Source organism: Raphanus sativus, chromosome 6 (assembly GCF_000801105.2).
Source record: "Raphanus sativus cultivar WK10039 chromosome 6, ASM80110v3, whole genome shotgun sequence".
In the NCBI taxonomy this organism is placed as follows: Eukaryota; Viridiplantae; Streptophyta; class Magnoliopsida; order Brassicales; family Brassicaceae; genus Raphanus; species Raphanus sativus.
In genome coordinates, this window is record NC_079516.1 from 31,244,081 (window position 1) to 31,316,169 (window position 72,089).

General features: G+C 41.1%; 2 protein-coding genes and 2 pseudogenes across 2 annotated transcripts; 3 read left to right on the plus strand and 1 right to left on the minus strand.

Annotated features, from left to right (window-relative positions):
- Positions 1–5,921: 5,921 nt before the first annotated feature.
- Positions 5,922–6,919, plus strand: LOC130496719 (uncharacterized; annotated as a pseudogene).
- Positions 6,920–19,923: 13,004 nt separating this feature from the next.
- On the plus strand, positions 19,924–20,921 carry LOC130496734 (uncharacterized; annotated as a pseudogene).
- A 13,908-nt stretch (positions 20,922–34,829) lies between these two features.
- LOC108840838 (uncharacterized) lies at positions 34,830–47,271 on the plus strand. Its single transcript, XM_056987250.1, has 3 exons — positions 34,830–35,808; positions 38,372–38,918; positions 47,069–47,271. Exons 1-3 carry the CDS (start codon positions 34,867–34,869, stop codon positions 47,269–47,271), a joined length of 1,692 nt encoding a protein of 563 aa, XP_056843230.1. The 5' UTR covers positions 34,830–34,866.
- A 12,171-nt stretch (positions 47,272–59,442) lies between these two features.
- Positions 59,443–60,969, minus strand: LOC108835952 (uncharacterized). The gene has a single exon (XM_018609169.1). It carries the CDS (start codon positions 60,967–60,969, stop codon positions 59,443–59,445), a length of 1,527 nt encoding a protein of 508 aa, XP_018464671.1.
- Positions 60,970–72,089: the final 11,120 nt, after the last annotated feature.

The following is a 72,089-nucleotide window of genomic DNA, read 5'->3' on the forward strand; positions in this document are numbered from 1 at the left end:
TTGACGCTCTAACCTATGTTCACAACGGAGGTGTTTCATCGTTTCTAGTGATTAGATGGTCACAACGACAGTTGGGCTATTGCTTAGTTGGGTTCTTTAATATCATGCAAGCATATCATATAGGCAGTCATACCTCTATAATCCTGATAACCTGAATAGTAATCCTAGATCTAATTTTTTAAATCATACTTGTTAACCCAAATCAATCATCCTTGAGTAATTGTCCTACTCAAACCAGTTTCCTGTTTACTTTTATTTACAGCTTTAAAAAACACCAACCTAGCTTAGTTAAGATAAGATCTATTGATTCCTCAGCTCTTTGTGGATTCGATCCCTAAATACTACAATTGACCTCTTTTGATGAGAGTAATATTGCTATAGGTTAATTTGAGCAAGTATCACCATCGAAGAATAGTTGTTGGAATGCAGTAGATGAAAACTCGTTATACGTTGGAAATTTTCCAACAAATTTCAATCGAACAGAGACGGTAGATATTTCGTAAAAAGTTTGTTGGAATATGTCATTGGAAATACGAAATTCCAACGAGACTTCCGTTGGAGTTTCAAATGAATATTCCGTGTCAATTTTTCCATGAAGTCCCAAAGATTCTTCCGTTTGGATTTTCTGACGAGTTTCGAAAGAATTTTTGTGGTATTTTTCCAATTAGTTCTCACGAAAATTTAATATTTTTCAAAATTTTTTTTATGAAACCTTAAACTTTTTGTTTTCAAATTTGGAAAAAAAATGAAAATTTAGTTTTAAAATAAACAAAAAATAGTCTGGAATTCCATAAACGAAAAGTGGATAAGAACAAATATAAAGGAAACACAAAGATTCGGCTCTTGAGGTTCGCCATCTTCATCTGAGAAATTTTTAGGGTCCTTGGATTTAAGGATCACTCTTCATCAAGCTAATTCCATGGATACGAGAGAAGCCCTCCAGAGTTCCTTAGAGTATCGTCAACGCTTATGTTTCTGGTACTGTTTCATAGGCAACTTTTTTTATTATTAGTTTCTTGTTGTATGATAAAAAAAAATTAAAAAGGCGAACCAAATCGCTAACCGCCACGTGTCAGCGGAGCCCACGAACAGTGCAATAAACAACTAAAAACCGGTTCTTATATAACTATTTGTGGACCAATTTATTTTTATTATTATTATTTTTTAAGGATTTTTGGGTTAGGAACTCCCATTGGAGTTGGTCTTAGGTCTCGTCAGCAATGTTTATTCGAGGAGGTATCGTGGAGGACAATGAGTCTGAGAATAGTAAGTGAGTTTTTCATACGCGGGCGAACCATATCTGTGTCAAAAATTCTTAGGAATTGGGGCTGTCTGCAATATTTTTTGAAAACTATTAACAAAGTGAAAATAAAATTATAAAATAAAAAAAATAAAAAAAAATAAAATTATAAATTTGTGAAATAAAATATCAACAATTATAATATTTAACCTGGTTGTAAAGCTGCTGGATCTCCTCAGCTGGGTATGGATGTTCGATTTTCGATTCGGTTTGGTTCTTTTGTTTTTTTTCTGAAAATTTGGTCACCAGGTATCTCTGAAAATACGTTCCGAACGTATGCAATTCTTAGCAAATAGTCGAGATATAATAAAAAATTGCAACTCTTCTTCAGTTTCACGATTAATCAAAGAGATGCAAAAAAAAAACTAACTGTTAATCGTTAAAATCTAAGACACTTTCATTGGGGAGCCTAGAGTACTCATTAACAAAGGAACAATCCCAACCACTTTCTCATCAATTTTATAAAGATAATAATTGTAAGTCATTAATACATATAATTATCAAGTTGGTCATTCTTAAGAAATGTAATTTTGAAAGTCATTCTTATTTAAAATTAAAGTTGGGTCGTCATTCTTAATAAAAATAATCAAATTGGGTCTTTTGTCATAAAGATAATTTGTGTGACATTCTTATATTAAAAGTAGTCTGGCTCGTTCTTCATAGAATTAATAGTTGGCTCATTCCTAATAAAAATTAATTTGTGAGTTTGGTCTTTCTTTATAGAAGATTCTTTTTAAGCTGGTAAACATAATTGCAAGTTGAGTCATTTTTTAATTATTTTTGAATAAGGGTAAGAGTAGTTAATTCAACATTTTTTTAATTTTTTAAAAATCATTGGTTCAATACACCCCTTAAGAATAAGTAAGAGTAGTTAATTCGATGACAAAAAGAGTAGTTAATTCGAATAAGGAATATTCGAAAATGGTCCTAAATATTATATATTTAAACTCTTTGGAAATATTATTAACAAAATAGTGTTTTTTAAAAAATAAATACGTTACAATCTCTTTGCAAATTTTTTATTTAGGTTTTAAGTTTATTTTATTAAAATTTTTTGATTTTTTAATAACTAAAGCTTATTTTTTTTATAAAAATGAAATGATGGACATTTTTTTAATAACAAAACATTAAAGTTATAGTTTATTCGGGTTTAAACCGAAAAACCCAAAAACCGAGGAACTCTGAGCCGACCCGAACCGATATAGACATAATTTAAGTTTGGTAACTATTTATTCTAAACCGAATAACCCGAAATCCGAATAACCTGAACCGAACCCGATCCGAAATCCGGATTGAACACCCCTAAGAAATACCATTATGTTATGTGAATAATATTTTATTTTCTTAAAATCTATTAAGAAAAGGATAATGCTATAACAATATTAGACTTTAGAAAAAGAAATATATTAAAAAGAGACATAATTAATTTCTAATCCCTAAAAGAAAAGGATTAAACTTATCTCTATATAAACAACTTACCTTTCTACCAAAATCTCATCAAACAAACTTTCAATATAACATTCTTTTTCTGCGTCTTGCGTTTCCAAATAGGTACTGTTCCAATCGTTTGAACTGCTTTAACTAATTATTCAGATATGTAATTGTTATCCGTGAGTTTCTCGCCTTATTCTGTAATATTAGCCACAATCATAATTATTCATAACAATTGTTATTCGCTTTAACTAATTGGCCATAATCATATTTATGTCAATGCTAGGTTGTTGTAGGTTAGTTACTTTTTAGATTAAAATTATTGTCTTCATCTGATTTCGTAATATTTTAATAGTTTAATTTATGATTGTGGTTAATTATGATTGTGCCTACAACAAAGTTAGGTTTTAGATTATGATTGTTGTTATTATTTTCATATGTTTCCGTAATATTCTAATACTTTAATTTTATGATTGTCTCTAATTAGTTTTCTATTCGCTTTAATATGCTTATAATTTCAATCATTATTGATATTTTTTCAAGCTATAGTAGTTTCATCTGCTTGATGCTTGAGTAACTTAATTTAGTTATCTGAAATATTGATATGGTGTTTAACTAAAAAATATTATTAATTATTTTTGTATAGATACCAAAACAAACAGACAATGACTACTAAAATTCAGAATACAAACAAAGATTATGTAACATTGGATCAACTAAACAGAAAACGTTTTTATTGTAGTACGGTGGTACGTCTTAAAAACAATAAACTCATTAGTATATATATTTTATAATGATATATAAAATAAATGATACTATAAAGAACTGTTTTAATACATGTTACTAACATAAAACTAAAACCTATCAAATATTCATGTTGTTGATATAAGATACTTTATGGAACAGTGAATACATCAGCATGTAAGGTTTCCAGTTTCTAAAGGAAATAAAAAAATTGTCAAAATACTATATTTATACTATTACTTTTCATCTTTACACTAATCACTATTATTTTTTCACTTTTAAAAAGGAAAAAAAAAACATTTATAACCCTATGATTAACATCGAAAAAAAAATATAAGGTTGACTAATCTAAACTTATGATTTAGAATTGAGAGATGGGGTAGGGCTAAGGATTTAGGTTTAATATTTTTACATATATAAAAAATTATATATGAAGTCTTTAAGATAATAATAATTATTTTAAGAAACAACATTTGCATTAATAAACAAATATTTTTATAGAGTGATACAAACGCCTAATTATTATTGTGGCAATAACTTACGTAGGCAGTCACGACAATAATCACAAAATAAATCAACATAAGTTTATAAGAAGAAAAGAACATGCGAAGATCAGGATACAGAACTCTAGCTTATATTTTTCTTGAATCAATTATGTTTGGTGATCATATATGAGGAAGCTTAATTATATATATATATATGTGAATAATTGTAGTTCCTTTTGGTTTATGATTTTTTTTAATTAGGATTTGAATAAAAGAAAATTAACATTATTGTTATAAATCATTTGGTGGATGATCCATAACCAGACCCGATGATACTGATCCAGGCGCCAAGGAGGAGAGAGACAGCAAAGATAGTTTCCATATTTCTATTTCATGTGTTATTTTCATTATTGTATTTACCTTTTCCTTGTTGTATTAGGAAAATCTAGTTTTCCATTTATCTTATGACGGTCTAACTATGACGGTCTAATACTTGTATAAATATAGACCTCTGGTCATGAGTAATAATAAGCTTTCACAGCACCTCTTTTACAACACGTTATCAGCACGATCCGTCTCTCAAAACCCTAAGCTAAATCTCAGACCATCCGATTTTCTCTCTTGATCACGATAAACACTAAAACCGTAAACAAGAAGAATCTGTCTCAGAACTTCAAAGAGGTCATTCTCTCAAACCGTGAGGAAACAGAAAACGATCAACATATCAAATTGAAGCCCTTGACGAGACGAATCCATCGGTGCAAACCACTTGTAGATCTGACCGCCGACGCGCCCTCACGCACAGATACAGTGTACGCCGATCTCACTCATCCGAGATTAAACCCCAGCTCTCTCTCTCTCTCTCTCTCTCTCTCTCTCTCTCTCTCTCTCTCTCTCTCTCTCTCTCTCTCTCTCTCTCTCTCTCTCTCTCTCTCTCTCTCTCTCTCTCACGATCGGACCCTAAGCAAGACGCAACCAGCTCCTGATCCGTTCCGGTCATCCAGTTCGCGATCCGACTCGTTCCAGCTCTCGGTGGTCCGGTTCTACATATCAATGCTTAGGTAAAATTCATAAATCCTACGAACCCATAATTGAATTGGTTGATTGATAAAGATTGAACCCTAAAATTGAAATCTCTTTCCCTAATGAAAACCCTAAGTCAATAGATCCCAAAAACTCTTTCTTGAGTAAATTGTAGCTCTCAAGTCCGATAGAGATTGTTTTAAACAATTAAACTCAAACCCTTAAAAAGTTTTGAATCTCAAAAATCCCTATGATCATCCCAATCTTTATGATCATATCGTGTCCTTAATCCCCTTGATCAAATCGAAAAACCCTAGAAATTGATCAACCCCTAAAACTTAAATTTGATCAATTTCCTAATTTAAAGTATTGAAACTGATTGCTTGTTTTAATTGCTTAAAAATCGAATTTGATTGTTTTTAAATTCTAAAACCGTGGGAAAACTTTCAAATTAGTATTATGATTCTATTTCGAAAAGTTACAATTGGTTTTTCTAAACAAAAATAGGTTGACAATTGGATTTTATCAAGATCGATTTTATAAAACCCTAATCCAATTTTTGATTGCTTGTTTGGTTAATTATTTAAACCGATTTTGATTATAGAGAGATAAACCCTAATTTGATTTTCATAGAAACTAATCCGATTAGGTTGATATGCTAGGAGTACCATGATCATTAGGTTGCTAGAAAGAATCGATTTTAGAAATCATTATAAATCGGCTGCATCATGAAAACACTTAAAATCGTTTTGCTAAGTTATGAATCCGGTTTGCATGGCATGCATCATTAACTATATTGTATGCATCATATAGTTATTAAAACATCATCTAAATACTTATTAGAAATTATTTTTTCTGGTCCTTCTGACATAAAGAATTTATATCAAGCTATATAAAGCTATTAAATTTTCTAAAAGTATATATATGTTTGTTTTCAGATGTCGAAAATCAATAACCTTGAATATGCTGTCCTTAATCTCTCTGGAGACAATTATCTCCAGTGGGCATTGGATACAGAGATCATCCTAAACTCTAAGGATCTCGGTGAATGTATTACCGAGAACAACAAGGCTACTGAAAAGGATCAATATAGGGCAATATTAATTAGTCGCCATCACCTGATTGAGAGTCTCAAAGATCAGTACTTAACCATTAAGAATCCTCTAGACCTTTGGAAAGAGTTGAAACAAAGATATGATCACCAAAGGACGGTGCTCTTACCAAAGGCTAGACACGAATGGAAAAACCTCAGGATCCAAGACTTCAAGTCTGTGGATCATACAACTCAGCAATGTTTAAGATCGTTTCTATACTTAAACTATGTGGTGAGGATATAACGGAGGAAGATATGCTTGACAAGACTTTCTCCACCTTCCACACAAGTAATGTGTTGCTACAGCAACAATACCGTGCAAAAGAATTCAAGACTTATGCGAGCTTGATTTCATGCTTATTACTTGCTGAGCAAAACAATGAGTTACTGATGATAAATAGTGAGATGAGACCTCCAGGTGCCACACCTTTACCTGAAGCCGAGAAAGAGGCTAATCACGTCCAATCCCACAGCCATAGGCGTGCAAGATTTAATGGACAGGGCCGTGGTCAATACAATTCAGGCCGCGGACAAGGCAGTCAATCTGGTCGAGACCAGAACCAAAGACGCTCGTTTAGACGAGGTCATGGTCGAGGCTGCGGGTCTTCGTTCATACCGCAGCATTCAAACAACTCGACCAAATCTGTATGCCATCGGTGTGGAATGAGTAACCATTGGGCAAAGACTTGTAGGACTCCCAAGCATCTAGTGGAGCTATACCAAGAAAGTATGAAAGGGAAGAATCCTGAAGCCCATATGGTGATCCATGATAATGAAAACGATTTCGATCATGAAAAAGATGATCTTATGGGTTATGAAACTTCAGATGTTCTAAAGGATTGAATTTGACATTCTGATTTTTGTGTTTTATAATTTGGTGTTTGATTTATTTTTTCGTCCTCATTTTAAATTAAAAGTGTTTCTTTGAATTTATTATATGAATGAAACATTTATATTAAAATCTTATCTCTGAAATTTCCGAAAATTATATCTATAAATCTGAAATTAATGATATAATAAAATATATAATAAATCCTCTAAAATTTCTTCATTCTAAAGAATGAATGAATGGTTTCATAGTGAAACCATGAGCAAAGGAAAAGAGTTCCTTAATTGTCCAAAGAGATAAGAGATAAGAGATAAAATTGCGGGTATGCGGCCAGATATGTATAAGGGCAAGCATTCAGATGCTTTATATTCACCTAGAGAAACCCATTGAGATTATAAAATATAAGAATGGTTTCCATAATGATATAATGGGCAAAGGAAACAAAAGGTTCCTACAAAAGTTTTGAAAATCGCCCAAGGCCATACCTGCATTCTCTACTGATCAAGACTATGCTAACGATCAGTATGATAAGAGGCAAGAGCCATGGTAACCAGATTGGTATACCCCACGAAACTTACACACTTTATGGCATGACCGGACTAGCCATCCTAGTCTAAACTGATGCAAAGATTGATATTGCAAAAGGCACAAAGAGTTATCCCATAGAATCTCACGTTGTGTAATATGTACACAAGGGAAACTCATTAGGCTATAATGTCTCAAGCATTCAAATGATTATAGCATGTTCATGAGGGGGAGAAATGACACACCCGTGTGGTCCATGACCATACTATAAACATGAATATGACAGCTTGGCTGTACTGGCCATTACCTATATGGTTCAGACTCTAAAGTCTATAAGATTGGGGACATCATGAAATTTACATGTATAAGGTTAATATGCATCAGGCCATATAAGTGAGCATAGATATTCCCATCTCAGATTGAATACGGGTCATGAGCCAGACATAAACCATCTTAAGAGAATCTGAATATACCACCACAGACATATGTGCCATTTAAGATAGAACCTCAGAAGAGGATTGGGAATATATGTTGGATGAAAATGTCTTTCTCCCACGAATTTAAAGGTATCTTGAGCCAAACATGGGTGATCTAATTAGTGGCCAAGAACACAGATTGCAAAAGATAGTAATCTGATTATCCAACATTAAAAGGAGAAAGTTATAAGTTGGTAAAGAGAATAAAAGAAATAGAATGGTATTTACATCATTGTCTTGGCAAGATCCTCGGACTATAAAATATGATCTAAGACGTCCAAAGAATGTGATCAAAAGATATAAAAGCTAGCAAAAATAGATGCAAGACACATTGACCCGAAAAGAAAAAGAATGACTAAATCATACCAGCGTAGCACCATGAATTTGATGTCCTAAGAGACACAATCAAGTTGCTACAGTGTCTATACAAGATAGACCAATAAGTTCCTAAAGATAAGAAACCTCGGAAAGAAATGAAAGGTACATAGAATGATACAAATCCGAGTTCAAAGGAAAAAAGTCCAGACAGAGCGATAAGGCTGGCCAGCTAAACATCTAAGGTACTAGACCATGTAGTTTGGGACGCCAAACTGCAAGGTAGTAAAGGTCCTAGATAATAAGATCTCAAATCTATTAGCTCATGTCTGGAACACTATGGAACTACATAAGAGTGTTAACACTAATGATGTATTTACATACAAGAGAGCTCATAAAAGAAAGTAGAACTTGAGTTTAAAGATATAAAGCGAGGATCATGAACCCACATAAGAGTACTTATAAAGAATAAAGGAAACATGGGGTTTAAAGTATTTACAGAAAGATGGGCGTATTGGCCATACATATAGAAAAACGCCATCAAATGATAAAACCAGTGAATGGGTCTTGTGAGGAAAATAAACCATGAGATATAGGACATCACCACATGGTCTAAGGTGATCATGTTCCTACTTAAAGCATTCAAAGAATGGCTTGATTACACAAGGATACTCACAGAGACCAAGGAACAGATTATAAGGAGATATACTCGTATGTGGTGGATGCTACTACACAAATTCGAAATTGATAAAGGTCTGGTTATAAGTAAGAGATAATGTAGTAAGCAGCATATTAATCACTGGATAAAAATAATAAAGGTACCAGAAAGATGAGAAAGAAAGTTCTCAACGAACAGCATCGTTCCTAAGCTGTTTATGGACTGAAACAAAAGCAGCTGCATATAATATGATAGACTAAGTAATACTTAGTAAAGGAGTTCTATAAGAACGATCCAAATAAGTTCATATATCATTATGAAAGAAATTCCTTGTGTTTATAATAAACCAACCTAAAAGAGGTTAAGTGTTTTCGATGATACAAGTTATCGATTGATTCTTAGACATGCTATGTTTTATATATGATGGGACTACAATGATTTGTAGTAGAGATCATAGCCGTGTGTGTGTATCAGCACACCACAATTACATAGTGTAATGCGAGATGGTCATACAAAAAGGGCAAAGAGAACCATTAAGGCTCACGACCATACCGAATCAAAGGTCGTGTCCGGCTCCATTCCAGCCCAATCGCCCATGAAAGATGACTAATATGTTAACACCAAAACGTGTAACATCATCGCAACACACAGACCATAATGAACCAAGAGAGTGACCAAAAGTATGTCTGGTCGAGGTCAAATGGATTTGGCATTGCTGAAGGCAAGAAAGATCGATAGCCATGTATAAGGTCCATGAGTGTATTTGACTGCAGATCCATAGTTTTATGAGATTATAAAACTCATTGCAGCAATAATTATTAATGACATGACCTTAGACACTCACGAGTTATGGACGAGTATAGACAAGGTCTATAACTCAACATGGATCGACCAATAAAGAAAGATCGACTATAATGGATAAGCCATGAGCACATACAAGTGATGTATGTTCGAATGGACAAAGGCATTTCCGTGAGAAAGCCAAGTGGTTCGTATGTGTTTGGTCGATGGCTCAATATATATTAAAATGTCCACGGTATGGCAAAGTCATGTGAGTAGAGGATCTGTGGGACATAAGAAGACCGGCGAGTAAAGTTTGATCGCAGATTAGAGGTTCATCCGAGTACTGGTCGAGTACCATCCGTCTGACCAGGACATAGAGTGGTCGACAGCAAAAGAAGCACATCACATCTGAGTCTTCAGCGATGTTTAAATCAGGGGGAGTAGTATGTGTTGTACTCTTTTTCCTTCACCATGGTTTTGTCCCACTGGGTTTTCCTGGTAAGATTTTAATGAGGCAACATTAAGCATACTACGAACCCTGAATGGTTATGACGTCTAAGGGGGAGTGTTATAAATCATTTGGTGGAGGATCCATAACCAAACTCGATGATACTGATCCAGGTGCCAAAGAGGAGAGAGAGACAGCAAATAGATAGTTTCCATATTTCTATTTCATGTGTTCTTTCCATTATTGTATTTAACTTTTCCTTGTTGTATTAGGAAAATCTAGTTTTCCATTTATCTTTTGACGGTCTAACTATGACGGTCTAATACTTGTATAAATATAGACCTCCAGTCATGAGTAATAATAAGCTTTCACAAAACCCTAAGCTAAATCTCAGACCATCCGATTTTCTCTCTTGATCACGATAAACACTAAAACCGTAAACAAGAAGAATCTGTCTCAGAACTTCAAAGAGGTCATTCTCTCAAACCGTGAGGAAACAGAAAACAATCAACATATCAAATTGAAGCCCTCGACGAGACGAATCCGTCGGTGCAAACCACTTGTAGATCTGACCGCCGACGCGCCCTCACGCACAGATACAGTGTACGCCGATCTCACTCATCCGAGATAAAACCCCAGTGCTCTCTCTCTCTCTCTCTCTCTCTCTCTCTCTCTCTCTCTCTCTCTCTCTCTCTCACGATCCGACCCTAAGCAAGACGCAACTGTTGGGGTCAAAAACGGTTATCTCGAAATCAACGGCTAAGTCTATTTGTCATACGAAAGTATACGGAAGAAACGAGAAGTAATCTAAGTTTGGACATGCCGAACGACAAGGAATCCGCCTTGAAACTTCAAAGAGCCCGTTCTCTCAAACCGTGAGGACCCAGAAAACGAGCAAGATATCAAATCGAAGCCCTCGTCGAGACGCACGTGCTGGTCCTGGCCGCCGGCGGCTAGCCCCCATGCTGGTCCTGCCCGCCGGGCGGCTAGCCCCCGTGCTGGTCCTGGCTGCCGGAAAACTTCAAAGAGCCCGTTCTCTCAAACCGTGAGGACCCAGAAAACGATCAACATATCAAATCGAAGCCCTCGTCGAGACGCACGTGCTGGTCCGTAGCCGCCGGGCGGCTAGCCCCCGTGCTGGCCGTGGCCGCCGGCGGCTAGCGCCCGTGCTGGCCGTGGCCGCCGGGCGGCTAGCCCCGTGCTGGCCGTGGCCGCCGGCAGCTAGCGCCCGTGCTGGCCGTGGCCGCCGGGCGGCTAGCCCGTGCTGGCCGTGGCCGCCGGCGGCTAGCGCCCGTGCTGGCCGTGGCCGCCGGGCGGCTAGCCCCGTGCTGGCCGTGGCCGCCGGCGGCTAGCACCTGTGCTGGCCGTGGCCGCCGGGCGGCTAGCCCCGTGCTGGTCGTGGCCGCCGGCGGCTAGCGCCCGTGCTGGCCATGGCCGCCGGGCGGCTAGCCCCGTGCTGGCTCGGATCGTCGGATGACAAGCTTCCGTGCATAAGTCCCAGCCCCGGCCGTCAGAAGTCTGCACTTCGAGTCTTTCCCAAGTCCTCGCAGGACGAATCATTGAGATTCAGCGTACGAAACTCCGGTTCTTACTCCAAACTAAAACCGTCGGAAACACTTCGGAAACTCGTAAGATATCAACGGGAAGGAAGATCTTAAATTCTTCGTACGAAACAGCGATGGTTATCTTAAGACACCACTCATCTAAACTCTACGAACGAATGAAGAACTTCCGAAGAAATCATTGAAAACAACGGAATTCCTAGAGACGGGCCGAAAGGGACCAAACGCGATCGGACAGTCCGTGTACGATTATCTAAGATAGATACGACGATTAACGTTTATCTTTACGTAACAAGATAAATGCTAAATTTCCGGAAGGATAAATGTCAAGTTTCCCGAAGATAAATGTCAAGTTTCCCGATAAACATGGAGGCCGACGAAAATGGAAAAAAGCCCGCCTTGCGGCCCAGAAGGAGAATAGACCGTCATAAGAAGGAGTATATAAAGGAGCTTTGGGAGAGGAAGAAGGGGAATAGCGAAAATCATTAAGAGAGAGAGAAATCCGAGATTGGAAACCTAGAGAGCTCATGTTAGGTTAAGAACTTAGAATTCAGGCGGTAGACTAGCAAGGTAGGACCTAGAACGTCCGGCCGCCTCTCGTTCTATTTTCATCTTGTCCGCAGGCTCCTGTCTCTCTCGGAAGGATCTAACAATCCTTTTACTTAGAGTTCCGCACATAGAAACCCTAGGCATTATTCTCGACATGCCCGTTTCTATGACTAACGCTCGTACTAGACGAACTCCGCCAGGCAGTTCGATCTCTTGTTCAAACCCTTCCAACTGAACTACGTCCGACTTGATCCTCGAAAGGGGTACGTAGGCAGCCTTCCTTAAGGTCCAGTCCCAAATCTCAATAAAACCTTTCCGCATTTATCTGATCACTTGTCGTTGGTTGTCGCAGAGAATCCGGACCTTCAGGGAAAGTTAGGTTTACTTAGCTTTCCTCCGTTTTACTTAATCAAAATCGACAGTGCGAATTTCGGTTCCCACAGTTTGGCGCTAGAAGGAGGGGGGACATATTACTCTTACTCTTACGGCCGCAAAACGCTTGATCAAAGCAATGTCTGGAAATATGAAAGACAAACTCACAGCTCACATCGACGCTGGTAAAACAACTTCAGCAGTGACTGCTCCTACGACCAACGCTTATGCAAACAGTTATCTAAGATTATCATCTTACGGACAAACGTCCCGAGAACGGACCATCCCAACCAAGTTCGGGTCCTATCAACCATGCACCCCCGTCCAAGTTCCTGCAACACAGTCCTCGGGTCCATGGACACAACCCCCCCTCGTTTGGGACTATCGAAGAAAGACTTCGGAAAAATTCATAAAAAGACTTGGTAGTGGAGACGGATTCCTGCCTGCCGTATAAAAACGGCTATGGTTAGCTTGAACACCAGTTGCCTTAACTATACGGGGAATTGAAATCCTTTCGGAAAAACCAGCGTCACATCAACGGCTTTTTCTAAAGAAAAATCGTAAAAACGTCTAAGTCCCAAGACAGCCCAAAAGGGGCCCGAATCACGGCTAAACGACCCACATACGATTTTAGGTAGGATCGAGCCCAAGGCTGATATGACGGTCTGAGTTTCGACTGGAAATGTTTTTTAGAATTTCCCGGAAAAATAAAGACTTGTTCTCCTGGAAATCGCGGAGAAACCCCATATTACTCATGAAACAGAAAGCTTGACTAATCGGGTTACCAATCAGCGTTTCTAATGCTAAAATTCGATAACATTTTACGGAACACCTTTCGTAAAATAAATTCTCGAAAATATTTCACGAGACAACTTTTGCATGATTAAACTCGACAACATTTTACAAAACAGTTTCCGTAAAATTAACTCGACAACATTTTGTGAAATAACTCTCGTAAAATAAAAGGTCAACAACGTTCTAAAGAAACAATTCCTTGCTGGGATCATGATGAAACCTTGGAAAAATATTAAGTTCGAGATTAATCATCTCGAAATCAACGGCTAGAAACATTTTCTACACGAGGAAAAACCTACGCAAAAACACGCACAAGCCGAAGGAACCGAGCAGCCGATTCCGGTCGCGGCCGTGGTCGCCGGGGGCTAGCCCCGTGCTGGCCGTGGCCGCCGGCGGCTAGCGCCCGTGCTGGCCGTGGTCGCCGGGCGGCTAGCCCCGTGCTGGCCGTGGCCGCCGGCGGCTAGCGCCCGTGCTGGCCGTGGTCGCCGGGCGCGCTAGCCCGTGCTGGCCGTGGCCGCCGGCGGCTAGCGCCCGTGCTGGCCGTGGTCGCCGGGCGGCTAGCCCCGTGCTGGCCGTGGCCGCCGGCGGCTAGCGCCCGTGCTGGCCGTGGTCGCCGGGCGGCTAGCCCGTGCTGGCCGTGGCCGCCGGCGGCTAGCGTCCGTGCTGGCCGTAGTCGCCGGACGGCTAGCCCCGTGCTGGCTCAGGTCGTCGAGCGGCTAGTCTTCGTGCGTAAGTTCTAGGCCTCCGGGTCGCCAGAAATCCGTGTTTTGCGACTTTCCGAGATCCCGCAAACAAAACTCTTTTCCTGCTCCAAGATTTCGAAGAACCCATAAGACGTCAACGGACAGGAAGACTTCGTATAAAACGGTAATGGTTATCTTAAAACACCATTCGCCTCAACAATGGATCGAAGATCTTCCGAAAGACTCGACATCCAAGTGTTGGCTAGCCCCCATGCTGCCTCTAGGCGCCGGATGACTAGCGCACCCGTACTGCGCTGGTTATCGGGCGTCACAACATTCGTCAAGCACGGCCAATCCTCGTAAAGATTGACCCAACGACTATTCAAACCAATTTTACGAAACAGTTTCCGTAAAATTAACTCGACAACATTTTGTTGAATAACTCTCGTTAAATAAAAAGCTCGACAATATTTTACGAAACGTCATTCGTAAAAGTATAACAAGATCGTCTCATCAAAAATCGATTCTCGATTCAGTATCAGACTTTTCGAAGACCTTTGACAATGAAACGGTAGAAGACAAAGAGGAACGGACATGAGGCAATCTCGAGTAATCAATGAGACTAAGGCAGAACGCGCAAACCGATCTAATCTCTCGAAAAAACCGAGAAAACGATCGGCGCATCCTTGGCATACTCTTTCCGCTTCCGTGAGACTAATGGCACGACGGTGAGCTACAAAAATTAACGAAATAACCTTCGGTAAACCTTCATGAGTAACCCGAAGCAACTTTCGCCAAAAAAACAAAATCAAAGCGGAAACATTTCCCGTGTAAACCACGGAAACAGTGCTACTTTGACTATCTGCGATTTTCTATCTCCATGAAACCAGTCATTGATTACTTTCGTATAACTGAAACCTAAAGTGGAAAATCATTTCAAAAAGCCATCACCCGTAACTTGGAAAACTCCGCTAAGATTTGCATGTCTATCTCAACGAACGCTATTCGGCCCTCGGCCAACTACGCCTTTCCAAAAAAGCCCGAACCTGAATTCGGCATCACCATTAAGGACAATCGTGAACCAATATGACCTTAATGCGAAAGGATCGCGTCTGATCGTTTACCAACTCCTTGGTTAAACGGCTGAACACAGCCTTCACGCCAAGACAAAACAGCTGAACGATCGCCGCTCCAATCACATAAGGGCCAAACGATAATCCACGATTTGTCATAAAACGCCAAGTGACCATTACGCGAGCAACTCTGTCGCATAGCCCAAAGCGGAAATCATGCGCTAAATTTCTCGTAATAAAATCAGTCCTAACAGCCATACGGTTAACGGAAAAATTTGAACTTAACATCGACTGATTAAGTTCAATACGCCCCGTAAACAAAGCATGAAAAGAAACACTCGTGACAAAGCTCCAAGAGTTATACGAGTCGTCCTTAAAATCCCGGAAGGCCAACACTTCGCGAAGCAAAGCGAAGGTAGACACTTCTCCCTGGGTCAAATATACGCGACCCTGGTCCTAATTCCTCGATCAAAATTTTATAACTTGCACGTCCAAACTGAAACAACAGTTTCTGACTACGGACATTCGCAAAACATCTCCAAGCCCGCGAACATTTGAAATGCGGCACAAGGGAAAATTAACTCGTACACGTTGAAATGTGTATGCTTGTATAATCCACGTTTTTTGAAGAAACCGGATTTTTCGAAACTCTTTACAAACACAGAAACCGAATTTTCGAAACTCTTCGCAAACAAACTTGCCAATCGCTAAACGGCCTCAACAATGGATCCAGTATCCACCAAAAAATCATAAGAAAAATTCCGCGATTTCTAAAACCCATAGTCCTTTATGGCATAAGAAAAACAAACTTCAAAGCACTGCGAGACGTCGCTTCGTGCCTGAACATTCGTTTTCGATTAAAACCTTCATACGCCTTCTAAATGGCATCATATCGATGTTGCTGATCACAACAAACGAACTCTAACGTCCTAAACAGACAAGCCACCTAAGGGTAGGCTCTTTTACATCCGACAAGGGATCCCATAGCGCGCTATACAAAAAATCCAAATTTGGTTCAGCACTTCGTAAAGGAAGTAGCTCGATTCGTGCCCAGATAAATCATATAAGCCGATACCACTTCGCGGATTTTAAAACGGTAAGAATCAGGTTAAAATCACAAACAGGCAAAACGAAAGCCGATTTGTCATCGCACAGCCTCAGTCTGAGAGTAAACCTAGGTCTTGCCCTAAACCCAGCCTTGCTGGTATCTTAACATCTCATAGGCAAAGCGTCAACGACGCGAAATCCCAAAACTTGTCTCTTCACTCAAGTCTGTACGTTTTCACGAATTTTCGCGTAAATCGTAAACCGCAGGAAAATCTCGCTTTGTACAAACGACGGATACGGTGATCATCAGGGAGGCAGGAATGAGACGACAACTCACACCCTGTCCCTCTAACTTCGATAGACAGAAGTTCTGAAAACGCAACATTAATATTTTATAAAGATTGAGCCGCAGAGTTCAACAGATGCCCTGAAAAAGGCCGGGATTCGAAGCCACCAACATCATCGCCTCTTAAACGGCCGAAACACAATCAAAATAAAAATCTCTAAAGGGATTGATAAACCTAGACGCTCCCGGAGCATCACCTTCATCCTCAAAACTCACCTAAAGTAGGAACGGTCTCACCGTCGCCTCCATTGGTCGCACCACCGCTGCATGTCTCATATGCGCCGGCTTCGCGATCCTTGACTGCGTGGTCCTGGTCCTCCGAACCCTCCGAATGCAGGACAAGGGTGCACACGGATTTCAGACCAGCAAGAATCGAGTCGAAGTTGAGCAACGAACTCACGGTCTTCCCGACCTCACGTTCGAGATCGCCAATCAAAGGTGATGTGGATTTCCGCAATGAAATACTCTTAGCCAAAAATTTCGATTTTCAACTCATAATCTTCCGCCCGCAAGATCGTTCCCGCGTCTTGCATGCTGGGGGGCTAACTGTTGGGGTCAAAAACGGTTATCTCGAAATCAACGGCTAAGTCTATTTGTCATACGAAAGTATACGGAAGAAACGAGAAGTAATCTAAGTTTGGACAGGCCGAACGACAAGGAATCCGCCTTGAAACTTCAAAGAGCCCGTTCTCTCAAACCGTGAGGACCCAGAAAACGAGCAAGATATCAAATCGAAGCCCTCGTCGAGACGCACGTGCTGGTCCTGGCCGCCGGCGGCTAGCCCCCGTTCTGGTCCTGGCCGCCGGGCGGCTAGCCCCTGTGCTGGTCCTGGCCGCCGGGAAACTTCAAAGAGCCCGTTCTCTCAAACCGTGAGGACCCAAAAAACGATCAACATATCAAATCGAATCCCTCGTCGAGACGCACGTGCTGGTCCGTAGCCGCCGGGCGGCTAGCCCCCGTGCTGGCCGTGGCCGCCGGCGGCTAGCGCCCGTGCTGGCTGTGGCCACCGGGCGGCTAGCCCCGTGCTGGCCGTGGCCGCCGGGCGGCTAGCCCCGCGCTGGCCGTGGCCGCCGGCGGCTAGCGCCCGTGCTGGCCGTGGCCGCCGGGCGGCTAGCCCCGTGCTGGCCATGGCTGCCGGCGGCTAGCGCCCGTGCTGGCCGTGGCCGCCGGGCGGCTAGCCCCGTGCTGGCCGTGGCCGCCGGCGGCTAGCACCCGTGCTGGCCGTGGCCGCCGGGCGGCTAGCCCCGTGCTGGCCGTGGCCGCCGGCGGCTAGCGCCCGTGCTGGCCATGGCCGCCGGGCGGCTAGCCCCGTGCTGGCTCGGATCGTCGGATGACAAGCTTCCGTGCATAAGTCCCAGGCCCCGGCCGTCAGAAGTCTGCACTTCGAGTCTTTCCCAAGTCCTCGCAGGACGAATCATTGAGATTCCGCGTACGAAACTCCGGTTCTTACTCTAAACTAAAACCGTCGGAAACACTTCGGAAACTCGTAAGATATCAACCGGAAGGAAGATCTTAAATTCTTCGTACGAAACAGCGATGGTTATCTTAAGACACCCACTCATCTCAACTCTACGAACGAATGAAGAACTTCCGAAGAAATCATAGAAAACAACGGAAGTCCTAGAGACGGCCCGAAAGGGACCAAACGCGATCGGACAGTCCGTTTACGATTATCTAAGATAGATACGACGATTAACGTTTATCTTTACGTAACAAGATAAATGCTAAATTTCCGGAAGGATAAATGTCAAGTTTCCCGAAGATAAATGTCAAGTTTCCCGATAAACATGGATGCCGACGAAAATGGAAAAAAGCCCGCCTTGCGGCCCAGAAGGAGAATAGACCGTCATAAGAAGGAGTATATAAAGGAGCTTTGGGAGAGGAAGAAGGGGAAGAGCGAAAATCATTAAGAGAGAGAGAAATCCGAGATTGGAGACCTAGAGAGCTCCTGTTAGGTTAAGAACTTAGAATTCAGGCGGTAGACTAGCAAGGTAGGACCTAGAACGTCCGGCCGCCTCTCATTCTATTTTTCATCTTGTCCGCAGGCTCCTGTCTCTCTCGGAAGGATCTAACAATCCTTTTACTTAGAGTTCCGCACATAGAAACCCTAGGCATTATTCTCGACATGCCCATTTCTATGACTAACGCTCGTACTAGACGAACTCCGCCAGGCAGTTCGATCTCTTGTTCAAACCCTTCCAACTGAACTACGTCCGACTTGATCCTCGAAAGGGGTACGTAGGCAGCCTTCCTTAAGGTCCAGTCCCAAATCTCAATAAAACCTTTCCGCATTTATCTGATCACTTGTCGTTGGTTGTCGCAGAGAATCCGAACCTTCAGGGAAAGTTAGGTTTACTTAGCTTTCCTCCGTTTTACTTAATCAAAATCGACAGTGCGAATTTCGGTTCCCACAGCAACCAGCTTCTGATCCGTTCCGGTCATCCAGTTCGCGATCCGACTCGTTCCAGCTCTCGGTGGTCCGGTTCTACATATCAATGCTTAGGTAAAATTCATAAATCCTACGAACCCATAATTGAATTGGTCAATTGATAAAGATTGAACCCTAAAATTGAAATCTCTTTCCCTAATGAAAACCCTAAGTCAATTGATCCCAAAAACTCTTTCTTGAGTAAATTGTAGCTCTCAAGTCCGATAGAGATTGTTTTAAACAATTAAACTCAAACCCTTAAAAAGTTTTGAATCTCAAAAATCCCTGTGATCATCCCAATCTTTATGATCATATCGTGTCCTTAATCCCCTTGATCAAATCGAAAAACCCTAGAAATTGATCAACCCCTAAAACTTAAATTTGATCAATTTCTTAATTTAAAGTATTGAAACTGATTGCTTGTTTTAATTGCTTAAAATCGAATTTGATTGTTTTTAAATTCCAAAGCCGTGTGAAAACTTTCAAATTAGTATTATGATTCTATTTTGAAAAGTTATAATTGGTTTTTCTAAACAACAATAGGTTGACAATTGGATTTTATCAAGATCGATTTTATAAAACCCTAATCCAATTTTTGATTGCTTGTTTGGTTAATTATTTAAACCGATTGTTATTATAGAGAGATAAACCCTAATTTAATCCGATTAGGTTGATATGCTAGGAGTACCATGATCATTAGGTTGCTAGAGAGAATCGATTTTAGAAACCATTATAAATCGGCTACATCATGAAAACACTTAAAATCGTTTTGCTAAGTTATGAATCCGGTTTGCATGGCATGCATCATTAAATATATTGTATGCATCATATAGTTATTAAAACATCATCTAAATACTTATTAGAAATTTTTTTTTCTGGTCCTTCTGACATAAAGAATTTATATCAAGCTATATAAAGCTATAAAATTTTCTAAAAGTATATATATGTTTGTTTTCAGATGTCGAAAATCAATAACCTTGAATATGCTGCCCTTAATCTATCTGGAGACAATTATCTCCAATGGGCATTGGATACAGAGATCATCCTAAAGTCTAAGGATCTCGGTGAATGTATTACCGAGAACAACAAAGCTACTGAAAAGGATCAATATAGGGCAATATTAATTAGTCGCCATCACCTGATTGAGAATCTCAAAGATCAGTACTTAACCATTAATAATCCTCTAGACCTTTGGAAAGAGTTGAATCAAAAATATGATCACCAAAGGACGGTGCTCTTACCAAAGGCTAGACACGAATGGAAAAACCTCAGGATCCAAGACTTCAATTCTGTGGATCATACAACTCAGCAATGTTTAAGATCCTTTCTATACTTAAACTATGTGGTGAGGATATAACGGAGGAAGATATGCTTGAAAAGACTTTCTCCACCTTCCACACAAGTAATGTGTTGCTACAGCAACAATACCGTGCAAAAGAATTCAAGACTTATGCGAGCTTGATTTCATGCTTATTACTTGCTGAGCAAAACAATGAGTTACTGATGATAAATAGTGAGATGAGACCTCCAGGTGCCACACCTTTACCTGAAGCCGAGAAAGAGGCTAATCACGTCCAATCCCACAGCCATAGGCGTGGAAGATTTAATGGACAGGGCCGTGGTCAATACAATTCAGGCCGCGGACAAGGCAGTCAATCTGGTCGAGACCAGAACCAAAGACGCTCGTTTAGACGAGGTCATGGTCGAGGCTGCGGGTCTTCATTCATACCGCAGCATTCAAACAACTCGACCAAATCTGTATGCCATCGGTGTGGAATGAGTAACCATTGGGCAAAGACTTGTAGGACTCCCAAGCATCTAGTTGAGCTATACCAAGAAAGTATGAAAGGGAAGAATCCTGAAGACCATATGGTGATCCATGATAATGAAAACGATTTCGATCATGAAAAAGATGATCTTATGGGTTATGAAACTTCAGATGTTCTAAAGGATTGAATTTGACATTCTGATTTTTGTGTTTTATAATTTGGTGTTTGATTTTTCGTCCTCATTTTAAATTAAAAGTGTTTCTTTGAATTTATTATATGAATGAAACATTTATATTAAAATCTTATCTCTGAAATTTCCGAAAATTATATCTATAAATCTGAAATTAATGATATAATAAAATATATAATAAATCCTCTAAAATTTCTTCATTCTAAAGAATGAATGAATGGTTTCATAGTGAAACCATGAGAAAAGGAAAAGAGTTCCTTAATTGTCCAAAGAGATAAGAGATAAGAGATAAGAGATAAAATTGCGGGTATGCGGCCAGATATGTATAAGGGCAAGCATTCAGATGCTTTATATTCACCTAGAGAAACCCATTGAGATTATAAAATATAAGAATGGTTTCCACAATGATATAATGGGCAAAGGAAACAAAAGGTTCCTTCAAAAGTTTTGAAAATCGCCCAAGGCCATACCTGCATTCTCTACTGATCAAGACTATGCTAACGATCAGTATGATAAGAGGCAAGAGCCATGGTAACCAGATTGGTATACCCCACGAAACTTACACACTTTATGGCATGACCGGATTAGCCATCCTGGTCTAAACTGATGCAAAGATTGATATTGCAAAATGCACAAAGAGTTATCCCATAGAATCTCACGTTGTGTAAAATGTACACAAGGGAAACTCATTAGGCTATAATGTCTCAAGCATTCAAAAGATTATAGCATGTTCATGAGGGGGAGAAATGACAAACCCGTGTGGTCCATGACCATACTATAAACATGAATATGACAGCTTGGCTGTACAGGCCATTACCTATATGGTTCAGACTCTAAAGTCTATAAGCTTGGGGACATCATGAAATTTAAATGTATAAGGTTAATATGCATCAGGCCATATAATATAAGTGAGCATAGATATTCCCATCTCAGATTGAATACGGGTCATGAGCCAGACATAAATCATCTGATATATGGTGTTTTTCACATCATTGTATATATGTTTTCATTTGTTTCAAGTCACTAATTCGTGTCAGTCTAGTCCTTTTTGACCTTTTACAGGTCTGGAGTTAGTAGAAGAGAGAAGAGAAGGTGCCTGATGAAAAGATGTCCTTTTGGAGCAATCCTGCGGAGAACACTCAAGTAGAACAGTCCCGAGACTGTTCTCTCTCAAGCGGAACAAGCAGACGGAGTGATCCGGAGATTGTTCCCGACGAATATGGAAACTCTTTATTTCGGGAATTAAAGTCCTGTTGCCCTAATCTCTTTTCTTCTGATTGGCGCCTCCATATAAAACGCCATCTATCTTTTTACTATTTTCTTACGCTAGTTTTTACAAGAGAACACTGTGAATTGCGATCTGCAACTTGTAAGGGAGAAGAATCCATCCTCTCATAGAGAAGATCATCTGAACCCTATTGTTTTCTACTCTGTTCTTATGCAATTTTATTCAGGATTTATGTCTTTGATTCTTTGCACCATGATCGAGTAGTAGCCTTGCTCGCCTAGGGTTTTTAGGGTGTTGAGACATGAGCTAAACATAGATAAGCGATCCATAATTGATCTTCATTGATACTGTTCTTACTGCTTTCATTAACCTGATCACTTGATGTTAGATCACTAGTTCATCGCCTAGTTAACCGCTTAGGAGATAACTTGATTTGTATTGAATGAGCTTAGTATCCCTAATCAGCGAAAGTAGATATTAGGTTGGTAAGTGAACTGATCGGACCTGTTCTCTAAAGCTTGCAATCTATCCTCATCCCAACGACAGTTAGGTGGTGAGATCGATCTGCAAAGCGATCACTGCCACGACAGTGGAGTGTTCCAGCTGAGTGATCCGAGTTCTAGAAAGCACTTCATTGCGCTTGAATAATTGTTTGGCTTCAATTCAACACCCAATGAAATACCCTAGGCTAGCTCTTGTTTAATTGAATCAATCTCGTGTTTTATTTGCTTGTTTACTATCGTCACTTTATAACCAAATCTATATCTTCATCTTAGCTTGGTTTCGGAACTTATAGAACTAGAGTGTAGACTGGTCCTCTGGATTTGAATCTCAAGTACTACAATTGCAACTGTTAACTTGGCAGTAGCAAGGATTCATTTTTAGTGTATCAAGTTTTTACGCCGTTGCCGGGGACCAGATTTTTTACTTCTAATTTTTGCTTTGATATCTAGTCTAAGATATCTAACTCGTGTTTATTTCTTTGTTTCAGCTGATGATCCAGGTGCATGACCAGTAGACATACTCGGAGCAACGCACAAGGACCATTGCATCAGCTTAACAACGAAGAACTAGCGAGATTGGAACGACAGAACCGTCAACAGCCGAGATCTACGAACACCAACATGGGTGATCACCAGGATGATCTCACTGCTGCGTTTGCACTCATGCAACAGCAGATGCAGCAGACGCAGCAAACGGTCCAAGCGCAGCAAGCTGCTGCTGAGCAAGCTGCTCTGAATGCTGCGAACCAGCAGAACCAACCGGAGGAAGTTGTCCAGATCGGCCAGAGAAACTTACTGCACAATCTGCCTGCTACGCGATCTGCCATCAACCCTCCACCATGCACTAGGCAAGACTTCGAGATCAAGCCAGCCTTGATAAGTCTAGTGCAAAGGACGATCTTCAATGGACTTCCTGCTGAGATACCGATGGACCACATCGAGCACTTTGAGAAGATGTGTGGTTTCACTAAAGCGAATGGAGTACCACCCGATTACATCAAGTGTACTATGTTCCCTTTCTCTCTTGATGGGAAAGCTGCTCGCTGGCTTGATTCCCTACCCACGGGATCACTCACCACTTGGGAACAAGTCCGAGAGGCCTTCTTAAGCCACTTCTACACGAAATCAAAGACGGCAGCTCTGAGACAGAAGATCGTGACCTTCAAACAGTTGGTGGACGAGCCGTTATGCGATGCATGGGAGCGATTCAACGTCTACCGCAGAGAGTGCCAGCATCAAGGTTTTGAGGTTTTGAGGAAGACTATCTGCTGGGAGTGTTCTACGATGGAGTAGGCTGGGAGTACCAGAACGCTTTGAACTCAGCCAGTAAGGGAGATTTCATGACCCAGTCCACTCAAGGTGCCTTCGAGTTGATTGAAAACATGGCCTCAAGCTCAGATGATAATAACCGCGAGACTGATCGCACTCAGAAGGTGAAAAGCATCGATAACAGCAAGATTGATGAGCTCTCTGCCAAGGTCGATCAGCTGATTAAGAGCAACCAGAACCAGGTCTTCATCATGGAAGAATCCCCTCAGGATAAAGCAACCGCGGATGGCACATCAGAGGCAGATCAGTCAGCTGAGGATCAACATGAAGTGAGCTATGTGAATGGGCAAGGATGGCAGTTCAAGAACTATCACCCAAACCCTAACGTGAGGAACAATCCCCACCTGTTCAATGCCCCTAAACCAGACGATAAAGCTCAAGGAAATCAGGGTCAGAACAGTGGATACCAAAGGCCTTATGGCAATCAAGGAAGAACCTTTGTCCTCAACCCAACTCAGAATGCCCAGTTCCACAGCCAGAAATAGCCGGTTAATCAGTAGGTTGCACAACCGGCTCAGACTGCTCCGCACGATGACATGAAGAGCCTCGCCAATATGATGAGCCAGCTGCTCCAAGGACAGCAGATCCAGGGGAAAGCACTGAACCAGGTCACAAACGACATCAACACCAGGATGAATCATATGTTCAATGACCTGAGTGCCAAGTATGACAATGTCTCAAGCCATATGAGACAGATGGATATTCAGATTGCTCAGACTGCTGAGAGTGTGAAGAGACAACAAGGAACTCTCCCTGGAAAAACAGACAAGAACCCCAAGGAGTGCAATGCGGTAGGTCTAAGGAGTGGAAAGCAACTGCCTGATCTGGACCCCAGGAGATTCACATCGGCTGAGAAAGGGAAGCAGAAGGAGTCGGATCAGTCACCTAAAGCTGTAGCCACAGATGAGGAAGAGGCAGAACAACCCACTGAGACTGTTCCGGCTGAAGCAGAGAGACCCGCTGGGGTTGTTCCACCGACTGCAGCACCTTCTCCTGCTCGTCAGTATGTACCAAAAGTACCCTACCCTGTTCCAGCTAAGGCTACACGCAAGGATAAGGAAAAGATGAAGTGCAGGAAGATGCTGGAAGACCTAACTGTCAAGCTCCCTCTAATGAGTGTGATCCAGATGATACCATCCATGCGTAGCTTTGTTAAGGGACTGATCTCTGGGAAGATATCTGATGACAGCGAGTTCATGATTGTCTCTAAGGAGTGCAGTGCGGTGCTCCAGAATAGAAGGATCAAGAAGTTGGGTGATCCGGGAAAATTTGTCCTCTCGGTTCAGATTGGGAGAACAGTTTCTTCATGCTCACTGGTCGATCTAGGGTCAAGCATAAACCTCATGCCATATACTGTGGCTAAGCGCCTTGGGTACACGGACTTCAAACCTACCAGGATGTCCCTAGTGTTTGCTGATCGATCTGTGAAATCTCCAGTTGGAATCCTCGAAGATCTTCAAGTTCTGGTTGGGAACACACTTGTTCCTGCCGATTTTGTTGTTCTGGAAGTCCAGGAAGATTCCAATGATCCCCTGATCCTAGGCAGACCATTCCTCTGCACTGTTGGAGCTATCATTGATGTCCGACAGGGGAAGATTGATCTCCACCTTGAAGATACTGTGATGAAGTTTGAGATGGATCAGATGCTGAAGAAACCGATGCTGGATGGACAAACCTTCACTGTCCAAGAAGATGGTGATCCGCTAGAGCCGCATGAGGGAATGATCGAGGAGATTCTCACCGAGGATCCACTTGAACTCGCCTTAGTCAGAGCTGAAGCCGAGCAGAGCTTAGAGAGTGTTGATGCTGATGCCTATGCCAAATTCCTGGATTCAGCCAGGAGTATTGAGAGAATGGTGGCAAATCTAAGTCTGGGGGAGAACAGTGAGTCCATCAAATCGACTGGAACAACCGCACCTCAGAACCCGTCTGTTCCGGCAGCTCAGGTCGATGACTCATGGAGCGAGCTGAAAGCTCCAAAGGTATGTTGGGGTCAAAATCGGTCAAGACGAAATCGATGTCCGAAAGTCTCGGAAAAATATGAAAAATGTTAGAGCAACCTCGAGAGACTAATTGTTAATCGAGAAACCTCGGGAAAATATTAAGTTCGAGATTAATCATCTCGAAATCAACTGCTAGAAACACTTTCTACACAAGGAAAAGCCCACGGAAAACTAAAAACGCAAAAATACGCACAAACCGAAGGAAACGAGCAGCCGACTCCGGTCATTGCCGTGGCCGCCGGGCGGCTAGCCCCGTGCTGGCCGTGGCCGCCGGCGGCTAGCGCCCGTGCTGGCCGTGGCCGCCGGGCGGCTAGCCCCGTGCTGGCCGTGGCCGCCGGCGGCTAGCGCCCGTGCTGGCCGTGGTCGCCGGGCGGCTAGCCCCGTGCTGGCCGTGGCCGCCGGCGGCTAGCGCCCGTGCTGGCCGTGGCCGCCGGGCGGCTGGCCGTGGCCGCCGGCGGCTAGCGCCCGTGCTGGCCGTGGCCGCCGGCGGCTAGCGCCCGTGCTGGCCGTGGCCGCCGGGCGGCTAGCCCGGTGCTGGCCGTGGCCGCCGGCGGCTAGCGCCCGTGCTGGCCGTGGTCGCCGGGCGGCTAGCCCCGCGCTGGCTCGGGTCGTCGGACGGCTAGTCTTCGTGCATAAGTTATAGGCCTCCGGGTCGCCAGAAATCCGTGTTTTGCAACTTTCCGAGATCCCGCAAACAAAACTCCTTTTCCTGCTCCAAGACTCCAAAGAACCCGTAAGACGTCAACAGACAGGAAGACTTCGTATAAAACGGTGATGGTTATCTTAAAACACCATGTGCCTCAGCAATGGATCGAAGATCTTCCGAAAGACTCGACATCCAAGTAGGAGCATTCTTTCAAAAGAAAATCGTAGAAAACAGCGGAAGATCGGAAGACGGCCCGAAAGGGACTAAACCCGATCGAACACCCGTTTACGATTTTCTAAAAGGATAGATACGACGGTTTACAATTATCTCCGCATGGCAAGATAAATGTTAAACTTCCGAAAAGATAAAATGTCAACTTTCCGAAAAGGTAAATGTCAACTTTCCCGATAAACGCGAAAGCCGACGAAAATGGAAAAAGTCCAGCCCGCGGCAGACTCAGCCCATCAAGAATAGACCGTCATATGGGAGTATATAAGCAAAGCTAGGAGCAGAGGAAGGGGGATCCGAAATCAGAAGAAAGAAACCACTCCAGAGCAATTTAGAACTTAGGCGCTTATTTCCTTTTTTAGCGAGCTGCGACTCAACTAGGTTAGATCTAGGTTTCGAAGACTAGCGACGATCGACAGCTCTTGCGGCCGAGATCTCGACCTGTTGTCCAAACGCTCTCCGCAGATTCGGAAATAAGATTCTTTCTTTTTGCTCTATTTATTTTACGCATTTATTCTCGAATTAGACTTGTCTTAACTTTGTCGTGCGTGGCCCAGCAGATAGCCGGGATCCTCGGGGAAAACTAGGTCAACTTAGTTTTCCTACGTTTTAACTTAACTAAAATCGACAGTGCGAATTTCGGTTCCCACAGTTTGGCGCTAGAAGGAGGGGGATTCACGGTTTATCTTTCTCGCAACTACGCATGCCCAGTTAAGCATGTCTGTTGACGCGGAAAAAGACAAGCAAATGCACGACGAATCAGCCGTCGATGCCAACGCTGAGAAGACTCCTGCCAGAAACGTATCGACGGTCACTGCCGAGGCAAACACCGCGATGCTGGACCAGGTGAAGGAACTGTTCGCCACCGCCCAGAAACGGTCGGAAGAACAAGAGAAACTAATGGCTTCACTCGCTAAACAGGTCAATACCTTAACAGCGAAAAGCAAACTCCCGCGCGGATCCACCAAGGTGAGACGTGTCAGGAGGCTCGACTTCGGAACTCCCGGAGACCAAGAAAAAGATGCCCCGAGAAAATCCCCGGAACTCGTCCCTGACGATACCGCTCCGATGGGGCAGAAGAAAACGACAGGCAACCTTCCACCTCCCGCAAGGGACAACGAAGGAGACGACGTCGAAAGGATCAATCTGGATGTCAGCGATCAATCGGATCCGTCCGACGAAGACGCCGACATCCACCACAGAAGGACCCGAAGTCAGTCAGCTCGACTGGCGGCAGCCTTCGAAAAACCCATGACAGAAGAGGAAGAAGACCTCTACTGGTCGGAGCAAGAAAGGTTGGCTGAGGACCAGACTCGGGCCTATCGCCGCCAACGTAGACAGAGGAGCGCGAACGGCGCCAACGAAATCCACGATTTGCGCGAGTACATCGCCAAAACTGCAGCCGAGGTGAAAGCGGTAAAATCGCAGATTCACCACGCGACCAGCACTGCCCCCGAGATCGACCTGCTCCTCGAGGAGTCGAGAAAAACTCCGTTCACCTCTCGAATCACGGAGGCACGAGTCTCAGATCCTGGGAAAATAAAGCTTCCCACCTACGATGGAACCACAGACCCAAAAGCACATCTGCAGTCTTTCCAGATTGCGATGGCAAGGTCTAAACTTCCGGAGCGGGAAAAGGACGTCGGCTGCTGTCTCCTATTCGTCGAGAACCTCAGAGGTGCTGCGCTCGAGTGGTTCTCCCACTTGAAAAGAAACTCCATCGGAAGTTTCCGCCAACTTGCTTCGGCTTTTCTGAAGCAATTCTCCATGTTCATGGACAGGGAAACTTCCGACGTAGACCTTTGGAGTCTAATTCAAAAGGAAGACGAACCGCTCCGCGACTACATAAGGAGGTTCAAACTCGTGATGTCCAGGGTAACAGGCCTCAGCGACAGAGTCGCCATCGACGCCCTGAGGAAAAACCTCTGGTACAAATCGAAATTCCGAAAGTGGATTTCTCTGGAAAGGCCACGCACCATCCAGGACACTCTCCACAAGGCAACGGATTTCATCATCATGGAAGAAGAGATGAAAATCCTAGCGCAAAAGCATGGACCGCCGAAAGCGTCCGGCAAGAAGAAAACCTCTCGTAACGACAAGTACGTCCATCACGAAGGGGAAGACGTCCAAGGCGAACATAACTACGCCGTTAATTCCGAACAAGGGAGGACCGCCGGAAACACCTGGACGCGGAACTCGTACAAGGACAATTCCAGCTGCGAGTTCCATCAGACGAGAGGTCACTCCACCGCCAACTGCAAAGTCCTCGGCGCTAGACTCATTATGAAGCTGCTCGACGGCAAACTAGCAACGGTCAAGAGCATGAAAGACCTGATCCTAGATTCTGACCGTCCGCCAAAGACCGACGGAGCCAATCCCGAGAATAACGCTCCTGGAACTCAATCGGGCGAAAAACGCGAACGGAGACAAGACGGCGAAGGAAACAACAACAACCGCCAAAGGATCAACATGGTCATCGGAGGATCGCATTTTTACCAGGACTCCGTTTCGTCGATCAAAGCCTACGGACGGAAGGCCGAGACAAGCCCCGGATGGTGTCCAGAGGACGACGTTCCCAGTCACGCAATCACCTTCGAGGAACAGGATACGACCGGACTCGATAAACCCCACTACGATCCTCTGGTCATCGACTTGGTGATTCAGGATCTCGAAGTCGGCCGCATCCTCATCGATACAGGGAGCACGGTCAACATCATGTTCCGCGACACTCTGCAGAGGATGAACATACCCCTCGGAGAAGTCATCCCAGAACCAAGACCATTAACTGGATTCTCGGGCGTCACGTCCATGACCCTCGGAAAAATCAGACTCCCGGTCATGGCTAAAGAAGTCACGAAGATCGTCGAATTCGCGGTAGTGGATAACCCGGCTATCTATAACGCCATAATGGGAACTCCTTGGATAAATGCCATGAAGGCAGTCCCGTCCACTTACCATCTCGGCGTCAAGTTTCCAACACCAACTGGAACAGCGGTAATCTGGGGAAGCCAAAAACAGTCGCGACTCTGCTTCCTAGCCGAACATAAACTTCGCAGCAATCGGAACGCCCCAGTAGCTAACCCGAAGCGAACCAAGAAGAACCTGAGTATTTCCGAGAACTCAGCAAAAACAACTCGGATTTGTCCGAACAGGCCACGACTCAGGACAGCGGGAAAATCCGCGAGTCCATCGCCGAGAAAACGGATGACCTAACTCCCAAGGCGACCGCCGACTTAGCCGAAACAGTCAAGGCGCCGGAAATCGTGGAGTAGTAGCAACCGCGACAGAAACAGAACTACGAGATGGCTTGATCCTCGCAAGAGGTACGTAGGCAGCTCGTCGCAACCCGACGAGTTCAGCTATCCCCCTCGCCAAAAAGGGGGGGGGGGGGGAAGATGGGGACAGACATCCTTGTACTCCCGCAAAAACGCTTTTCGCATGTAATCTACATTATTAATTATAAATTCTTTTGATTCAAACGCTTACTCAACGCGTAAACACTAAGGAAAACGAAAATCATATCTTTGAGGAACGCGAGACGTCGTTAGTTCCCGAAAAGTCTTGATTCTCCATTCTCCTCCAAACAGTCCATCCGCGACTCTAAAAACTCCACCAAACAGTCCATCCGCGACTCTAAAATTCGCTTCCGTCGATTGGCCCCGACGGAAAAATATAGAAACGTTTCACTCAATCAAATTCGTAGTCCGGCTTCTAACGGAGTCCTTTTGCATCCGACAAGGATATCATAGCGCGCTATACAAAAAATCCAAATTTTGGTTAGCTCTTCGTAAAGGAAGTAGCTCGACTCGTATCCAAACGAATCATATAAGCCGATAAGCACTTCGCAGATTCTAGAACGGTACGAGTCAGGTCGAAATCGCAAACAAGCAAAACGAAAGCCGATTTGTCATCGCACAGCTTTAGTCCGAAAGTAGACCTAGGTCTTGCCCTAAACCCGGCCTTGCTGGTATCTAAGACATCTCATAGGCATAAGTATCCAGGATACGAGATCCCAAAATTTGCCTCTTATCGCTTACAAACCTAACGTTCGCTACAAAGTGACCTACGGACCTAGCGACAAAAAAAAGAGATTGAATGCGAAGTGACTACACGTATTCAGACCCTCTACACTTGACGAAAGTATAAATCAAAACGCATATTTATAAAAAGCATTTATAACAGGGATTCGAAAGCCACCAACGGCCGATCCCGAGAAAATACAAAGTCACACGACCTCCTAAGGGTCGCAACACATACATACAAACGGCCACACTTGGCCTATCACAAATTATAATCAAATGCATAACAGTCGGTTAGAGATATTCCGAACGAAGAGTCGGGCTGGTCGACTTCTTCACCCCCGTCGCCTGCATTTGAACCCTCGCCTACATCCGCCGTATCTTCCGAGACTTGGATAGGATTCCACAGTTCTCGGATTCTCCCTTCGATCGGAGGAACAAAGGATTCGGCGTTGGCACATATTCTCATCGAGCCATCCATCGTGGCAAGTTCGCCGGAAAGAGAGAAGTCCTCGCGCTGCATCTTGTTAAGAGTACCGACCGAACCACGGCACTCGCGAAAATCACCTACAAAGTCCTGAGCCTCTTTGTACGCTTCGAACTCGGTAGAAAAAATTTCGGCCCTTCGGTTCAGCTCGGCGGCAGCTCTTCTCCGTCCGCTCCTTTCCGCACGAACGAGGGCTCGAGCCTGGACCTTGGCTTGCCGGCGATTTTGCTCCTCCACCTCCAACCGATACTTAGCAAATTCCCTTTCCGTTTCCTCCGCTTTGAAACGGGCCAGCCGGGCAGTGCGGAAACTCCCATCGATCGATGCATTCCAAACTCTCACGGCCTGCAAAGAAGCCAAGGTCAAATAAAAAGAAAAGAGGAGTTACTCAAGTTTCAAAAACAAACCTCGTTGACCAAGCGAGCACCCTCCGCGGTCACCTTGTCCCTCTCCTCGTTGTCCAAAGACTCGTCACGGGAAAAGGACGGAGGGAGTTCATCAAAGAAGTCACCCGGGGAGGAGCATCCTGACTCCCTGAGGTAAAGCCAGGATCGTATCTCGGCGGTGCGCCATCTCCCGACGAGGTCTCAAAAGCGATCCCTTTGTCCTTACGAGGCCTCCGCCTCTGCCTTAAAGGGGCAAAAACGTAGGATCTATCATTGACACAGGGCCGCGTACCGCCTCGCGATCGGTGAAGCGCGACCGCCCCTCGAATCCGGTCGAGAGTGAAGGAGTTCCAGGAACAAGGCCTCGACCTAAAAATATCCCTCTTGGTCAAGAGATCGGAAGGAACGTGCGCGAGACACCTGTTCTCTAAAAAAAAAAAAAAAAAAAAAACACGCACGTTCAATACTCGCCTTTCGGATTCTAAGAAAGGGGATGCGACAATCTTACCTCGTTGGTACAACCAGTCCGTCGGGAATAGATGGAGAAAGCCTTCCTCGACAGACTCTCCATCTATCCTCACAAAAAAGAAACGATCAACATGATCCTTGGCGTGCGAGGTAACTCCATTGATTACCGAAAAATTGGTCCTCGCCTTCATGGAGTATACTCCGTTGATGCTCGTCGCCTTAGAGTTCCACAACCCTTCGAAATCAGCAGGGCTAAGGTCCATCCCTAACTCATAACTCAGAATCGCAACGCCAAGCCAACTCTCCAAAGCCGGCACGTTCAGCTGGCTGATTGCGATTCCGAAACGGTCGAGGGCCTGGACAATGATCCCAGGGATTGGGAACCACAATCGGCATTGCGTCAAGAACGCCTCGTAACAAGTAAAGTAACCTTCCGGAGGATGCTCCGAACTCTCATTCCCACGGGGAATGCGAAACACGACTCCCTTCGGAACCTCGTAAAACTCTCGAAGAATTCCGAGATATTCGGGGGATACTTCGCTCGGCGAGTCAATTTCCTTACGCATCCTCAGAGGTCGCCGGGGAATCGGGATCACAGGAAGGGGAGCATCAGAACCAAAGACAGCGTCGCAGTACGCATTCCTGTTGATCTCTGAAACCTCGGGCTTCGAACTTCATCCTCGGCATGAAAACTATCCGAAGACGAGTGAGATTGCCTCCTCGAGGATTTTGATCTTGAAGTCATTCTTTTCTTAAAAAGTAGAGAGAGAATTTGCAAGAGAGAGATTAACTTGAGATTCTTGGGTGAAGTAAGAATGGTAAAAGATTCACAAGTCTTTATAGGCAAAGATTTTACTATTCACCCCGACCTTCGACACGATTTCGTTTCCATACTTTCCTCACGAACCGTACCGCAAGCTAGGACCTACGAACCCTACGGCTCCTAGCTAGCTGGGGGGCTAACTGTTGGGGTCAAAATCGGTCAAGACGAAATCGATGTCCGAAAGTCTCGGAAAAACATGAAAAATGTTAGAGCAACCTCGAGAGACTAATTGTTAATCGAGAAACCTCGGGAAAATATTAAGTTCGAGATTAATCATCTCGAAAAGCCCACGGAAAACTAAAAACGCAAAAACACGCACAAACCGAAGGAAACGAGCAGCCGACTCCGGTCATGGCCGTGGCCGCCGGGCGGCTAGCCCCGTGCTGGCCGTGGCCGCCGGCGGCTAGCGCCCGTGCTGGCCGTGGCCGCCGGGCGGCTAGCCCCGTGCTGGCCGTGGCCGCCGGCGGCTAGCGCCCGTGCTGGCCGTGGTCGCAGGGCGGCTAGCACCCGTGCTGGCCGTGGCCGCCGGCGGCTAGCGCCCGTGCTGGCCGTGGCCGCCGGCGGCTAGCGCCCGTGCTGGCCGTGGCTGCCGGGCGGCTAGCCCCGTGCTGGCCGTGGCCGCCGGGCGGCTAGCCCCGTGCTGGCCGTGGCCGCCGGCGGCTAGCGCCCGTGCTGGCCGTGGTCGCCGGGCGGCTAGCCCCGCGCTGGCTCGGGTCGTCGGACGGCTAGTCTTCGTGCATAAGTTCTAGGCCTCCGGGTCGCCAGAAATCCGTGTTTTGCAACTTTCCGAGATCCCGCAAACAAAACTCCTTTTCCTGCTCCAAGACTCCAAAGAACCCGTAAGACGTCAACAGACAGGAAGACTTCGTATAAAACGGTGATGGTTATCTTAAAACACCATGTGCCTCAGCAATGGATCGAAGATCTTCCGAAAGACTCGACATCCAAGTAGGAGCATTCTTTCAAAAGAAAATCGTAGAAAACAGCGGAAGATCGGAAGACGGCCCGAAAGGGACTAAACCCGATCGAACACCCGTTTACGATTTTCTAAAAGGATAGATACGACGGTTTACAATTATCTCCGCATGGCAAGATCAATGTTAAACTTCCGAAAAGATAAAATGTCAACTTTCCGAAAAGATAAATGTCAACTTTCCCGATAAACGCGAAAGCCGACGAAAATGGGAAAAGTCCAGCCCGCGGCAGACTCAGCCCATCAAGAATAGACCGTCATATGGGAGTATATAAGCAAAGCTAGGAGCAGAGGAAGGGGGATCCGAAATCAGAAGAAAGAAACCACTCCAGAGCAATTTAGAACTTAGGCGCTTATTTCCTTTTTTAGCGAGCTGCGACTCAACTAGGTTAGATCTAGGTTTCGAAGACTAGCGACGATCGACAGCTCTTGCGGCCGAGATCTCGACCTGTTGTCCAAACGCTCTCCGCAGATTCGGAAATAAGATTCTTTCTTTTTGCTCTATTTATTTTACGCATTTATTCTCGAAATAGACTTGTCTTAACTTTGTCGTGCGTGGCCCAGCAGATAGCCGGGATCCTCGGGGAAAACTAGGTCAACTTAGTTTTCCTACGTTTTAACTTAACTAAAATCGACAGTGCGAATTTCGGTTCCCACAAGGTAGAGCTCAAATCCCTTCCCAAGGGACTCAGGTATGCATTTCTTGGACCCAACTCTACATATCCTGTCATTGTGAATGCTGACCTGAACAATGCAGAGACTGCTCTACTTTTGTGTGAGCTGAGAAAATATCGTAAGGCATTAGGTTATTCTCTAGCTGACATACCTGGCATTTCACCTGATCTGTGCATGCATAGAATACACCTGGAAGATGAATCGATGACTTCTGTAGAACATCAGAGGAGGTTAAACCCAAATCTAAAAGATGTTGTAAAGAAAGAGATAATGAAACTTCTAGAAGCAGGTGTGATCTATGCGATCTCTGATAGTAAGTGGGTTAGTCATGTGCATGTAGTACCTAAGAAAGGTGGGATCACTGTGGTAACCAATGAAAAGAATGAATTGATCCCTACTAGAACAGTCACTGGTCATCGCATGTGCATTGATTTTCGTAAGCTTAATGCTGCGACTCGTAAGGATCACTTCCCACTTCCTTTTATTGATCAAATGCTTGAGAGATTGGCTAACCACCCTTACTATTGCTTTTTAGATGGTTATTCAGGTTTCTTTCAGATTCCCATCCACCCAGACGATCAGGAGAAGACGACGTTCACATGCCCTTATGGAACATATGCATACAGGAGGATGCCATTCGGCTTGTGCAATGCTCCAGCGACCTTCCAACGCTTCATGATGTCGATTTTTACTGATCTGATTGAAGACATAATGGAGGTTTTCATGGCCGATTTCAGCGTCTATGGAAGCTCCTTTCATGTCTGTTTGTCAAATTTGTGCAGGGTGCTGAAGCGATGCGAGGAGAAGCATCTGGTGCTGAACTGGGAGAAATGCCACTTCATGGTCAGAGATGGGATTGTTCTGGGACACAAGATATCAGAGAAAGGCATTGAGGTGGACAAGGCAAAGATCGAGGTCATGATGAGTCTGCAACCACCAACTTCAGTGAAGGGAATCAGGAGTTTCTTGGGACATGCTGGTTTCTATAGGAGGTTCATCCAGGACTTCTCTAAGATCGCGAGACCACTCACTCGGTTGCTCTGCAAGGAAGCTCAGTTTGCTTTTGACAGTGACTGCCTAGCCGCATTTCACACGATCAAGGGAGCTCTAGTCAGTGCACCAGTTGTCCAACCTCCAGACTGGGATCTTCCTTTTGAGATCATGACAGATGCAAGTGATTTTGCAGTGGGAGCAGTCCTTGGACAGCGTAAAGACAAGAAGCTTCACGTGATATACTACGCAAGCAGAACCCTAGATGAAGCTCAGTGCCGATACGCAACCACAGAGAAGGAGATCCTTGCCATCATGTTCGCGTTTGAGAAGTTCAGATCCTATCTGGTTGGATCAAAGGTGATTGTGCATACGGACCACGCGGCTCTCAAGTACCTACTCACGAAGAAGGATGCTAAACCGCGACTCTTGAGATGGATTCTCTTGCTCCAAGAATTTGATCTGGAGATAAGAGACAAGAAGGGGGTTGATAATGGAGTGGCAGATCATCTCTCTAGGATGAAAGTGTCAGATGAGACAGTCGTCCCCTTTCATCAAGGACTGTTCTCGCGTAGAAGGAGCATTCGTTGCAGTGATCCAGAAGCAGTACCCGAACCTTCCATGGTTTGCTGAGATTTCCAACTACTTGGCAGCTGAGAAAGAGCCTTTGAGTTTCACTGGGAATGAGAAGAGGAAATTTCTAAGGGAAGCAAGGCACTACTTCTGGGATGAGCCGTATCTATATCGGCAAGGCAAAGATGGGATCTTCAGGAGGTGTGTTCCAGAGGCTGATATTCCAGGGATCCTTCACCACTGTCACGGTTCCTCTTATGCTGGTCACTTTGCCACCTTCAAGACAGTTTCCAAGATCCTCCAAGCCGGTTTCTGGTGGCCCACTATGTTCAGAGATGCTCACGCTTTCATATCACGATGCAATTCATGCCAAATGATGGGGAGTATAAGCAAGAGAAACGAGATGCCTCAGAACTACATCTTAGAAGTTGAAGTGTTCGACTGCTGGGGGATCGATTTCATGGGACCATTCTCAGTCTCTCACAAGAATGAGTACATCTTGGTTGCTGTGGACTATGTCTCCAAGTGGGTAGAAGCGATTGCTAGTCCAACCAATGATGTGCGAGTTGTAACCAAGATGTTCACCTCCATCATCTTTCCAAGATTTGGAGTGCCTAGAGTGGTTATAAGCGATGGTGGAACTCATTTTATCAACAAGTTGTTCCAAGGATTGCTGAGCAAGAATGGTGTGAAACACAAGGTTGCAACCGCCTATCATCCCCAAACAAGTGGTCAAGTGGAAGTTTCCAACTGAGAGATCAAGAGTATCCTGCAGAAGACTGTCAATACCACCCACAAGGACTGGTCCCTTAAGCTTGACGATGCTCTCTGGGCGTACATAACAGCCTACAAGACCCCTTTAGGGACCACTCCTTATCATCTGGTCTATGGCAAGGCGTGCCACCTACCTGTTGAGCTAGAGTACAAGGCGGCTTGGGCTGTCAAACTACTCAACTTCGACATCAAACCCGCCAAGGAGAGGCGAACCATTCAGATCCACGAGTTGGAGGATATCAGGCATCTAGCCTATGAGAGCTCTAAGATCTACAAGGAAAAGACCAAGGCGTTCCATGACAAACGGATCATCAGCAGAAGCTACGCTCCGAACGATCAGGTCTTACTCTTCAATTCACAGGTTAAGCTGTTCCCTGGAAAGCTTAAGTCCAGATGGTCTGGACCTTTCACCATCAAGGAGGTTCGCCCCTACAGAGCTGTTGTGTTGCTGGACACAAGAGGTGGAGAATTTGTTGTCAATGGTCAGCGTCTCAAGCCATATCTTGCTGACACAACGACCGCTGAAGGTGTAGAGATACCCTTAAGCAATCCCCCTCAAGCCTAATCGGCTCATTGAAGTCAAGCTAGTGACAGAAAACAAGCGCTTGGTGGGAGGCAACCCACTGGTGAGTGTAAATATTGTTTTCTTTTTTTCTTTATCTTTCTAGGAACTAACTTGCAGGTTGAAAAAAAATCAAGAAAATTCGAGATCACTCCAGGAGAGCACTCCAGCGGTTGTTCCGCCGATTGTTCCCAGGTAAGTGCTCGAACAAAAAAAAAATAAATAAATAAATAAAAAAGTGGAAGCGGTTTTGATGGACCTATTTAAGGCCCAAACACTCCACTCCCCCACTTCATCTCTCTCGCCGCAAACCACCCCCATTAGAACCCTAAATCGCAACTCACTCACCTCTCTTTCTCTCCATCGATTTTTGGTTCTCACCTCTTGGGTTCTCTAGAGATTGGTTTGTTTTGCAGGAATCACCTCTCCAATCAAGGTAATCGGCCAAGAACTCTCCCCCTCTTTGCGCATGCAAATCGCGATTTGGGAGTGATTTCTTGGATCCTCTTTTTCCTTTATGCTTTGCGATTTCATCCTAGATTGTAGCTCTTGATAGTATACTTGCTACTAGGATTGAATTCATGATTGATTTTGAATGGAAGAGGAACCGATTGTTGATTGTGATTCTTGGCCTTTGCGATTTGTACTGCTGAGATTGAGTCTTGTGTAGGTTGTCTAGTAATCGATGGACTTGGGTAAAACAAGAAGATTGGATTGTTCCATCGTTTCTAGAACAACCGGAGAACTGTGCTGATATTGGGTTTTGCTGTTGTTTTGCAGATGCCTCCAAAGATGAGAAATGCTAGAGCCGCCAAGAGCACAGCTTCTCCAGCCGTGAGAGCTCCACCTGGTTACCCATGGCCGAACAAGATTGAGGGCGAACCCATCGACCTCAATGATCCGATGCTCCTTGACTACAATGTTGAGGGATGGGACAAGGAGTCAGCGGGGAGATACAACCGGCTCCTACTAGCGGAAATCTTGCCCACGCGGTTCGCTCACCAGGAGACTCTAGCCGATCTCGGCCTTGACACTGAGGTGTTCGATACGATGCAGGCTATGGGACTCATGCCTCTCTGTTTCCAAGCCCAGGTTCTCTACCCGGATTTGGTTAGGCAAGTGCTCGCGACGTGCCAGATCACTTATTTGAACCCCAATGAGCCTACATACGTAAACTGCTTCTTCTCTTTCATGGCTGATGGCAAGTTCTGCTCCATCTCCCTCAACGATCTGAACGAGCTACTCGAGATTGCGGACACGCCAAGGGGAGTTTCAGTGGAGAAGAAGTTCAAGCCGGCAGACACCTTTTGGGACCTCATTGCATCCGGCAAGTTCACCTCTCGCAAGGCCTACCAGTCGCAGATCCGGAACCCTGCTATCCGGATCATCGCCAAGATCGTGTCCAACGTCCTGTTCGCGAAGGAGTACACCTCCAAGATCACAAATGGGGAGCTCCAGGTTCTCTACATGGGTGTTGAGGACGAGATGCGCAGAGAGAAGATCACCCCTATCCAGGAAGTCAAGACCAACCCAGGGTTCCATCTCATCTCCATGTTCGCTGAGCGCAAGACACCTTGATTCGGACTGATGACAAGAAGGATCGTTCCGGCAGTCAGCTCACTCCCTTGTTCCACCGCTTCAACATCAACCTCAGCTCCTACACGGTTGTCTCTGAGATGGAGTACATTGATACTCCTTACCTGATCGCATGCCACATCTTGCGCGACGAGAACACCTACAAGTTCCAAGACAAAGAAGGGAACCCTCTGTACTGCAAGCTCCCTATGCCTGGGTTCACAGACTTCTTGGCCCTGGAGAACATTGTGTTCTCACTCAGTGAAGAGCACCTCTGCGATGATCCGCGAGCGCCGGTACAGAACGATGATGATGACATGGATGATGTGGAGCATGTGCCTCAACCGGCTGATGGTGAGTATAACCTGGAGGACTTCACCGATGTGGCTGATGATCACGCCTACAGACGCTGGATGGTCGAGTCCCAGAAGAAGAACAACAGCCTCATGAAGAGAATACTCAGGGCGATCACAGGCGGCTGCATTGGGCACAGGAGGAGCGTACACCGCAGAGAACAAGGCGCCCAGGCAAGGAGCAAGCGGGAACATCGACTGGGGCAGAGAGACTGCCGAGGAACAGGAGGACAGCTGGTCACTCCGGTAGCGGCGATTCAGACTGAGTCCGAAAGGACTATTTCTATCCCTTGTCTTATCCATCTGAACTATTTATTTTTCATGTTATTTGCTTCTGTTTGGTGTGTTTCAGCTTCCTCTGATTTATTTTCACAACCAGAGATGGTGTGAACTAAGTCTGGGGGAGCGATTGTACTATATTCGCTTGTGTGCTTTTTGAGTCAGTCCTTGTGTCATTTTTATGTTTTTATCGAGTCAGTCTTTAGGATCGAGTCAGTCAAAACTATTGTGGGAATCAGGTCCTTATTTTGTGATGCTCTTTAACCACCTCGTGCTTTAACCTTCTTATTCAGTGACCTTAGCAGTGATGAAAGACCCACACATGGACCTGGAACACCCTGATTTATCTCATTTGACACTCCAGAAGTTCTATACCGATCAGGTTACACTGGGCAGACTTAACTCCACTTTATCTGAACCTAATCTGGACTTTAATTCTTCTTGTCATGGGCACTAGATCAGGGTAGAATGAGAACTACACTCAGGACTTCTTATCCGATTTTATCCCTCTTGCTGTTTCTGAGTGGCTAGCTCATCTTTAGCTAGTTCCCACCTTGAACCCTAACCTTTTGTTCCACCCTCATGCATTTGCTTTTCTAGTACTTTATGTGCAGATATGTGCAAAAAGGTCGGAGAGGAAAGGATCGACGCAGTTCTTACTCATCAATGCTCACACAGTGGAAGAAGGCAGAACAATCAGTGCAGACAAGAGAACAACCAGGTGCATGTTCCGGTACAACAGAGAACAATGAAGGGAGTAAATGGCTAGAACGAACCGGGATGAATCACCAGTGGCATCATGTACATCACTTGTTACCTCCTTACTCGTCACCCCAGCATTTTGTATTCAGTATATGTCAAAAAAAAAAGTTTTTCTTGTTTTTGCTTTTGCTTTGATTTACTGGTGACGAGAAGGGGAAGAATCCATGATACATGCCACTGGGGAAGTTGAGAAAGTGATGGTGGTTTCAGTGAAGTGTTCTGAAGGGGAAGTTGAATCGCGCAGAGCAGTCCTATGATCGATCTATCGGAGAGCAGTCCGATCAGCAGAGATGAGTAAGGATTGTGGACCTCAATGGAGCCGTCCTCTCACGACCATTTTGTGCGATATCCTGCATCCACTCTTGGTAAACCCTAAACACTCTTGAACTCCACCATAAAAGTTAGCATGTTCTATACCTAGCCCGTTCTCTCTGAGTAGAGCCTGTGACAAGAAGCTCTCGCTGATCTTAATTGAACATAAGGAGTTTTGTCTCGAAAGTGTTGCCTTTTCAGGTTGAGATGTAGAGTAAGGAGCCGATCTTCAAACAGCGATCAGGGGGTTCTCAGTAAGTGTGTGTGGTCCTAATCTACAGCTTGTATGGTTCAGAGATTTGTGGTAAGAGTATGGTTGCTGAGAATAAGCGAGTTCCCACGCTTTCAAACCTTTCTCCCTGTTCTTGGTACTTGTCTTGTTCGAGGGCAAACAAGGATCTATGTCTGGGGGAATTGATATATGGTGTTTTTCACATCATTGTATATATGTTTTCATTTGTTTCAAGTCACTAATTCGTGTCAATCTAGTCCTTTTTGACCTTTTACAGGTCTGGAGTTAGTAGAAGAGAGAAGAGAAGGTGCCTGATGAAAAGATTTCCTTTTGGAGCAATCCTGCGGAGAACACTCAAGTAGAACAGTCCCGAGACTGTTCTCTCTCAAGCGGAACAAGCAGACGGAGTGATCCGGAGATTGTTCCCGACGAATATGGAAACTCTTTATTTTGGGAATTAAAGCCCTGTTGCCCTAATCTATTTTCTTCTGATTGGCGCCTCCATATAAAACGCCATCTATCTTTTTACTATTTTCTTACGCTAGTTTTTACAAGAGAACACTGTGAATTGCGATCTGCAACTTGTAAGGGAGAAGAATCCATCCTCTCATAGAGAAGATCATCTGAACCCTATTGTTTTCTACTCTGTTCTTATGCAATTTTATTCAGGATTTATGTCTTTGATTCTTTGCACCATGATCGAGTAGTAGCCTTGCTCGCCTAGGGTATTTAGGGTGTTGAGACATGAGCTAAACATAGATAAGCGATCCATAACTGTTCTTCATTCATATTGTTCTTACTGCTTTCATTAACCTGATCACTTGATGTTAGATCACTAGTTCATCGCCTAGTTAACCGCTTAGGAGATAACTTGATTTGTATTGAATGAGCTTAGTATCCCTAATCAGCGAAAGTAGATATTAGGGTGGTAAGTGAACTGATCGGACCTGTTCTCTAAAGCTTGCAATCGATCCTCATCCCAACGACACTTAGGTGGTGAGATCGATCTGCAAAGCGATCACTGCCACGACAGTGGAGTGTTCCAGCTGAGTGATCCGAGTTCTAGAAAGCACTTCATTGCGCTTGAATAATTGTTTGGCTCCAATTCAACACCCAATGAAATACCCTAGGCTAGCTCTTGTTTAATTGAATCAATCTCGTGTTTTATTTGCTTGTTTACTATCGTCACTTTATAACCAAATATATATCTTCATCTTAGCTTGGTTTCGGAACTTATAGAACTAGAGTGTAGACTGGTCCTCTGGATTTGAATCTCAAGTACTACAATTGCAACTGTTAACTTGGCAGTAGCAAGGATTCATTTTTAGTGTATCACCATCTTAAGAGAATCTGAATATACCACCACAGACATATGTGCCATTTAAGATGGAACCTCAGAAGAGGATTGGGAATATATGTTGGATGAAAATGTCTTTCTCCCACGAATTTAAAGGTATCTTGAGCCAAACATGGGTGATCTAATTAGTGGCCAAGAACACAGATTGCAAGAGATAGTAATCTGATTATCCAACATTAAAAGGAGAAAGTTATAAGCTGGTAAAGAGAATAAAAGAAATAGAATGGTATTCACCATCATTGTCTTGGCAAGATCCTCGGACTATAAAATATGATCTAAGACATCCAAAGAATGTGATCAAAAGATATAAAAGCTAGCAAAAATAGATGCAAGACACATTGACCCGAAAAGAAAAAGAATGACTAAGTCATACCAGCTTAGCACCACGAATTTGATGTCCTAAGAGACACAATCAAGTTGCTACAGTGTCTATACAAGATAGACCAATAAGTTCCTAAAGATAAGAAACCTCGGAAAGAAATGAAAGGTACATAGAATGATACAAATCCGAGTTCAAAGGAAAAAAGTCCAGACAGAGATATAAGGCTGGCCAGCTAAACATCTAAGGTACTAGACCATGTAGTTTGGGACGCCAAACTGCAAGGTAGTAAAGGTCCTAGATAATAAGATCTCAAATCTATTAGCTCATGTCTGGAACACTATGGAACTACATAAGAGTGTTAACACTAATAATGTATTTACATACAAGAGAGCTCATAAAAGAAAGTAGAACTTGAGTTTAAAGATATAAAGCAAGGATCATGAACCCACGTAAGAGTACTCATAAATAATAAAGGAAACATGGGGTTTAAAGTATTTACAGAAAGATGGGCGTATTGGCCATACATATAGAAAAACGCCATCAAATGATAAAACCAGTGAATGGGTCTTGTGAGGAAAATAAACCATGAGATATAGGATATCACCACATGGTCTAAGGTGCTCATGTTCCTACTTAAAGCATTCTAAGAATGGCTTGATTACACAAGGATACTCACAGAGACCAAGGAACAGATTATAAGGAGATATACTCGTATGTGGTGGATGCTACTACAAAAATTCGAAATTGATAAAGGTCTGGTTATAAGTAAGAGATAATGTAGTAAGCAGCATATTAATCACTGGATAAAAATAATAAAGGTACCAGAAAGATGAGAAAGAAAGTTCTCAACGAACATCATCGTTCCTAAGCTGTTTATGAACTGAAACAAAAGCAGCTGCATATAATATGATAGACTAAGTAATACTTAGTAAAGGAGTTCTATAAGAACGATCCAAATCAGTCCATATATCATTATGAAATAAATTCCTTGTGTTTATAATAAACCAACCTAAAAGAGGTTAAGTGTTTTCGATGATACAAGTTATCGATTGATTCTTAGACAGGCTATGTTTTATATATGATGGGACTACAATGACTTGTAGTAGAGATCATAGCCGTGTGTGTGTATCAGCACACCACAATTACATAGTGTAATGTGAGATGGTCATACGAAAAGGGCAAAGAGAACCATTAAGGCTCACGATCTTACCGAATCAAAGGTCGTGTCCGGCTCCATTCTAGCCCAATCGCCCATGAAAGATGACTAATATGTTAACACCAAAACGTGTAACATCATCGCAACACACAGACCATAATGACCCAAGAGAGTGACCAAAAGTATGTCTGGTCGAGGTCAAATGGATATGGCATTGCTGAAGGCAAGAAAGATTGATAGCCATGTATAAGGTACATGAGTGTATTTGACTGCAGATCCATAGTTTTATGAGATTATAAAATTCATTGCAGCAATAATTATTAATGACATGACCTTAGACACTCACGAGTTATGGACGAGTATAGACAAGGTCTATAACTCAACATGGATCGACCAATAAAGAAAAATCAGCTATAATGGATAAGCCATGAACCCATACAAGTGATGTATGTTCGAATGGACAAAGGCATTTCCGTGAGAAAGCCAAGTGGTTCGTATGTGTTTGGTCGATGGCTCAATATATATTAAAATGTCCACGGTATGGCAAAGTCATGTGAGTAGAGGATCTGTGGGACATAAGAAGACCTGCGAGTAAAGTTTGATCGCAGATTAGAGGTTCATCCGAGTACTGGTCGAGTACCATCCGTCTGACCAGGACATAGAGTGGTCGACAGCAAAAGAAGCACATCACATTTGAGTCTTCAGCGATGTTTAAATCAGGGGGAGTAGTATGTGTTGTACTCTTTTTCCTTCACCATGGTTTTGTCCCACTGGGTTTTCCTGATAAGGTTTTAATGAGGCAACATTAAGCATACTACGAACCCTGAACGGTTATGACGTCTAAGGGGGAGTGTTATAAATCATTTGGTGGAGGATCCATAACCAAACTCGATGATACTTATCCAGGCGCCAAAGAGGAGAGAGAGACAGCAAATAGATAGTTTCCATATTTCTATTTCATGTGTTCTTTCCATTATTGTATTTAACTTTTCCTTGTTGTATTAGAAAAATCTAGTTTTCCATTTATCTTCTGACGGTCTAACTATGACGGTCTAATACTTGTATAAATATAGACCTCCGGTCATGAGTAATAATAAGCTTTCAGAGCACCTCTTTTACAACAATTATATAGTCTTTTACATTTTTGTCTAAGCTTTCACAGCACCTCTTTTAAACACATGTCACATGCGAAGATCAGGATACATAACCCTACCTTATATTTTTCTTGAATCAATAATTATGTTTGGTGATCATATATGAGGAAGTTTAGTATATATAGATGTGAATAATTGTAGTTCCTTTTGGTTTATGATCTTTTTAATTAGGATTTGAATAAAGTAAAATTAACATTATATAGTCTTTTACATTCTTTTGTCTAAGATTTAAAAAAAAAAAGATAATTACTATCAAATATTTTTAGACAGATTTTTTTTATCTCTTTACAGTTATCTTTTCTTCATAATTTGAATAAAGTAAAATTAACATTAAACAGTTTTTTTTACAATTTTTTGGTTTATGATTTTTAAAAAGGATAACTACGAATATTTTTTACATTTTTTCTTTGTGATTTTAAAAAAAGAAAATTAGTGTTAAATATTGTACAAATTGATTTTAGTTTAAACACATGTCACAATATTAAACTTTTAATTGACATGTGTGGCGATCATAGTAAGAATTACTTGTTACAATGGGTCACTGATAGTTTTTAATTTTTGAAGTTGGTCGGTCAAAGTGTTTATTGGACAAATGGTCACCTAGCAGGAGAGATAAATAATTGATGACATATTTGGCCTTTTGACCCATAACTTTAAGTTTTTGACCCATTTAACTTTAGTTTTTGACTCTGTGAACAACTCAAAAACTCTAATCTCACACGTGTGTGACTCCCTTCTCCTCCTCCGGTGAGTCCCAAGATCCCGTCGCGCCTTATCCTTTTTTTCTCCGAAATGAAACTTTTTTTTTAAATCTCTCGATCTTCCTCTCTTATTCTTCACTGTTAACGCTCGTTCGTTAGAGTTTTTTTGATAACTGTTAGGATTTAAACCTTGCTTAGTGCTTTAAATTTAGATTGAAATCAGATACCAAAACTGTCTTTATTCAAGTCAAAAGAAAAGTATTTCTTAAGAACAACTATAGAGATTACAAGCCTATGATTAACACAAAACCCTAACACGTAATTGCTTAATCTCTTGTTATCTCTCTCTTATGTTCTTGCTCTCTTCTCGGATGATTAAATCACCTTGATCACCTTTGTATTTATACTCATCACCATCACCATCTCCTTTTCCTTTTTGCCTTTGTATCACGTTTTAACCGTCATAATAGATAAAGGAAACTAACGTCTTTTTCTATTTTGATCTGTGCATGATTCTTTGTTGGGCTGGAGTGGACCAAATTAGAGTTGGGCTTTTTCTCTACAATCTCCACCTAAAGCCCAAACTTATTTCCCCCTTTCTCTTGTCACCACTACCGTCGACGCTTTCAATCTGCCATCTCCTTCCTTCTTTGATCTGAAACGTGATTTGTGATGACTTCGCTGTTGAATCACCTGTCGTCTTGTTCCTCGTCCTCATCTCTGTAGTGAGCCATGAACAATTAAACCAGAAACGATTATCTTCACTCATCTCCTCCTTTTCACCGAGAATCTCTTGGAACGGTGATGACGATTCGCCGACGAATCCTACCGTCTCCGGCGAGTCCCGTTTCTTCACCCTCTCACACTTTGATTCTGGAGATTAACTCAACTACCCAAGTCTTCAGCTCCATCCAACAGACTCTCACAGCACGTGTGCGGCTCAATACCTTTCATCCTTTCACACTCCAATTCCTCTGTCGGAGAGTGATTCATCTTCTCAAGCCTTCAACTCAACCTCCTGTAAAATCGCATCATCTGATAGTACACCAGCTTGTTCTTCATCGTGAGATGCCAGTAATCTCCAAGAAGCTCGCGAGTTCTTCATGGTGACTGGTGAATCTCTGTTTTACCTACTGGTGGTGATCGATTTAATCTGTCTTACCGGTGATACTGCAGCTTTCCGGTAAGGTCCTTTGAGTTTTGAGTCTGCTTTGAATTTTTTTTTAATCTCCTTGAGACCTTGTAGAGTATTAACCGTCTTCTGATTTTGACAGTCCTTCCTGCGTCCGGTGATCCTTTCCTCTGTTACTCCGACGAACATGTCTTCCTCCAACTTCCTGGTAAGATAATTGACGTCTCTTTTAACCTGATTAAGATGATTCTTGTGATGTTATACTTGTCTGGTGATCTGCTTTGTTTTCCCGGTTGTGATACTCGTCTCCCTTCAGTTCTCCTTGGTGATTATCCTCCACCATAGCAGCTGTTTAAGACGTTCTCCCCTCTCCGGTGATCTGTTTCTTCTTCCCCGACCTATATACTCGTCTCCCTTCAGTCTCTCTGGCTGTTTAAGACGTTTTCTCAGGTCATCCTTCAACTTTAAATTTCCTTTTAAAGTGTATTCCTCATCCGTTGCTTTAGAGCTTTCGAGTGACTTTTCTTGTGTTTCAGGTGCTCCACCTTGAGCTGAAACTTCTGCCTCGCATCTATGCTCTCAGGTAACTCTTTAAACTCCACCTCCTTGAGTTTTCCATTATCAATATAAGCCTGAAACTTACTTGTTTCTCCTCCTCTGTCTCTGCGAGCTTTGAGACAGTGTTTGATAATGGAGTTACCTAGAGCGTGTTTCTTCTTAGGCTGTTCCGCAGCGAACCTGAAGCTCATGTCCAGGTACTGCTTTACTCTGTGAATCTTCCTGATTATTCGTATGGATCTTAGATAGTGTTACATCTCCTTTAACTCTATCTCCGAAGATACCATGCTCCAATATTTTTGAAACTTTTCCCTCAGCTTCATTCCCACGTTCGTTCTCCTCAGCCTCCTTTAAACACTTTCGATCCTTGCTTTCCGGTTCTTCTTTCATATCAGGGTATTCATGCGCAGATAAAACTTGAGCTAAGAAATCATCATCTTTATGCCTTACTTCTCTTGAAAACAAACCATCATACGTTGAAGATTCGGTCCGAGATTCTTCATCGCTCCTTTTAGACTCAATTTCTTCTGTTTTTTCTGTCAAGAAAGAGTCTCCACCTTGAGCTGATGCGTCTTTTGTTTCAAAACCGTATGGAGTAGGTCCCTGAATCAGACTTGTAGCAAACGTCACCGTCTTTGACGACTTCTTTCTGATTTCTTTCTCCACTCTAGGCATGTTCTTTTTACTCTTAGCAATGGTGCCTTGTAGATAATAAACTCCATCTTGATATTTTCCTGATATCACCTTTTTATTATCTTTGTAGAAGTGCACCATAAAATTGCTTCCTCTATACTTGCAACCTGATTTTTCTAGCATCCCATAGGAAATTAAATTTCTACTCACCTCCGGAATGTACCTAACACCCGTGAGTATTACATCAGAGCCATCTGAATTCTGAATCTTTATTTTCCCAATTCCTTTGATGTCACATTGAGTGTTATTTGCCATTAACACTGAACCACCGTTGAACTCCTTGAGATCAAACATAACCTCCTTGTTTGATGTACTGTGATAAGAACATCCCGAATCCATGATCCATTTTTGCTTAGTGTCTTGCACACTAGCTGTTAATACTAACGGTTGCTTCGGCTCTGTAGCAATATTTGCAGATTCTCTATGTCTCCTTTCAGGACATTCTCTTTTCCAGTGTCCTTCTTCTCCACAGATAAAACAACCTGTTTTGCTTTTATCGAACCTTTGCCTTGACTTAGATCTGCTCCTGCCGTTAGTTCTTCCTCTGTCACCCTTTTTCTCTGATCTGCCCCTTGACTCCACGTACAAACCCTCTGCATCAGACCTGGATTTATTCAACAATCCTTTCTCCTTTAACTCTACTTCCTTAGAGTATGCTGAATTAATCACGTCATTCATCGTGAGAGTTTCTTTCGCCGTCCCATACTTGAGCGTGTCAACTAGTGAATCAAATTGTTGGGGCAAGCTAGATAGAACTTGAATTGCCTGGTCTTCATCGCTGATGTTGATGTTAAGACTTGCAAGATCTGAAACTAGCTTGAGAAAAATATCCAGATTTTCCTCGATGCTCTTGTGATCATCCATCTTGAAGCTTGCAAACCTCTGCTTCATGTAGATCCTATTAGGAAGTGTCTTCGTTTGGTAATCTCTTTCCAAAGCCTTCCAAACCCCTAATGCAGTAGTTTCCTTCATCACCTTACGCAGAACCAAATTTCCTAGGCTCATGCATATTAGATTCTTTGCCTTCTTGTCTTTCAACGGATCTACTTTGACGTCCGATTTATCTTCGTCTTTCTCCGTGTCCGTTTCAGAAGTCGTTTCTGAAACTTCCTGAATCGTTGAATCTAACCCTAGAAGCTCCAACTGCATTATCATCTTGTACTTCCATAACCCGAAATCTCCTTTTCCATCAAACCTCTCGATCTCGAACTTGAACTTTCCCGGTATTGATTCCATATCTCCTCCTAGCACTTGTAATCAAACCTGGATTGCTCTGATACCACTTGTTAGGATTTAAACCTTGCTTAGTGCTTTAAATTTAGATTGAAATCAGATACCAAAACTGTCTTTATTCAAGTCAAAAGAAAAGTATTTCTTAAGAACAACTATAGAGATTACAAGCCTATGATTAACACAAAACCCTAACACGTAATTGCTTAATCTCTTGTTATCTCTCTCTTATGTTCTTGCTCTCTTCTCGGATGATTAAATCACCTTGATCACCTTTGTATTTATACTCATCACCATCACCATCTCCTTTTCCTTTTTGCCTTTGTATCACGTTTTAACCGTCATAATAGATAAAGGAAACTAACGTCTTTTTCTATTTTGATCTGTGCAGGATTCTTTTTCTATCTCGATCTTCCTCTCTTATTCTTCACTGTTAACGCTCGTTCGTTAGAGTTTTTTTGATAACTAAGGAAAACTCAAGACATTAAGTTCTCTGACATTTTAGTGTGTTCTTTTTCTAATTGATTACGAGAGGGAAACAAAGAATATAAATAATCCAGATGAGTTTCATCTGCTCTCAATTTTGTTACAATCCTCTCAAAGGATATATGATGAAGAATACAACAACAAGAAGATAGAAGACAGATAAATTACAACAACAACAAGAAGCAGAGAAGCAACACATTTCATATGAGATGAGTATCTTCTCTTGAGATTCATCCAGTAATACACCACACGCGTGATATTGAGAGAGAAACATCGTGACCTTACTGCAAACCTTCTTTTCTTTTACTTTCAGCTCTTCACTATGGTGACATGTTTGAGGAGCATCTCGACAACATCATTGGAGATCCTGGAAGCTTCGTTCTTCAGCTGTTCGATTTTAGCATCAGTCTCCTCCTCCGGCTACTCCCAAGATCCTGTTGCTCCTCAATATTTACACATCACCACCTGGTCCTCTGCTCATTCAACGCCTTGATACCTCCCTCCCGTCTTCTCCTTAGCTGCAACATCACCGGAACCGTGGCCGTGTCAGATCTCTTCGTCTCGGCTCATCACACTTCACCATATGAATCTCCGCGAGCTACCACGACATGAGTCTTTAAGTTACGTTTTATATTTTAATATTATTAATTTACATAGTATATTGTTCGTATTTTCTATTAGTATAAATGAATAATCACTTTATACATTTTATTTATATATCTTATATTGTATATAAGACGCCTAGACCATAAACCATAAACCCTAAACCATGATCCTGAAAAAAATCAAAACCCTTAGCCCTAACTCATATATTCAAGACCCTAAACTCAAAACCTAATGTAATTCAAAGTAAATCCTAAACCCTAACCTAAAACCGTAAACCCTAAATAAAAAAATAATAAAAATATGAAAAAATTAAACAATAATAGCTATGACCCTTTACATAATACATAGGACTCTTATCGATTTATAGGCTGTCTTTTAACTCTTAAACCATATACTCAAAATCTAAACATTAAACTCTAGACCCTAAATTGAAAACCCTAAATTAAACCTAAACATTAAAATACCAAACACTATACCATATACCATATATTGTGAACCCTAAGATTTATGCCATATACTCTAAAATCAAGCCTTAGAGCTTGAAATTTACACTCTAAACCTCAATTTACAGCGGAGCATATATAGTGTACACCTTATTCATAATGTCTACATGAGAGTACACCTAGTGTACACATGAGTGTAAACTTAGTGTACACATAGTGTACACCCTATATCATATCCATTTATTTTTGAACCTAATATAGTAGCATACACTAGAACGTATACAACGTAACATACGCCAGAGAGTGTACACTGAGAGGTTTACACCAAAAAGTGTGCACTGAAAGGTTTACACCGGAGGTGTACATACGAGTGTGCAGGGTGTGTACAACGTAATGTATACTCCAGTGTACATTATAAATTTTGTTTGATTTATTTCAGATAAATTAAATCTAATTTCATTCAAGCTTAAAGTTACAGTTTAATTAATTAATAATATCCTTCTATAGACACAATCAATAAAATTACTGAGATAAAATAATAAAATAACAATCGATAGAAATATGACATATATATATTTTATAAATGCATCCTAAAAAGATTAAAATGAACACATATATACAATAATATATTTAAATGCATCCTAAAAGTATTAAAATGAACACATATATACAATAAAGATATTTAAATGCATCCTAAAAGATTAAAATGAACACATATATACAATAAAGATATTTAAATGCATCCTAAAAATATTAAATGAACACATATATACATAAAGATATTTAAATGTATCCTAAAAAGATTAAAATGAAAAAAATGCAATATTGGACCTAAATTAAACACTAAACCCAATACACTAAAAAACTATACCCTAAACAATCGAAACCCTTAACCATAAACCATGTATTCAAAATCCTAAACTCAAAACCTAAAGTAATTCAAAGTAAGCCCTAGGGTGCAGTGAGTTTGTTTCGTGAAACAGATATTGTAACTAGGTTTTGTTATAATTTGTTTCAAATTACGCAAAACAAAGAAACCAAAGACTCACCGAGAAGTGTACACCGGGAAGTGTACAAATGAAATCTTATTAGTTTAAAATTGAGGGAAAATTTTTTTTGAACAAATTTGATGCTGATATATTATTGAAGAATGATTATCGTAAACATTATTTTTACAGTTTTATTATATATACATTTTATAAATTTACATAAAAGAATGATTTATTGTTATTGTTTAAAGAAATCTAAAGTGTTTCTTTAAGTTACATTTTATATTTTAATATTATTAATTTACATAGTATATTGTTGGTATTTTCTATTAATATAAATGAATAATCACTTTATACATATTACTTATATATCTTATATTGTATATAATAATTCTATACCCTAAACCCCACACTTGCGAACACCGGAGTGTACACACTTGCGTACACCGAAGTGTACACCTAGGTAGAATGGAAGCTTCATATAATGTATGCACCCTACTCTGGAACTGGAATCATAACCTTATGGAAGTTTATAAAATTTTGCTTCTAAAATTATTCTAAAATAATCCAATTTTGTTTTCTAAATTTTGACAAAAATTTAAATTGGAACTCGACAAATAAATTAAAAAATGTTCATAACATACAAAGTGAATAATATGCTTCAAATATACATTTAACCCTGAATCAAATACTATAAATCCATGTCACATAGTTTTTAATATATAACGTGGTAAATGCCCATGAAAAACATAGACATATAACATTCTTTAAACGTACACTAGGGTGTACATACTTGCGTACACCCAAATGTTTACCGGGGTGTACACACTTGCGTACATCAGAGTGTACAGTTCCTTGTGTACACTGGAGTGTACACCTAGGTTTAATGGAATCTTCATAGAATGTTCGCACCCTACTTTGGAACTAGAATGAAAACTTTATGGAAATCTATAAAATTTTGTTTCCAAAACGATTCTAAAATAATTCGTTTAAAACATGTTGGAAGTTTTTGATTTCATTTTCGAATCACACATCTTAAAAAAATCTCATAAATAAATAAAGTTAAACCATGTTTTTAGGGTTTTATAGAAAATTAAATTATGTTCTTAGGGTACACCAAGAAGTGTTCACCAGGAAGTGTACACCAGAATGTATATTGTAGTGTGCAGCGGGTTTTGTTTCATGAGATCGATATAGTGACTAGGTTTTGTTATAACTTATTTCAAATTAGGTAAAACAAAGAAACCAATTCTCACCGAGAAGTGTAGACCAAGAAATGTACACCAGGAAGTGTACACCAGAGGTGTACATCAATGCGTGTACACCGTAACGTATACTCCAGTGTACATTGTAACTTAAATTTAGTTTGGTTTATATCAGTTCAAATTCTAAAGCTTAAACAATATATGTGTTTGTAAAATTTGTAAATAATCAGTCCCAAAATTTATTTAATTTATAGATATTTACTTAGGAATATAATTTTTTTTTTCAAAAGGAATATAATTTTTCTTTCAATTGCAACAGAAAAATTCTTACAAAAATCTTGAGCTGTTAAATAAAATATACAATGACCTAAATATATAATATTGGTTTTTTTGTTTTTTTATTTAAAACTAAACCAAATCTGGACCAAGAACCATTTTAAACGTATCAAGAAAATTAGTTAATTTTCTCTATTTTACTGATATCAAAGTTCTACGAGAAAAATTAAATGTAATTACTTAAGTAGGGCTTATTGTTTATGTTAAGTTTGGGTGAAATATATTTATATTTAACTGAAATAAATAAAGCAAAACCAAAGTTAATTTTACACTAGAGTGTACGCTATGGTTTACACTAGGGTGTACACCATATTGTTCTGCCAGTTGTACACCATAGTGTGGTGTAGGATGTAGACCGTATAATTTGTAACTAGGTTTTGTGATAATTTTTTTCCAAATGGAAAAGAAAGAAACAGAGAATCAACAACTTATAATTTTTAGATTTGGTGGGTTCTGGCGATGTTCGAAATTACGCGAGGTGTGACTCAGGTGGTCAGGTTAAAAGAGGATTAGTTTTAAGTTTTTCTTTATTTTCCGATAAATTTGTATATATTTAGTTTATTACGAGAGCAGTTACACTAAGAAGTGTACACCAATAATTATACACAGAGAAGTGTACACTAGGATTGTACACCAGGAAGTGTACACCAGAGTGTACACCGTAGTGTGCAGCGGGTTTTGTTTTGTGAAATCGATATTGTGACTAGGTGTTTTTATAATTTGTTTCAATTGGACAAAACAAAGAACCAAGACTCACCAACTAATAAACGAGAGAGTGTACACCGAGAAGTTTACACCAGGAAGTTTACACTGGAAGTGTACACCCGAGGTGTACATACGAGTGTGTCATCGAAGCGTACACTAGAGTATTCAAACACCGTAGCGTATAATCCAGTGTACACTGAAACTTTAATTTTGTTTGATTATCTCAATTAAAATTCTAAAGCTTAAATAATATATTTATTTTAAAATTTTGTAAATAATCAGTCCCAAAATTATTTAATTTATAGAGTTTTACTTAGGAATCTAAATTTTCTCTCAATTGAAATAGAAAAATTCTTACAAAAATCTTAAGCTGTTAAATAAAATATACAATGTACCTAAATATATAATATTGGTTATTTTGGTTTATGTTATTTAAATAAACAACAAGCTCATGTTGCTTCACATAATCATCTTTTGTCTCTCTACTTTAAAAATCTATTTTGAAACGAAGACATACTCTATTTAAATATTGAGGAGACCGTAGTATAAATTGGATGTAAACTTGGGTGCGTATCGGTGTACACATGATAAACATCAGTGTATTTATGATGCTCATCGGTGTACACTGGTGCTTATTGGTGTACAACCGATATGCATACACCGGATGCGCTCTAGTGTACACCTGGATGTCCATGGGGTGTACACCAAGATGTGCATCGGATTATAACTGAGGTGTACACTCGGAAAAAAACAATGATAAAAAAATATGTTTTTTAATTTTAAAATAATTGTACATAAAACAGTAGTTTATGTAATTTTCTAAATAACAAACAAACTTTTATTCCAATGTGTACATATATTAGAGTGTACATCTGTTATATGTACAACTACACCAGGGTGTATACTATAAGTGTGTAAGCGTTTTATGTAATTTCATTTTTTTGTCATCTGTTAGATTAATGCACTTATAAACGTTTGATACAAACAGCAAGAACAGGCAACAACTACCACCTGTAAACTCCTAATATCCGCCTACAAGACCCGCTCTATATCCCATTACAACGAGACCCAATGATCCCATAGTAACCCCAAAAAATACAACCGATATAGAGCCAAAAAATTCCAATCTTCAAGTCTAAAAGGCCAAACTAGACAGAGGGATCTCTTTCCTCATTCTCAAGCGTGTCCTTAAGCCACCTAGGCGGCCCAGCAGCTACATATGATTGCCAATAACCACCGTTGATCACACTTTGGGCTATCAGGAAAGCCCCTCTGTTTGTTTCCTTGGTTTCCGAAACCAGTCTCCACCATTTCACCTTTCTTAATTTTTCAGTCAACCTCGCATAATGCCATCTGAAGTTGGGCCAAGCTTTCGGTCGCAGAACAATGTTTAGACATCAAGGCATCATCGATGGCAAATATTACTCTATTCTGATGGTGATCGCCCATACTTTCAATAGCCCACAGTAATACCTGAAACTTTGCCTCATCATGGCTTTTGATGTCAGAAAAAGCTCGCCTTCTATGCATTGATACCTTCCCCCTGGTGTCTCTTAGCAGCCATGATCCTCCACACCTCTTGTTGGCTGAATCCCACTTCACACCCACATTACATTTGACCCAACTTCTCGGTGGCGGAGACCAGGTTTTAGACAAGCAAACCTCCATCTCACGCCTCTCATGCACTTCCTCTTTCTCTACGATCTGTGCTCGAAGCCACAACCCCGCTTCCTCTTCAACTTTGCTGACAAGTCCTCAGCCCATATCAACTTTCCTTCAAACAGCAAGCCATTCCTATTCTTCCATAAATACCAAATGATCCAAGGAATTTCATTTCTCACCTTTTCTGGTATTTCTTTTTTCCCCATCATCTCTATCACATGGTGAAGGTTAGAGAAATGAGAGACCTTATCAAATCCCGAGAGAGGCGAAGGGACATACGCCAGAGCCCAAGCTTGTCGTGCAATGGAGCAATCAAAAAGTATATGATTTATTCACTCTCCTTGAAAGCCACAAGCTTGGCACACAGGATCCATCCTGATTCCTCTTTTAGTTAACAATTCCCCAGAAGGAATCACATTACTCAAAGCTCTCCAGATAAATGTCTTGATTTTGGGGGCCGTAGGGATCTTCCAAGCTGACGCTTTCAACTCGTTGAGCGATGGTCTCATCTCCGCTTCTCTTATCGTCTCCTCTCTCAGTTTCCTATTTATGAACCAGTAACCCGATTTCACTGAGTAGCTGCCATTCTTGTTATGAAGCCAAACCCAAAAGTCATCCTGCTCAAAAGAAGGTTTCATAGCAAGAATTCTGTCGATGTCCTCCTCATAGAATAACTCATTCAGAACATCCATTCTCCAGCAATTATTTTCATAATCAATCAAATCATGGACTTTCATAGAAATATCCACAATGATATTTTTTCATGAGAGGAGCTCTTCTGGTCTCGCCATCAATCCAAGTCTCCGACCATACAAATGTGGAGAACCCATTACCCAGCTGTTTTCTCATGCCTCCCATCAGCAACTCCTTACTGAACTGAATGCTTCTCCAACCATAAGAAGGCCTAGAGCCGTTTGGTGCTTTGAGGAAATCAGTATGAGGGAAGTACCTGCTCTTGAACACTCTTGCAAAGAGGGATTCTGGATCACTGAGAATTCTCCACGCTTGCTTCGCAAGGAGTGCCTGATTAAAGCTTTGGATATCCTTGAATCCGAGTCCCCTCAGTTCCTTTGCTAGACATAGAGTAGTCCAGCTTAGCCAGTGCATCTTTCTCTTGTGTTCCAATGAGTTCACCAGAAATCAGCTATGGCCTTGGTCAGATTTTCACACGATTTCTTTGTCATGGCATAGACAGGCATAGCCATAGCCACAGCTTTCAGAAGGATCTCTTTCCCGCCTAGAGATAGAAGCTTAGTGAACCAACCTGATAGTCTATTCTTTAACTTGTCATAGATGTAAGTCAACATCTCAGTCTTGGATCCACTAAAGCATTCTGGCAGGCCCAAGTAAGAGCCCGTTCCTCCCTCATTCTCAATCCCCGTGATTTCTCTGATCTTCGCCTTCGTCTGATCGTCCACCTTAGATCCAAAAGTTATGGCTGATTTGTTCAGGTTGACCTGTTGACCTGTTGCTCTCTCATAAATCTGTAGGATCCTCATGATCTCTGCTGCTTGATTCTCGTTTGCACGACAAATTAGCAGACTATCATCCGCAAACAACATATGATGGATCATAGGCCCCTCTTCCGAGAACTGAATACCCTGGATCTTTCCACTCCCCACCGCTTTGTTGATCAAATGTATGAGACCTTCGGTGCATAATACAAATAGAAAGGGAGAGAGCGGATCTCCCTGCCTCAAGCCACGTTCCGGCCGTATGCACCCAAACGGTCTGTCATTGATGAGTGTGGAGTATGTTACCGGTAGAGACACAGAACATGATTCTCTCCACCCATACACTATTGAAGCCCAAAGCCGATAGTAAGGAGCGTAAGTATCCCCATTCCACCCTGTCATAAGCCTTCAACATATCAGATTTAATCGCCATGAAATCCCTTGAAATCTTGTCATTTGTCTGCAGAGCATGAATCATCTCATGGGCGATCAATATGTTATCTGAGATCAGCCTTTCTTCCACGAAGGCCGATTGTGTGGTGGATACAATATCAGGTAGCAGAGGCTTGAGTCGTCCCGCCATGATTTTGGATATAATCTTGTTTAGCACAGAACACAAGCTAATCGGCCTTAAGTCTGACATGAGAACCGGATCTTCGATCTTTGGAATGAGGCATAGGTGTGTGTAGTTCCACTCCGAAGGGAAGGAACCAGTTACAAAGAAATTCTGCACCTCCTCTGTGACCTGAGCCCCCACCGTATCCCAATATTTCTGAAAAAACAGCCCTGTCATCCCATCCGGCCCCGGAGCACTTCCCGGCTTTATCGAGAAAACCGCTTCGCGCACATCTTCCTTACTGACCTCTCTGTCCAGTATCTCATTCATAGTGTCCGAAATTCGGCTCTGAAAGCCCTCAAAGATGTCACTGAAGTCGCCATTACTAGTGGATTCGAACAAGGTTCGAAAGTAGTCAATAGCCACTTCAGCTTTGGCCGGTTCAGTGAAGTGTTCCTGTCCATCAGGTCCTACCAATTTGATGATCTTATTCCTTGCTCTGTTTGCCTTCACTGAAGCATGGTAGTACTTGGTGTTCAAGTCCCCTTTAGTAGCCCATTTGTTTTTTCTTTTCTGGTGCCAGAATTTCTCCTCTTCCCTGTAAGCTCTTATCAACTCATCCTTGAGATAGTTGACTCTGACAGTGGACGGTCTGCTAGACGATTGTTCCTCCTCCAAGGCACACTGGATTTGCAGAATTTTATCTCTAGCATTCAAACTCTCCTTTCTCTTCCAATTACTTAGATTCTTCCTGCACCTTTTCAGCTTATCTGATACCTTAGTTATAAACAGAGGATTGTTAGTGAGCCATGCTTTCTTTATCTCCTCTTTGACTCCACTCTTGTTTATAAACCTTCCATCAAACCGGAATCTGCCATAGTGAACTTGTGGCTCAGATATCAGGTTCACCAGAACGGGCCTGTGATCAGAGCCCCTCTTGTCTAAGAAAACCTGATTCGATGCTGGAAACAGCTGAAACCATTTCTTATTTTCAAAGCATCGATCAAGATTTTATTGAACCCAATGAGTGCCCCTTTGACCACCCCACGTGAGACTATTACCAGAACTCTGCAACACTTCCATTTCGCAAATATCCAACATGTTATTGAAAGGTACAAAGGTTTCCTCACCCCTCCTAGGACCACCCGATTTTTTTTCATTACTTCGAATTTCGTTAAAGTCCCCCATCATACACCAAGGGTCTTTCCTGTGTGCTCCGATTCTCGATAGTCTTTCCCACAGTCTTGGTCTGTCCCCTCTACCAGGAAACCCATACACACAAGAAACAAAAAACCTGTCCTTCCCCCGCTGTACAAAGAAGTCCACCAGGTTCTTATCCACAAACTTGAAAGAAATATTTACATAGTTCTTCCAGAAAATAGCTAGGCCTCCGCTGTACCCAATAGGATTGACTGTCATAATCCTATCGTAGCCTAACCAAACTTGCATATCTACAAGCGCATCTCGACCACTTTTCGTCTCCATCAAGAACAAGATATCAGGGAAATGATGCTGTCTCAATTCCCCCAGCCTTGGAATCACCAAATCTTGTGCACGGCCCAAGCCTTGGCAATTCCAACTCACCATAGTCATTTAGATATTGGACGGTCCCTCATTCGGGACCACCAATGGTTTCTTAAACCTTGCAGAGCTTTTAGATGGCTCGACATCTTCATGAGCTTTCCTTTTGTTTTCAGACACCACACTGTCGCCTATCTTCTTCCAAACCGTAGCCTGATTCCTTGCAATACCTTTCCCATTGTTTTTCCTTTTGAAAGTTCCTGGTCTTCTTCTGATTCTAGGCTTCTTTATAGTGGTCCAGGAAGTGCTAGATTCAAAGAACCCTACACTATAACCCGTTGAACCCTCAGGAAGAAAGCTTGATTGAGTAGACCCCACGGCCTCTGGGGGAGAGCTTGATTCAGAAATCACTTTTCCAGAGTTTAAAATTCGAGTCACCAACGAAGGAACTCCAGTCCTTTTTTCATCAGCTGTCGTCGGAATCGAAAGAACCTTCCACGATTGTAAGATCCTTGCCCCCGCTGAGATTGCAGAAACCATCAGTTTTTCAGGCCGTTGAGTAGTGTCCATCCTTTCACTGAAATCAAAAACCACTCCTTTGCCTTTATCTAAGTCCGTTGAAACCATTGGAGCTGGTTCCAATCTAAGAAATGTTTTTTGTCCCAGCGGATCATTCTCCAAGGCCTGTAGAGAGTTTATGACCCTGTCTTCTCTCGCCATCTTCTCTGGACCCTCTGCTGCCAGTAAGTATTGGCGCATACCCTGCAGTACCTCCTTAGCAATCTTCGATCTTCCAGAGATAGGGTCCATACCCAAGTGAGTCTGCGGTATCACCCCAAACAAAGGGTCTGATTCATCAAGGCCCTCTAGCGCCTCTGCATTCTTGCTCTCTGCTGATGAACCAACACTTTTCTCTCCCACACCCTTTTGCGTCCTAACGAAGGGACATCGCTCCTGGTCATGAGTCAATCGCTGACATGTGTAACATCTCTTCTGGATGCGCTCGTATTCATATCGAATGTTGACCACTTCACCTCCTGGCAGAGTCAGCTTCTTCGCCCTCCTCAAAGGCTTAGAGACATCAAACTTAACCCAAACACGCACATAGTCTTTGGTTTGAGCTTTCTCTGGATCGAACGCCACTTCCTCCACATGACCTGCGAACTCACCCAAGTACTCAATCGTTCCTTTAGTATAATGGTTCACTGGGATATTTCTCATCTGAACCCACACCATTAGATACTGAAGGTAATCCTCCGGTGGTTTCTCCATCCATCTTTCGAGAACAATAGACCAGTCTTTGAAGGTGTGCGGCCCTCTCTTGACGATAGCAAGAAGATCATGTTCATATTTGAATATGAACTGAAATCGTTCCTGAGATAAGGCTACCCCCCTGACTCTATCATACAGCTGCCATTTCCTTGGTATATCCAAGATCAAATCCGCCATCCTTTGAACTTTAGGGTTGAGAAGCCTCCCAACCAAGCTAAGCTCATTTCTCTCTGTTGCATAAAATTCTGGCCTATCTGGAAGCACACATGGTTCTTCCTCCTCTTCAATCGATAAGAATTGCAGAGCTTTGTTTAACTGAGAAGCCATTACTACCACCGCGTCTTCTCGTTCCCTTCCCACACTAACAGATCCTCACTTACAATCACTGACCACCACTTAATCACGATCTCAAACTGCCAGTTTCTTCAGCACAAACTCACCGACACTCTCTCCAAATCTGATGAACACAATATATTTTCCAAAGAACAAACAAGGAATAACTTTTTCAGATCTGAAAAAAGTCAAGGAAACCCACTAAAGAGGATAACTTTAGTGGTTAGAAACATGTTTTTTCAAGTCTACAGTTCCGAAAAGCCAAAAGGTGTATTTTAGCAGTTGGAAAAAAGAGCCCAAAAGAGGGAGTCTACTATCTTGCGCCGAGAGAGAAAAGTCGGTGGTACTATCTGATAGTTTTTTTCGTCAACTATGTAATTTCATTTATGTAAACTTTATAATATTATATATTAGCGAATGCATCGAGTGTATACACCGTAGTATATGTATTGAGCGTGCAATAGAAATTATATTTTCTATATGCAAATAGTGAAATACAATATTAAATTTATAATATTATATTTTAATATTTTGTTTATATGCAAATACAATAAAAACTCTATAAATTAATTTCTATAAATTGATAAACACTATAAACTAATAAATTTCATTGGTCATGAGTTGGACAAGTGTATAATTTAGAAAAATTTGATAAAATAATAATATTGTTAATAATCCTAAATAAATATATAGTCCCAATATAAATATACAATAACAATAATGAATTATTATACAAAGATAATCAATATATTGCATAATAAATTACCGCTCGGCTCATATAATATATCCACCATAAATTTATTGAATTGGTAATAAAGTTTTACGCTCAAATATATAAATAACAATATCTTTTGTCATAAAATCATACTAGAGTTTGATCCGCCCTTTCAAAGAGCGGATAAGATTTTTTTTGTCATCATCTATGTATTGATTTTCTTCATTTGTTAAATGTTTGAGATTGGTTTAGTCAACAAATTTATTAACCCATCTTTTTATTCATCAATATGTTTAAATATAATGTTTGGTTTTTGGTTTTGGTTTTAGGTTTTTTTCTTTTTGGATTTCGGTTTTAGTTTGATTATAATTTTTTCTTTTTGGTTCAAGAGATATATAAACCGTTCAGTTATTTATGAAAATAGCTTAATATAATTATACTTGCGTTTACCTGACGCGGATCTATGGGCTTAGTTTTTTTTCCCAAAAATTTATTTACTGAAAATTAGAAATTTCATACATGTATTTTTATTAAAAAATGTTTTATAGATACATAAACTAAAATTAATAAATAGAATTTGTTTAAAATAAGATAAATCATTTATAAAACCCGTCATTATTAATTTTACTTATATTTAAAACTGTAAATTATAGTAAAAATATTTTTAAATTTTATATTGGTAAAAATTTATTTTATTATTATATAAATAAAGTATACTTCATTCAACCCGTATCATACTATATCGAATTATTTTTTAATACTCAAATTTAAATATGTAATTATTTCTTATTTTATATATCTTACTTAAATATTTTATTTTAATACGTTGAAGTATGTGGTAAAATTCATGAATGTGTGTTATTCTTTAATTAAGTTACTTTATATTTATTAGTTTATGTATTAATTTAATTATGAATATACACATTACGGGAATATTATTTTTTATTCTATAATGAAAGAATTAATATTTGTTAATGATTTATTTAATATTAGTTACAATTTTTATTATTTAAAAATAAATATTAAAAAGAAATTTTGTTTACATCTTAAATAAAAAGACTTTAAAATATAGCGCATATGCTTTTTAGTTGTATGACTTTTTATTTTTTTATGAAATAAGACTATACAATCTTGTGGATCATGAAACTATTAATAAAGTTAATTGTTGTGATATGGCATTAGTTTATTTTGTTATCAATTATCTATTATAATATTTATGTTTATATTTAGATTATTTAGATTTAAAATTTAATTTTCTTATTCACATTAGTCATTAATAATACTTAAAGATTTTCAGTTTAGGATATAACTCGTAAACTGAAATTTTATACTGCTAGATTTTGATCCGTGCTTTCAAAGCGCATGATTATTTTCGAAACATTTCAAAATTTATTTATATAAATATTTATTCTTATACATTTAGATTTATAAATGAAACTTTATATTTTAAAATCCGACCCGACCCGCAGTTAAATTGACAAATTGTGTGGTCTCGTATGTAGTTCGGTTTAGTTTAAAAAGAACATTATTTAAAAATCCTATAAACCCGTAAAAACAACTAAAACCGGGGATCTGGCTACCGTTTGAACTGATAGATGATCCAATATGAAATTCGGTTTGACTTAAATTATTATAGTCAAATTAAATTTTCATTTTGTTGTAAGGGTAATAGATCAATATTCGAGAGGATGCATACTAAAAATGAAATATATATGAGCATCAATAATTTGTATATATTTTATTATAATTTAATGATTTATTTTTGTAAATATAATTTTTATTTATTTAATTAGTTTACTTTTATTATTCACATGTTATTAGATTTTTTTCTATTTTTTTGTTTATGACTTATTTTAAATCTAATTTCATTATTCGCATTAGAAATGTAAATATTTAGTAATTTTAATCTTTATATATTTTTTATTATATATATAATTATGTTTAACAACTAATTAAACCATTGATCCACACTCTCTTGCATCAATTTATGTTAATGTTATGTTTTATGATATAATTGTGTTAATATATTTGTTGAATTAGTTAATATTTAATAAATATATTTTTTGTGTTTTAATAACCCGTAAAAATATATTCATAAAAATATCAAGTAACATGTTTCATCTTGTTTTAAATATTAATAGTATCGAACTATTAATATTTTTTATCATATATATATATATTTATGTATATGTATATCTAACTTAATAAGAATTATATATTTTATGTATTTAGTGAGTGTTTTGAAGAAATTGTTTTTTGTTTGCATTTGGATTAATATATAGTTGTATATGTACGAATTAATAGAAATATATAATTATTTATTACATTAATAAATATAAAATAATTTATTTTTATTGAAATTTCGTATTGATATAAATTAAATTCATTAATTTAAAAAATAATAGATTAGTTAGTTAGTTCCTTAATTTTAGGCATGGTGTATATTTAATTTCAATTAAATTAGATATATGAATAAAAATAATATGAAAGATAATTAAATTATATATATAAATATATGAAGAGAAATAATAAGACCAACCTAGACTTTTTTTATAGTCCAAAAAGTCGTCTATAAATATTGCTTCTGTTTTAATAGTATTGATACTAAGCTAAAACAACATAATATGTCAAAATATTTATTAAAAAACAAAAGTTAAATAATACATCAAGTTTTAAATAAATAAAACAAATATTTCAATATCATATATAAATGATAATCAAATTATAAGTAAAGAAATATTAAGTCATTAACTAAAATATTTAAATATAATTCATAAATCCAATTAAAACCATTAAACTTTATTGCTTTATTCCCTTGGAATATCTTAAAGTCTCACATGTCTCAATTATTATCATCGCAGCCAAAAAAGAGAGAACGATCTGTAAGCTCAAAAACTTGGAGCTTGACAAGCTGTTGCAGTGGTGGAGTTTTGGTTCGTGTCCTTGTGTTACACACACAGGATGGTGTGTGACACACGCTTCGAAGAATAAAAAGGAAACATCAAGATGTGATGATATGGAATAGTTCTATATACTTGGTTGACGAAATATGCATTAAAGGAGCGTGATTAGATCACAAATTAGAAGATTTGGTGATGCTAAAATATAGGAAATATTATATTAGATAATAGAAAAAATATTATTTAATATATATTGTGGCTTTTTCCTAGAATTAGGGTTAGAGCTTTTGACGTTGTAATTCTCACAGAAACATAGCAGCAACTTTGGGGTTTCAGACAGTGAGTGATTTGTAGAGGTGATCAACAGGAGTTGGTTCCTCATAAGGGTAGATTAAGAATTGATCCGTGTCAAGTCGTGTGTGGCGTTGAGCAATTCGGATTTGACAAGTCTTTGTAAAAGATTATTTCAGTGATTCTTAATAAAGATATAATTGTTCTTGGAGTTATTTTGTGCCGTCTGTTCTCGTTGTATCTCGAACTTTCAATTGGTATCAGAGCAGGACACCTAAACGAAAGAGAGTTCTTCGAACCAAGGTGAGATCCTGAGAAGAGAATATGGCGATTTTGGCACAAAATATGTTGCTGCTGAATGATGTAAATTATGGGTATTGGAAAGTGAGAATGAGAGCAAACTTACGTGGGGCTGATGAAGATATCTGGACAGTTGTTCAAACTGGATGGGAAGAACCGTTTGTGATGCAAGAAGATGGTTTGAAGATACCTAAACTGAAAACAAAGTGGACAGCAACAGAGAAAAAGCTTTCAAGGTTTAATGCAAGAGCACTGGATACAATCTTCAGTTCTGTAGATGGAAAGCAATTTGAGCTTATACAGGGATGTGAATCAGCTAAGGAAGCTTGGGATATACTACAAAATGCTTTCGAGGGTACTGCGAATGTTAGGAGGATAAGATTGGACTTGCTTGCATCACAGTTTGAAGACATAAGAATGAGGGATGATGAGAAGATAGGAGATTTCAGTGCGAAGCTCAGCTCCATAGCCAATGAAGCACAAGTTTTAGGTAAAAAATATGAAGATGCAAAATTGGTGAAGAAGTTTTTGCGATGTTTGCCTACTAAGTTTGCAGCACATAAAGCAGCGATAACATTGACGATGAACACTGATGAACTGAAGTATGCTGAGGTAGTAGGGATATTAAAGGCTGAGGAGATGGAATTGGAATCTAAGTGTTCAAAACCTGCTCAAGACTCACGAATTACAGTTGATGAAGACATCCCGAAAGTTAAAAAGCTTGAAGAATCTATTCACTTGGTGATTCAGAAACTTGAAGAAACCATGAATTTTTTGAATAAGATGTCCAGCGACAGACTGCCGAGAGAAGAAGAAAGACATAAATGGCAGGCAGTGGTGTGTTTTAATTGTCATGGTATTGGGCATGTCAAAACAGATTGTCCATCATTCAAGAGAAAAGAAATCAAGTGTAATGGATGTAATGGTTATGGGCACATAAAATCAGATTGTGTGAACACCAAAAAGATGAAGATGAAGAGAAGTTGCAGTGATAAAGTGCCAGAGAGAAAAGAAAATGCTCTCAATTTCGTGTCTCTTCATGGAGTTATAGGGTCTGAAAAAGACATCACTAATGATGAAATTCGTATGTCAGGTGTGTCACACACCAATTCAGATGCGTCACACAGTGATACAGAAAGTGATTTAGATGCAGATCTTCTAGCCGAGTATAAGGTTCTTTTTGGTAAATTTGCAGAACTCAGTCACGAAAACCTACAGCTCATCAAGGATAAAGATGTCTTAAAAGATCAAGTCAACACTCTAGAGATGGAACGGACTGATGTGAAGGGTGAATCAAAGTGTAGGGTGAGAGAGATGATAATGAAGACGAGCTTCAGTCTCTTAAGAGAGTTATTGCAGAGCAGAATCAAGTTCAACAAGAGTCTGAAATAAAGTTTTATCAAATGAAACAGCTGTTGAATCAAGAAGTTGAGAAGAGTCAGCTTCTGCAAAGACAACTTGCTGAGAACTACAAGAAAGTGAGAATGTTGAACACTGGATCAGCAAGTCTGGATCATATCTTGTCAATTGGGCAGTCTCCAAAAATCAGTTGGGGTTTGGGTTATAAAGGGACGACTTCACAAGAGGTTGACAAGAATGAAGGAATCAAGTTTGTAAAACGCTCAATCCCAGTTGTTTCAGCTGAACGAAAGGATGAAACTCAAGCAAAGACTGTGGTTCCAAAGATACAAGACAGAAAAGTTGTTGCTAAAGCAAATGAATGGATGTCTCTTTTGTGGTAAGACCGTACATACTGTTGCTTTCTGTTATTCTAGGAGAAACCAGACTGAGTGAGCTTGGAGGATACACTTTTGTTATGTGGAACCTAGAAGATATCGACATGTTTGGATAGCTAAGAAGGATCTGTATCCTAAGTTTACGAAAGGTGTGTCACACGAGCATACTAGTGTGTCATACAATCGAATGGGTGATCAATATACTGAGTTTGAAGAACCAGTTCGATGGTCTAGAAGGTACTGAGAGTTTTTGATGGTCCCACAAGTATCATGAAGTTGTTCAAAGAGTTTTTCACTCAAGCAGGGGGAGATGATACTTAATTCAGGGGGAGTTTAAGTTAGTACTTTGGTGGTATGTATGATGCATATTGTTCTTAGGCTTGAGTTGTAAAACTCAATGAAAAAGGGGGAGAATGTAAGCTCAAAAACTTGGAGCTTGACAAGCTGTTGCAGTGGTGGAGTTTTGGTTCGTGTACTTGTGTTACACACACAGGATGGTGTGTGACACACGCTTCGAAGAATAAAAAGGAAACATCAAGATGTGATGATATGGAATATTTCTATATACTTGGTTGACGAAATATGCATTAAAGGAGCGTGATTAGATCACAAATTAGAAGATTTTGTGATGCTAAAATATAGGAAATATTATATTAGATAATAGAAAAATATTATTTAATATATATTGTGGCTTTTTCCTAGAATTAGGGTTAGAGTTTTTGACGTTGTAATTCTCACAGAAACATAGCAGCAACTTTGGGGTTTCAGAGAGTGAGTGATTTGTAGAGGTGATCAACAGGAGTTGGTTCCTCATAAGGGTAGATTAAGAATTGATCCGTGTCAAGTCGTGTGTGGCGTTGAGTAATTCGGATTTGACAAGTCTTTGTAAAAGATTGTTTCAGTGATTATTAATAAAGATATAATTGTTCCTGGAGTTATTTTGTGCCGTCTGTTCTTGTTGTATCTCGAACTTACACGATCAGTGTTTGCGGATGGTTTTCATTTCTATAGCTTCAGCTAGAGTCCCTTTCTCAACATGATCCCACCACTTCGTCAAGAAATTGTCAACCACCAATATGAACCGTGGTGACAACTTCAAACCATCCTCCCCTGCATCTGCTTTCTTCACTAGCTCCTTCAGCCCTTCCCTGCATAAATCTTTTATATACTAAATTGCAAGTCGTCTGGCGAATCAAAAGTTGACATGTGGCAAAATTTTGTAAAAAAATAATGCAAAAAAAATCTGAGAATGATTTATTTTTGAAACAGAAATCTAAATCCCTAAATTTTCTCCTATCGTCAATCAAAATGACGTGTCCTCTATAACTTCCAATTATGCCACGATCTCAATAGGTTTGAATTTTTTTAATAAACTGCAAGCAATAAAATCCATCTCTTTGATCAACTTCTTTCGCTGGTTCTATGTCTTCCTCATGAAAGTCTGCTGCCACGAGAAAGTCTTTGCTCCGAATCCGATCCTTGAAACTCTTCTTACTTGGTCTTTTTCTTCAAGGTTTGGTTCTAAATTCTCTCCATATGCATTGAAAATCCTCATTTGCTCCATATATGTCATTGTTTCACCTTTTTTTCTGCAGGAGGATTCGTTCATGGCCTCAACAACTTAACTTATGGAATAAATATAGAGAAAATTAAATTCATTGGACTATTACAGGTACACGTATATAGTTTTTTTATTCCTTCACCTTCTAAAGGTTTCAAATTAGTCGCTTTGTGGTTTTGTTTTCAGAGAATAGCGATAGCATACTTTGTTGCTGCACTATGTGAGATTTGGTCTAAAGGAAACCATAATGTCAACTCAGAGCTATTGATGGAGAGGCGGAAGCTATATAGGTCAAGGTTCGAAGTTTTGAACTTTAAATAGATAACTTGGAGCTTAAGGTAGCTCGAAAAAGATGATAATGGTGGCGAATACTCTTCGCAGTGTTCGTTAGAACTCTTAAGGGCGCGAATACTCTTCGCAGTGTTCGTTAGAACTCTTAAAGACCTTCAAGTTTTATTAATCAAAATCCAAAGGTGCCTAATTACACAAACCTAAGCCTCTTATTTATATTAAACGATTGAAAGCTAAAAAGGAAACTTAACTTTTATCAAATCCTAACAATAAAAGGAAAAACAACGATGACTTGTAACCTAAGTAAAGTTTGTAAAAAAAGGAAGCCATAACAATGGTGGTGAATGTGTTGATACGCTGCATCAGGTTCCTCTGGGTGGAGAAGGATTCGACCACGAATCCGAGACCTCGTTAGCGCCATGGAAATGGGAAATGTGTTTGACGTTGAAGACATCGGACGTCCGCAAACCAGGAGGAAGCTTGACTCTGTAAACATTGGGATTGATACACTCGACAATGGGAAATGTGTTTGACGTTGAAGACATCTTCTTTGATTTCAGTTTGTTATATTCTCGTAGAGGAAGGCGCTCCTTAGTAAGATAAACCCAAACCAGATCGCCTGGAGTGAAAAGAACCTCTCGACGCTTGGAATCTGCAGCCAATTTGTATTTCGATGCTGCTTGAATCAAGTTCTGTTTAGCAGACTGATGTATCTCTTACAAATCAGTGACAAAGTCGACTGCTTCACCATGATGCCAAGATAAGTCAGGCACGGTTGCTAAGTCCAACGGACATCGAGGGATGATACCGTACACGACTTGAAAAGGGCAGTAGCCTGAACTCCGGTTAAGCGCATGGTTATGGGCGAATTCAGCTTGGCCGAGCTTGGAGTCCCATGACTTGATGTTGTCGCCAACAAGACAACGCAGTAGATTACCAAGGGAACGGTTAGTCACTTCAGTCTGACCGTCCGTCTGTAGATGATAAGCAGAACTCATATCAAGCTTAGTACCCAACAATTTCCAAAGAGAACGCCAAAAGTGACTAATAAATCGAGTATCCCGGTCTGAAACAATGGAAGAGGGTAACCCGTGCAAACGATAGATTTCACGAAAGAAAAGAGTAGCCACGGTGACCGCGTCTGTCGTCTTCTTACAAGCCACAAAATGCGCCATCTTCGAAAATCGGTCGACCACCACCAAAATAGAATCATGACCTTTCTGTGTTCGAGGTAAGCCTAAAACGAAATCCATACTCACGTCTGTCCATGGTTGTGAAGGGACAGGTAGGGGAAGATAGAGACCCGCATTGGTCGCTTTCCCTTTCGCGTGTTGGCAGACTCTGCAGCGAGCCACAAAACGCTCAACATCTCGACGCAGTGTAGGCCAAAAGTAAGACGATGACACCAGATGAAGGGTACGATCTCTGCCCACATGCCCTTCATTGTGTAACTCACTGATGATCTGTAGACGGAGACTACACTCAGGAACGCACAAACGCAACCCTTTAAATACAAAGCCGTCAAGTAACATATAGTCATCATTAATACCGAGTTGCAAGTCGGCATGAATCTTGGCAAAGAAGATATCGGTGGAATATAAATCTGCGAATGACTCAAACCCTGTAACCCTTGTATGCATAGTAGTAAGCAAAGAATGACGCCTACTAAGTGCATCTGCGACTCGGTTGGTTGCGCCGGATTGATGACGAATGGAGAACGTGAACTGTTGGAGATACGAGATCCAACCAGCATGCCTGGAAGACACCTTAGCTTGACTATCCAGATGGCGAAGGGCATCATGGTCGGTGAAAAGCACGAAGTCGCGATGAACTAGATAGTGACGCCAATGCTTAATAGCCTGAACAATCGCATAAAACTCAACATCGTACGTGCTATAGCGACTGCGAGCACCGGCGAGTTTCTCACTAAAATAGGCCACTGGACGCCCGTGTTGACTGAGAACCGCTCCAATGCCAAGTTTTGACGCATCACAATGAAGTTCGAAGGTAGCCGAGAAGTCTGGAAGGACAAGAATAGGTGCCGATGTAAGCTTCTCCTTAATCAACTCGAAGGCTGCGGTTGCTTCATGCGTCCAAGCAAACCTGCCTTCCTTCATACAAGAAGTGATAGGTGCCATGATAGTGCTGAAGTGCTCGACGAAACGTCTATAAAAAGAGGCAAGACCATGAAAACTCCGAACTTCAGAGACTGTGGTTGGTAGAGACCATGATCGGACAGCTTCGATCTTGGACATATCCACCGAAAGTCCTTGGTCGGAGACGATGTATCCCAAGAAAAGAACCTGGGAAACTCCAAATTCACACTTCTGGGCTGCTGCAAAAAGCTTTTATCTGCGTAAGACGGTAAGAACCTGCCGTAGATGTGCTTCATGATCTTGTAAAGAGGCGCTAAAGATGAGTATGTCGTCAAAATAAACGACCACAAATCTCCCAATGAAATCTCGGAGAGCTTGATTCATAATCCTCATAAAGGTGCTAGGTGCATTTGACAAGCCAAAAGGCATGACTAGCCATTCAAAGAGACCTTCGCGAGTCTTAAAAGCTGTTTTCCACTCATCACCGGGACGAATACGAATCTGATGATATCCGCTCTTGAGATCGATTTTTGAAAAAAATTTCGCTGATCCAATCTGATCCAACAGGTCATCGAGTCTTGGAATTGGAAACCTGTAACGAATAGTTATTTTGTTGATAGCGCGACTATCCACACACATACGCCAAGTGCCATCTTTTTTGGGAATCAAAAGAGCTGGGACAGCGCACGGACTCAAACTCTCTTTAATATGTCCTTTACGCAGGAGATCTTCTACTTGGCGACGAAGTTCTTCGTGCTCGCTCGGACTCATACGGTAGTGAGGCCGGTTAGGGAGAGTAGCGCCGGGAACAAGATCGATATGATGTTGTATATCTCGCAGTGGTGGTAATCCCTCCGGCAAGTTTGCAGGAAAGACATCAGAGAATTCGTGCAAAACTGCCGTTAAACTTGGAGCTGGTGACGACGTGAGTGCCATTAATGGTGAAGAAGGAATGATGGCAAACGCATGTCCTTCAGATTTCATCTCGGAGATGAAAGTGGAATAAGAGCAAAGCATCGTCGATGATCTTTGTTGCAGTGTGGAAGACGCGGGCTGGTTTGACGGAGGAGAAGGCGAAGCTGATGCTGCCGGGTCGCGAGAAAGAAGAAGTACGATCTGTTGGCCACTCCATGCGAAGCTGTAAGTGTTTTTAGCTCCATCGTGAATGACTTTGCGATCATACTCCCATGGCCTCCCAAGAATGAGATGACTAATATCCATGGA

What these genes read in the sequence shown, in the direction of transcription:
- LOC108840838 (XM_056987250.1), top strand. Translation starts at nt 34,867, where the DNA reads ATGCATAGAATACACCTGGAAGATGAATCGATGACTTCTGTAGAACAT. An exon ending in TCAAGGGAGCTCTAGTCAGT is followed by an intron (nt 35,809 to 38,371) that starts GCACCAGTTGTC and finishes GTTGTTTTGCAG; the next exon opens with ATGCCTCCAAAGATGAGAAA. An exon ending in TTGGGACCTCATTGCATCCG is followed by an intron (nt 38,919 to 47,068) that starts GCAAGTTCACCT and finishes TGATTTTGACAG; the next exon opens with TCCTTCCTGCGTCCGGTGAT.
- LOC108835952 (XM_018609169.1), bottom strand. Translation starts at nt 60,969, where the DNA reads ATGGCTTCTCAGTTAAACAAAGCTCTGCAATTCTTATCGATTGAAGAG.